Here is a 71,657-nt window from a genome sequence, read left to right as displayed (position 1 = left end):
TTTCAAGTATAAAACATTCTTTACAATGAGTTATAATAAGAAATTGAAATTATAAATGTTGTACCTGAAGATTAATATAGATGTAATATAATATATATATATAAATGAGGTTTTTTAATTAATGGGAGGTTTCATATGTGTCGTTTCTGCAAATCTGATTTCATTCTCATCATGCCTTTGATTATTTATTTTTTTAGACTGTTTTCGAAAATAGAATGTACAGTCTCAAAATAGAGTGTGGCGGAAACTATCCCGAACAACCACCTAGCATTCGATTTTGTAATCGAATCAATATCAATTCAGTCAACGCAAATGGATATGTAAGTGGTTTTGACTAATTTCACATCTAGTCTTTTTTTTTATATATAATCATTTCTTATTTTAATATTGAAACAGGTAGAGCCCAGAGGCATTCCAGTTTTGAACCATTGGCAGAGGAAATACACAATAGAATCTGTACTTCAAGAACTTAGAAGACAGATGTTGCTTAAAGAAAACATGAAATTGACTCAACCACCGGAGGGAAGCTGCTACTAATTAATTTATTTAATTGATGCAACTCAACCAAAATTAATATAAGTCATTATTTTTTCCTCTTAAAGCCTTGGATTACATCAAAAGAAAGGAGATTTGGGGGAAAAAAAGGATTTTTAAAAACAATTCATTTATGATATATTGTATGGAAACAATAAACGATACCCTCATTCGTAATTTTGTGGTGTTCATTATTTACTTCAGTTTTAGTGTTGAACCATTTCTTTTTCCTGTATTCCTCCTTTTACTTTTTGGATAATTAATTGTTGATTATTTTTATGGTGTATATAAAATAACTATAAGTTCATCTTTATTAATGTAAAAAAAATCGACTCCTTATTTTTTTCTTTATTTATTGTTTATTTTGAGGAATATCCCTTCTAAAATTAGTAAACCATAATTATTCCTTTCTATAATATGTTCTTGAGCTTTAAGTTAGAACTCAAATTATTGATAGGCAATTGTTTATTAGTAAAATTAATAACTGCGCATTTTTTAGGTGCAACTTGTATTTTTCAATAAAAATATTCCTGAGGTATTTGAGGCGTTACGTGGATTACGAAATCTTTAAAAAATATTTTTTATAGATATATGGGTATATATTATATGAACTCTCAATAAATCGTCCATTGAAACATCTCTTATCTAGAGAAATCTATTCAAATAGCTTGTTTTAGGTTCAGAAGTGGTGTGTTGTTCTTTAAAACAACTCTGGTTGCTCTCTAAGGAATGAATACATTCTCAAAAAATATCAATTTTATAAAAAAAATAATGTTTAGTTTATTTGATTCCTCATGTTTGCATGCTACTGTATGTAAAATGCCTTTTTAAACATTTTGAGTTGCTGATCTTTGAACTAGGCAAAAAAAATGATTGTTAAGTATACTATCTAAAAAGGGTTTATTCTTTTTATAGAATACATCTCAAAAATATTAACTATGGTAAGACGGAGTACAATAATACACACTGGTACGCTATCCTCTCGACTATTCTGTCTCGAAATACATATTAAAAAATCAGTACAATTATCGGAAGAATGAATGACGACGTAGATTTTTGTTGATCAATAAATTATTTATCCTCTTTTGGTTGAGAAAGTGCAGACGTGATTCCCAATTTTTTTAGTTCCTCAATGATATCACCCGTTTGATGCATATCCAATAGCACATCACAGCCTCCTATGAATTCTGATTTAAAATACACCTGAGGAATTGTGGGCCATTCGCTGAACTCCTTCACACCTTGTCGAATATCTTCATCATCTAAGACGTTAATCCCTTCAAAGGGAACTCCATGCATTCGGAAAATCTGGACAACGGCATTTGAAAAACCACAGCGAGGATCTTCTGGAACTCCTTTCATAAAAACAACTACAGATGAGCGGCCAATAATTTCTTCAATCCGAGATTTGACCTCAGAGCTTAAGAGCCGGCAGAAATTCTGAGATAGTCCACTCCGCAGACCCAAAGAGGTAGTTCGAGTTAGGATGTTAAACATTATTATAAATATAAAATACAATTAATAAATTCAGTGAAACTAATGATAATTCCAAGCTGCAGTTAGGTATAATTAAATGTCAGATGGTCAATGCACAGCTGAAATTTAAGAGCAACTAGCGACATCTAGAAAGTTCTATCATACACTTTTGCAATCCACCCTTACCGCTAGAGTATCTCCTTCTCGCCTCTTTTTGTACAATAGTCAATAATATTACAATAAACAGGAGCGTCCGCAGGCCGCGGGCTGGAGCAAGGTTGTTTTTAGTATTCCTTGGCTGGAGGGACTGTATCTCCCTCCAAATAAAAATAAAAGATCATTTAGAGCAAAGTTAATAGAAATATTAAGTATTTCTATTAATCTTGATTTAGACCAATTCAGGGAAGGCCCAAAAATTTCAACTTTAATATTTTTTCATTAAAATTAAGGCAACGGCCCCCCCCCACCCAAAAAAAAAAAAAATCCTGCGGACGCTCCTGATAAAATTACTAATATTTATAACTAATAATTAGTTCTATTTTAAGTTCTCCTTATTATATAACGTAATTTATTAAGCATTAATCAATAATTAGTCTGGGGAATTATAAAAGGTTACTTATTAATAAATAACTATAACTTCATTTAAAAAGTGATATAGTAAATACTGAATATTATATTTATTCGTAACTGACTTATTAAATTTTGATATTTAAAGTATGAATTAAACATAATAACATTTATTAACATTAATTTACACATATTAAAACCTGTTTTTTCTTCTTTAAATACTGGAATTTGTTTCATCATCAAAATTCAGATTATTATTCATTGATATATTCATATTTTCATAGCGGTCGAATTAATGTGCTAAAAAAATATTAAAAATATTTTTATTTTTAATTTCTCCTTAATTATGATAGGTTTAAAATGGTATATTTTTCGGGATGTGATTTTTAGAGAAACATGAAAGTGGATTATGTTCTCCTCGCGCACTGCAAAACCCCCATTCCTAGTCATTTTTTGATTGAGGGTATGTGAATGAGTTAACATAATTTACATGCATGTTTTTTTTTTGTTTCATAATTATTTCAACCACCTTGTCTACTCTTTCTTTGGGGCTTTGATTTTCATAAATCATATTCTCATATTCTAGAACGTAAAATCTACATACAGAAATACAATTTAGAAGTTATTAATATTTATTAAGCATTTTGTTAATTAAAGAAATAGCCGGGATGTAATTGTGTTCAGCTAATACAGTACAATCCGGATTAATATTATTAATAGTTCTTAAGATCCAAATTATACGGGTACTGTATAAGAGTTGTTGTATTATCCGAAAAGATTCATGACCCGAACCGAGTTTGGATACTCGAAATGTTACAGATCCTAACAAAAATCTGAGGGATTTTCCGGATCTTAAAAAGCTTAAAGTTTTGCTTAATAAAGATAGAAAAGGTCTTGGATCCGGAGCGGGTACGGTATATTTAAATTATTATTTTCCGGGATCCCAACAAGGTTCGGGGTTTCGAACTTTTACGAATCTTAAAAAAGGTGCGAGGGATCTTTTGGATCTTAAGAAGCTTATACGTAGTATTGCTTAAAACTTAATCCTAGTTTAAATAGATCATTCTTATAATAACTAATAATTATGTTGTGATAGCAATAGTATTGGATAATTCATTGTTTCAGCATCAGTAATCAGTAAAAATATAAACCAATAGTAAAGACACATTGATATAACTTTAATCCGGATCTTATTTTATTTTGGTCCAAATGCTCATAAAAATCGAGAAATATATGCGTCTTATTTTGATTACTCATCCGGATCTGAAAGTTTGGGTACCTAAAATTTACTCAACTATTTATGTCTAAAGATCCGAACCGAAACGGGTCTGAGAAAATTTGTATCCGTCCTATCTTTAATGATGGGGCACATTCCAGAAGTGTTTGTTACTCAAGTTACTTCTTTGCAGACACCCCTTTTTTGTGTTCTAAGAAGATTTATTTCATAATAATTCTTAATTAAATTTTAGAAAGAAAATGTCTGAACAGTTTTTTCTTTGTTTTGGGTAATGGTGTTTAAAGAAGATTTTTCTTTCGATTTTACCAACTGTTAAAATATGAAATCCATGTTCATAGATATCCATAATATGTTCATAAATGAAAAATATATAGCTACGCTTTTAATGAAATATTACTAAGTCTATTATACTGTATTCAATATTATTATTATGGACAATTCAGGAGAGAAGTTAAGGCTAGGAACGTATTCTAAAAGATATTTATGAATTTAATGAATTATCTAAGTATATCTTTGTTAATTTTCTGTGTGGTAATGTGATAAAAGTTTATCTTATCCGGATAATTTATATAAATAAAGTTGCTTTGATGCAAAATTGTTTATGGAGTAAAAAAAAAAGATCTTACCCGTACTGTTCTTAAGTAGATTTGACTCTTACTATGTATTCTATTATGAGAGCTTGCGTTTTATAGAAATAATTTTTAGCCTAAATTTTTTATCGTAAGTGCGTAACTAGATCTACATAACCGAAATGTAGCCTTGAATATCTAATAAACAAAAATATGCATAATTTATGGGGAAACGAAATATTTAATTCAAATCAAACATTTACAAGAAATTATGAAAAAATACAGATATTCTCGAATTATTACATTATGAAATACAATTGAAAGTGAATTTTTATTCTCTAGTAAGCTCCTTAAACGTCAAAATCATTTATCACTCAATGGTGGGGCGAATGCTAGAAGTGTTAGTTACATGATCATTATTTGAGCCATTAAATTCAAAGACCAAAACGATGATTATAAAGACAATCACAGTAATGAAAATTCCACCAATAATTAATTTCATTTTTAGATTTTCCCACCAGTATTTGCGACGCAGTCTCACTGAAGATGCAGCAAATGAATTTGAATTAGCTTCCAAATTCGCAGCTCTATCGTCAAGATCACCAAGTTTTTCATCTCTCTGAATGACTTTATTCACATTTTCCCTCATAATTGTGACTACTTCATCGACCTGAAACGAAGTAGAAGTAAATGTATAATATACATTATTAGGATAACAAGAGCATCTTAATTGCCCACATGTTGCGTTAGGTATTGATGTCATATCCTTTATGCTTTGTTTACTCTTTCCAAAACCTCCCCTAGGCATTGCTACTTTGATATTAACTTACACATATATATCAATCATTACTCTCCAATAATCCCTACTAGCACTATGTATTAGGTTCATAAAACTCCTTGGAAGAGAAACCCAATCCCACATTTCTCAAACACACAAAGAATTAGAGAAAGTAAGATATTGGCTATTACGACTCCATCCATTATTGACTCATAATTACATCATTTTATTTACAAAAGAAGAAGAGAACATGGACACTACCCGTATAATTACTGTACATAAATGATGATGAGAAATATTAATTACTTGATTTTGAACATTTTCAAAATGAGGACTGGATCTGTTCTTAGATTCGTATCTGTAATCCATTTTGAGTTTTAAACTGTTTGCTTTTTTGCAAGGGACTGACGTTTTGATATCAGGTTATAAAAAATAATTAATAACTATTCTTTCCTTCTCTGATTGAATTAACGTGTGCGTGCTCCTGAATTGAGGCACCACTTGTTTTTTGAGCAATAATCATCAAACTGATCATGTGTATTGCTATTAAAATTACATCAACAATTACCCCTCGTATATTGTGTTCTGTGTCATTACTTTTGAGACCAATAAGCTCAATAGTAAATACCCACGTCTTATTCCTATTTTTTAAGAATTCTTATCATTTCTTTAACAAGAAGCTATATATGTATATATATATAATATTAATTTAGAGATAAGATAACAGAATTTTAATGAAGTAATTAAATAGTTGTTGGTCCTTAGATTTTTTTCTATCTAGTAATGAAAATTCAATGAGATTATAATTTATAACCATGCCCAATAGTAGTGTTGTGTCAGTCCTAATTTAGAACTGAAGACTGCTTGAATCTAGGTCCATTCCAGTTCAGCCCTGCATATCTGTCACGTCGTTACCTATATAGTATGACGCAACCTTTCCTCCAAAAAGAAACAGAAAAAAGGCCCGAAGTCATCTGGTAGTTAGCCGAATAAGTCAATCACACCAACTGCCATTTATCTCTTATATACTCCCAGACATATCTGTCATATTATTCCTATTTTTAAAATGAATTAATTACATATTGTTAAAATCTACATAGTATTTTATTCGATACTGTATTATAATATTGCTTCGTAATATTTTATTAAAAGATTAGTTAGGAGTAGTTATTATATTAATTATATAAAGAAATAGCCAAAATTTATAAAAATAATAAAAATATATATTATGCTATATAAACGACGGGGGATCAACAAGAAATTTTATTCCTGTTCTTTTGGAAACGGAGCATAAGTATTACATACTTACCTATTGGCTATTGCTATTACTTTGTATATTTATCAAAAATAATAAATTATGAAATAGCCATGACGTATGAACGGAGAAGAAGGAGTCGACAGCCAACAACAAAATAAATAGGGTGGTTTTGTGTTAGCGAGGTAACGTCGTGAGCTGTCAGTCCTAAAACTTATTAATTTTGCTCCTTGAAGACGTCAATCAACTGTATTTCTTCTCTTTATCAGTTCTGGTAATTTTTCTTTTATAAATTATCAAATTTTAATATTTTCTCTGGTGATGTGGATTTTTTTTTTGAAAACAACTGATCTATTCAATTGTATCTACACTTTTATAAATGAGTAGGCAGTGGTGTTGTCAAATTTACTGACTTGGGGAGAGGGGAAATAATAATAATATTTGTTTATCCATATTGCTTATGATTTAATAAAAATAAATGCGGTAAATCGATTATTTTTGGTCATCGTCAAAGACAGTGGCAAAAGAAGGGGTAGATAATATGACCTAAAGGACTCAAGGGTAACTTTATATGACCTAGACTGGTAGACTGTACAAAAAGGAAAACGAATAGTCACAACAGAGGACCGTAGAGTGTTGAAAGCAAATAGGTTAAAGATCAATTTTCATTATCTCTTAACAGACAAAAAATTATATGGGCTTCCAATAGGATGTTTAGTTGCTTGTAAACAATGTAAGGATTAGAAGTAATACTCAAGTTACCTTTAAGGGAAGCCTTCGAATTCTCCGAGACGATTCACCACCAATTTGTAACAATAGTGACAGCCTCATAAGGGGCGTTGGGTGGTGGTAGATTGAGTTGTGGAAAAATTGCATCTTAGCTTCCGTGAACCCATATTTATTAATTTTAGTGCTTTCATAATCTTAGTTTGAGTACTTTAAATCCTCCCTTGCAAATCTTTTTAGATGTTATGAACTAGCGTAGTATTGTCTAGTATAGCCAAGACCAAAGTCAGAGAAAATATTGTTCAATTTTTTAAGCAAGCCAGTGCATGCAAATTGATTTCCAAGAAATTGAATGTTCTTAAATCAACCGTTGCAATGTAATCAAGAAATATGGAGAAGTTTGTAATCGTAAAAGAACTGGCCGGCCATCAAAACTATCTCCTAACTTAAAAAAAAAAGTTGTCATGGAAGTCAAAATTAACCCCAGAACAAATATCAAGGTGATCTTAGATTATTTAGAGAAGAATGGGATTGTTATTTCACGAAGAACTATATCTAGAATGCTTCATAAAGAAGGTTATCATAAGAGACGTCCAAGAAAGACACCATTGATCAAACCTCAACGCCTTAGATCAAGATTAAATAACCCTTCTGGTCAACAGTATTGTGGTCAGATGAAACAAAAAGCAAGTTTTTTGTTCACAGCTCTACCCAGTTCGTTTGGAGCAAATCTGGAGATGATTTCTCTCCTCGTAACACAATACCTACACTAAGGCATGATGGTGGATCAAACATGCCTTGGGGCTGCTTTTGTTCCATAGGTACTGGAAGGCTCGTCAGAGTGAATGGAAAAATAACAAAAGAGATACTAATACTAATATTTAGACGAAAATTTGAGATCCTCCGCAAAATTTTTAGGTCTTTTCGCAAGATATTATTCCAACAGGACAATGACCCAAAACATTCCATCAAATTTGCATCCTAGTGGCTTCAAAAGAGTAAGATAAAGGCTTTGGACGGGTCTTCGTTCAATCTAGACCTCAATTCTATGCTGCAGAGTTTTTAATTGTAAGTCCTTGTTGGACTCAGAGTAGAATCGGGGATCGACATTGGAGTAATTCTAGCAAATGCCCTTGTTTGTATCCTTTATACAGGATTAAAACTTTAGGGAAAAAGAAATTCCCAAATATTTATACGTCTTATTTGAAGGCATTTAATGTGAATGAGACGTATAAATATTTGAGAATTTCTTTTAGCCTAAAGAGCAATAATCTTTTATGGTTCTAATGAGTCGATGATAGGGTACATCAATTGGATTGATAAGGCTCCCGTTCCCAGTTAACTTAAATTCTACATAATCTAAACTTATTGCTGGGTCTGCTTTGTGTTTCATTGTACACGAAAACCAATTACCATCTCCTCTATGAAGTCCTGTGATGACATGGTACGCTGTGTGTGTGTTTGTGGATATGAGTATTTCACTACACACCCACAGCTTTTTTCTACCCAAAATATCCAACTGGGGGTTTCGAACTTCCTCAGCTGGAAAACAGGGTAATAATAGCGTTTTTTCCACAGCCCAACCCCGACTTTCAATGCTATCATCAACTCAGAGACCATTAAATGCATTGTAAGACCCGTGAAGATTAGCGGTATATTGATGGTTCACAACACTACTTTTAACGCAATATAGGTATAACTGGAGTAATATGGGACCCTGGGTAATACAAACAGAGATGCAAAACAAAATCTATTATAAAAGGGGTCCTGTTTTTTGCAGTTGTTACCTGAATCAGTGTTAATCAAATTCCAGTGTATAATGGGCATGTTAAAAAAAAACGAAAATTAATATGGTAACCCTGATAATACGGAAAATGTTTTGAAGGAGAGAAAGAATAGTGCTCATGACCAGTGATGTAAATCCGGTTAGTTTTTTAGGTGGCACGTTTATTTGGAATTGGTAATCTGAAGAAGATTTTTTTTTTTTCCTTAACAGTTGTTATTATTATTTAATTCCTGAGTAGCGAACATCCTTTCCTAAGCAGATTCATTTTAATTCAAAACCTGATTGAATATTCGTGTGTACTCATAAAAGACGGACCGTAACCCTGAGGATTTGTTGCGTAATTTAATTGCAAGTGCTTGTTAGACTCAGAGTAGAATTGGGGTCGACATAAGAATAATTCTAGCAAATGTCCTTTTTTATTTCCCCTTCTCCTTCCTCCCTTGTCACAGCTGTCTGTAACTGATCTAATGAAAAGTCATGTGCATTATTATTTCACTCCCAACAAAAAATTCTTCAAATTGTCAGGTTTACCATCTTGATTTTCAGTTTCTTTTTTAAAATGTCCCATGTGATTGTATACAGGATTTTCATCACTACTCATGACGTTTCATTAGATCAACTACAATCAGCCGTGACAAGGGACCAACAAATATATCCTTAGCCGATTATCATAATATTAAGACAAAAATTGTTCGAAAATATTGCCAAGTTCGTGTTAAAAGGCAAGCATAACTTTCTCGAAAGGGACGAACAGAGAAAGGAGGAACCATGTTCGGTCTAGTAAAAGTGCATAAAATTGTGCAACACATGTCTTGATTATTGGCGACATTTAATTATAATTAATTATTTAAATGTATTATACTACATATGCTTAAAATAATTTATGTGTGTGTGTGATGTACGTTTTGCTTTTTCTTATCGTTTTATTTTAAGTGACTGAAAACAACAAAAAATGATATAAACCAAAAGAAAAACAAACAAAAGAACAATAACTTTTACATCTCAATTAATATCCACAAATCTATCTAATTCTTGCCCGATGCCACACTAGAGAAAACAACATCCTTCATCCAAATGCCCATAAGGACCAACAAGGGAAAATTCTAGTTATTCAAATGTTTAAATATAAAATTATGACGTTTATAACATAGACAACTAGGTAAAAGCAAAATATGAGTTATAACTTATAACCTACAAAATTTATTTAAGGGGGGTTTAAACCAGACAAGGCGGTTTGGTCTTTGACATTCCGCTGACCAAACCTTAAATGAGTCACCTATAAATAACTATTATTGATTTGTATTACTAACTATTCCATGCTATATAGAAAAGGGGATGCTTTACAAAACTTGATTTCCCTTGTATTATTAAATATATACAGGGTTCGGATGCAAAATGTCAATTATTTTAGTTTTTTATGAATAATTTTGAAATTTTTTTAAACAAAACTTTGAGAGATGATCATTGTGATCATGTTCACTTAATATGGATGCCCTCAGCAGCAATCACAGCCTCCACACGGTGGTGGAAATCCTAGCAAGAGTTTATGATGAACTTATCAGAAAAGTTGTTCCACTCCTTCACAATGTCCTCTGGCTAGGTGGCCTTGAGTCATGGCAGTATGGTGAACCTCAGGACTTTGTAGTAAGCCTCCTCGCCGATTTTCTCCCCAGCCTAAAAAAAAGGGGAGTCATCTTCTTATCGTCGGACGCCACGATAAGAAGGACCCTTGTTTGGGCCGGATGTTTTCTATGGAACATCCCCTTGATCTCTTCTGGTGATCTACCAAGTCCACGGTGAAACTCTTCTTGCCAGAGAATTTATTTACCATGGAGCCATTTGCCTTGATCCACGCACGAACTTTCTTACAACTCTGCAGTCTCCTTTCCTTCAGAGTGTCCGTCAACAGGTGGCGAGGGATCCTTGTGTAAGAGGACACCCCCAAGTCCTCCTTCACAGCCCTCCTGATTGTCCCCTCGTCCACGTCAAGCTCGTCAGAGAGGCGATTCATGGATTTTGTAGAGTCCTCCTTTATCTTCTTCTTCAGGTCCCCCAGAAACTCAAAATCCCTTTTCAAGTTGTGTCCCCTACTTCCTTCTTTCCTTGAGAGGTTTTTTCTATCCTTTTTCATCTTCGCCACTTGAAAATGAGGCTCCTGGAGCACTTCAGAATTTCCATAATCTCTGCCACATCAATTTTGGTATCCAGAAGGTCTGAGATCCTCTGCTTTTTTGCTTCATGCTCACTCATGATGAAAGATTTGAGAAATGTTTATTATTGTTTACTTATGCAGAAAGGACAGGAGATTCGGAATATACAGGAAAAAATCACAAAATATAACCATTTTAATTACATAATTAGTATTTATTAATAGTCCACATTTTGTTTCCGAACCCTGTACATATATTTAATTTCAGTTTTTTTAATTATAATTTTACTAAAGAAGAATCTCAAGCCAATCTATTGTTTGATATATCCGGATACATAGCTTCTTCTACCATTAAGTTCTTCAAAATTAAAGATTTCGAATGCACGACCTTTTTGATTTCTGGGAAAGTAGTAACTCATGGTGTTGAATTTTCTGATGAAGATCGAGATCTCATCGAACGTTTTCAATAAAGTGTTAATAGGGGTAGTCTTAAAAGGGCTTCAGATTTAACTAAATTACATACTAGTCAGCTTTACAATATGATATTCATAGCAACCAAAATTTGACGAATTTTATTGACGTCGACAAATCCATGACAATGCTATTTTTCTATTTATTAGAAACAGGAGATTCCCATCTCCCTATAAGTTGAAGTGTAAAAAAAAAATCATTTTACTAATTAGTAATTATATTACTCAAGTTGGATTAAATATTTCAATGTATCTAGTAAAAATCTCATAAATGAGATTTATAGTAGCATACACTCGGGTGAAAAAAGGTCTTTCAAAGTTCTCTTTTAAATTTTGAATTTTCATTTTGTTTCGTTTAATAAAGGATTTACTCTAAAAAAAAGTGTTTTATTCAGATCTTAAAATAATAATACATTTTGATAATATATATATATATGTATGTATAAATCTATCTCATTAATAAGTATTTTTTAAAATAACTAATAATTAAATATAAGAACTGTTATGGGAAACATTTATTAATAATCTTTTATTAGTTTGGAGATCCTAAATCTTCATGGGGGTAATATTGTGATAACCAATTAAGTTTTTTAGAAGATGATTACGACTAAGTAAGTTTTGAAATTGCAATAATATTAAGGTTTTCCAATATAAGTTTACAGAAGTTAAGAGGTCACTTATAATTTGTTATCACAGAATCACTTAGCACTCAACAATTCACAAAATCAATTTATTCAGATAACAGCAAAATATAATATGCATTGCAGACTAAAGTATGGAGAGAAAAGGCTGCATATTCATTAAGAGTCTAACATTGACTTCTACTTTTTTCCAGGAGATGTCGGCATAAATCTTGATATACATTAAGCAAACTGAAGTATTCTTAACAATGACATATTTTTATCAGAATAAGAGACGAAAAAAGTCGAAATTGGAAGGAACAGGCTTCAAGAATTTCAACAAAGGAGCTGTAGATGAGAAATGAATCCCGCATTTAATCAAATACATTTTGTTAACCTAATTGAAAACGACTCTCAGCTCTTTTTTCCTCACTGCGTAAATCATTCGGGAATTATTTCTTTTTGTGGAACTCTCTAGTTCCAAATAACTATTTATATATAATTTCAAAATAGAATATGCTTTGTAGACCAAAATATCCGGAAAAATTATCTTTATGAGTCTAGAATCATCTTGCACTTGTTTTCCAATGATAAAAGAGACTCAGTAGTAATAAAGAAATGAGGTGTGAGATTGAAGTGTCCAGGTAATATAATTATCCGTATTGACTAAAAATACTAATAATTAAATATAAGAACTGTTATGGGAAACATTTATTAATAATCTTTTATTAGTTTGGAGATCCTAAATCTTCATGGGGGTAATATTGTGATAACCAATTAAGTTTTTAGAAGATGATTACGACTAAGTAAGTTTTGAAATTGCAATAATATTAAGGTATTAATATCACAAAGTCCAAATTATAAATGGAATTTATATAAATCTGATTGCGATGAGTGATTTCTGCATTTTAAACATACATATTATATATACAGGGCACTGAACGACTCTTATTAGGAGACGAAGCAGAGTTGACTTTCAAGAATTTCAAAGAAGCTGTGGATAGAGAATGAGAACTCTCTCTGTTCCTCAATGGGTCTTTCTGTCGTTTTATGGAACTCCTTAGTTCTTATATGTAAAAGTATACGATGATTCCGTAGAAGATCTGGAGGAATTTATGTATAGACAAAGATTAATGAGATCATTAGTCACAATCACAGACCTTGACATGAAGAGGCACTTGCACAATCGACAATTCTTCCATTAAAGGAGACAAGATCCACGGAGTAAAGCACTTGTTCAAGGAATCTCGCCTTAAGAGTCGAGATCTCTTGAACATATCATTGCAATGAAGAGAGCATTAGTAGTCGTATGAATTTGAACAGGAAGAATGCGGATCCATATATCCGATTGCTACGTCATAAAGATCCATCCAAATGACCATAAATGAATTTTTTTTCCAACTCCTCCCTTTTCTCATCTCCAGCAATATAAGCATATGTGAAACTATTAAACTAGCTACATCTTAGTGTGAATGTGAAGAGGTAATTATGTAAAAAAATTACCTTGGAAGCTCCATGTTGTCAAAATTTATCTAAAAGAAATTAGCCTAGCAATCAAATATACACATCAACTCTCTCACAAAGTCTTATTTCCTCAACCTATTGAAAAAAACAAAGTCAGTATATCAATATGACAATATATCATTGAAGTTCTCTTATGGTTCGACTATAGAAGCTTTGAAGCATTACGTAAATAGCAAGGGCTCCTACAAAATCTATTTTAGGACTAAATTAATGTTGTAGGGATATGTTTAGCTCATCTAATCATCTAAATATTTTTATCGATGAAAATAGTAGCCATCAAATTATTGATTCTTCTTTAATCAACCAAGTAGGGGTGGACTTGTAATTTACTGATGTTTATATTTGTTTGTGATATAATAAAAACAAATTCTTTTATCTTATAAAGATCCTAGCTAGAAATGTATTTATATCGTGTCTGAAAGAAATGCTGATGTGTCAAGATCATGTGATATGGATTGTCTACAGCAAGAGTGCCTATGGTCATGAATTTTTAACTTATTTGAATTTTGTTGTTTCTAAATAATTGTTTGATTTATTTTCAAAAAAATATATTAAAGATATGGATAGTCAGGTTCATTCGCAAAAATGATGACATCCAAGAAATAATGAATCAGAGGAAAAAATTAAGTAAATTGTTGTAATTTTTGAATTTTGTATGGGTTTTTATGTAATATATTGATAAATATAAAGTTATAAACACAAAGATGTATTGCGTTTTTGTTTATATTGATTCAGGTGTTGGGTTATCAGAACGAATTAAATCATTCTTAGAATTCGAAAACCATTTATATTGTAAATCTTAACTTTTAGTATGTTACTAAAACAGAAATTATTCAAATGGGAATAAGGTTTGAAAATAATTTTATTTAAGGACATTGTGGAACTTTAAACGATGAATATATTAAGTTCTATAAATATATAATTGCTTATTGTATTAAAAAACATATAGAAAAGAGTGCGCTCTCCGTCCCTAGCGCCTATAGCCTATAGCCCGTATAGGCTATAGTACTCCCTGACGTCCTTGTATATAGTCACCTTGTGTTCATCTGTCATTTCACACATGATTACGTCACCTCTCTTGTGAAGTAATCTAGGAGAAACAAGGACTATAAGTAGAACCGAAGAACTACCTATGCTAATTTGCAATTGGGTCCATTGCTCTGATATAATTTACAAATTTTAAATCATAATATATCGAGGATTTTAGAAAAAGGATGAAGAACGTCATTTTAGTACTATATTTTATGTGGATTCTTTTTCCACATTTATGCATTGGACAGTTGCTACAAAATGTGACTTCCAAGATCTTGGGCTCCTTGCCTCGTTCCATGATTCCTTTGGCGTTTGGGGATTTCAATGCTGATAAATTAACCGACGTATTTGTTACAGATTCTGAGGAACGCTCCAAAATTGCCATTTTGTTTGCCATTCCCCAAACTTTAGCCTCATCTCCTTCCTCTCCTTATTTTGATGTCAAGAAATTACGAGACAAAAAGAGGGTGTGCCACTTCAACAGAGGAGTCATTCAAGGAGCTTCTTTGGGAGATTTCGATGGGGATGGATGTCTTGATGTCAATGTTCGATTTCAGGACCGTTCTCTTGTACTATGGGGGGATCGTGACCCAGAGGATGGTTCTCATGCATTGATTTGTAGTGATGAGGCACGCTCCAACGGATGGAATTTCACGGTTTTTTCAGATATTCACCCCTTAGTTATGGGTAACGTTAATGCCTCGAATGTTTACTATTGAAACGACGTTTCTAAATCATTTAATTTGTTTTTACATATAGATGAGAATGAGGACTATGTTGCTGATATATTTACAGCAATTAATAAAAATCAACCTGGATTTTTCATTTATAGCTCAGATCGAAAGTATTCACCTACGTGGAAGCCTTTGTCTGAAGATCCCTCCCTTAAAATTCACTTTCGTTCTCCTCATTCCAATGCTTATGTAGATCTGAATAATGATGGAAATGCAGATCTTTTTCTTACCACAAAGTCCGGGTTTGAAATTTGGTTGAGAGATAAGAGCGGATCATTCAAAAAAGAAAGGGAGATACCTATGGATAATTATCAGTATATAGGACAAGCATCCTTTGCAGACTTTAATCTTGATGGTTCCTTAGATATCATTGTACCAGTATGCTATGATAAAGAGTGCCTAAATGGTACAATACTAATGGGGCCTCTGAGTAAACTAACCAGAATTGGTAAGACAACTCTTAGTCCGGCACTCCAACAAGAAGATTTCGGACAATGGAAGCTAGATATCATTTCTGAAGAGGAGGATGTTCCTTATTTTGAGCTTACTGCTCGTGTTGGGGATGTAAATTTAGATGGTTATCCTGACGTGCTCATTCGACTAAAACACAAAGTATTAGGCTATACTAGAACGAACTTGCTTCTAAACTCTGAAGCCAAACCTAATTTGTTAGGAGCTATTGATAAAAATATCGATGATAATAAAAAAACGAAGTTTCATTTTTCGACCTGAGTACACAAGAGGGGCAAATGATACAATTATGGCTGCTTTCTTTGATTTTTTTGAAGATGGATCCTTAGATTTATTTACTGTAAGCAGGAAAGCAAAAGATTTAGAATTTGGAGCTTTTACAAATATGACTCAAAATAGTGATGCATATTTTATAAAAGTAATCGTTTTAACAGGTAATGCATTTTTGACTATAAATTATAATAATAGTTTTTATACTTACTCTCATTTCCGTAGGTGTCAAACCTCCATGTTCATCTTATGACTGTAAAGGAGAACCGGTTCCTTACGGTACAAGTTTTTCTGGGCAAAGTGTATGTTATAAATCTCACCGTCCTGACATAGATCAATCAGTTATATTTGTCGAATCTTGTTCATCGCAATTGACTCAAACTGCTCATAATGCACTCCAATTACCGTACACCATTTTTGGGTTAGGACTCTCTCCTAATTTTATCGATTATATGTCAGTAAGTGTTACAAATTCAACTCTGGGAAGTCAGAACCATACTTGGCCTCAAGTGAGTCATCGTTGTTTCATTTATTTTTTTCCCGAGAATTATCTTTTAATTTATTTACAGATCATCCCAAATTCTCAACTCTACGTCATTCCTTACCCTCCAAATGAACCTTACGAATGGCTCTTGAAATTATATGTAACTCCAAGTAGGAGTATAACACTCACAGGCCTTGCACTAGTGGGTACATGTGGCTTGGTTGCTCTTATTATTGGTATTCTGCATTGGAGAGACCGTCGAGCTGACTATAAAGAACGACGCGAAGAGTCTCACAGATTTCATTTTGATGCAATGTAGATTCTTTATGCTCTTATTTGTTCACTTAACGAGTGATCTAGTCAAATTAATGAATGACACATCCCTTCCTTTGTCATTAATTATGACATCTAATTATCTCAAGACCAAATATTTTTAATTATATTGCACATATTCATATTCATTCCGTTTTATTATATTTATTTCATGATAAAATACAATATATTCAAAATAAAGAGTATTCTCAGTATTACTAAGTGGTACGATATATATTATTTGCAATATAATATATAATTTTTATATATAAATATTAAACAGATAAAAGGCACATAATTCATGAATAATAAGGCAGAAGATTACTTCTTAATAAAATGGCACTAAAAAAACACGACTAAATAGATAATCCTAGCATATTTCATCGAATATTAAATGTAATTTTGGGTCAGAGAGTATAATATTTTTCATGGACTTTTTAATCCTTAGAACTGGAAGACGAGCTGTTGCATTTTCATGCCAACATTCTTTCATAATTTTAACAATTTGTTTAATAACCTATAAAATAAAAGATTAAAAGTTATTAATAAATAACAGATCTCAACCACAAAAGGAAAGTGTAACTCACTGGATCTGCTTCCCAACGAGAAAGAATTTCAGGCCGTCTGTTATCAATACAAACCACTTTTCTCATTTCATCAAATCCAGGATCTGGATTAACATCCGTATAGTAAGGAAGAGCAAATTCATTGGCTTTATTGTTTTCAGATGACCTTGTACGGCGTAAAATTTCCCAAATAACAAGAGAAAATGCATAAATATCAACCATTCGATATGATTCAAAATGATTCACATTAATACTAGGAAAAAAATGTTTAAAAAAACCCAAAGATAAATGAATATTATCTTTTAAGTAACTGCATTTACTACATACCTCATATCCAATATCTCTGGACTCATATACCGTTTTGTGCCGACACGACAATTCTGAGGAATAATTAGCTCATTATTGGCTATGGTATGAGTGACAGCTAATCCAAAATCAGCAATTACGCAAGTTCCATCCATCCTGACTAAAACATTTTTTGTTTTCATGTCCCTATGAGCTATCCCAGGCTTTCCCTAGAAACAAAAATAGAATAACATTTAACTTTTTTAACGCATTCCAAGCCACAATTTTAATTCCTTGATTCATACTTTAGTTCCAAAAATCTCAGTGTGTAGATGAACCAATCCATTCAATGTGGAAATGAGAATCTTCATACTTTCTTCAACACTAAGACTTGTTCTATTAAGATGATCATATAAAGACCCTAAAGGATGATAATGCGTCACCAACCAGAGTTGAGTGCATGAATTAACTGAAGTACAATCTGATGCAATATAGCCTAAAATATTTTCATGACGAATAAGAGTGGTTAAGTAAATATCTGTCTCTCTCTTCCATGAATCTTCATCACGAGAAAAGAAAATTTTGACAGCAACATTATCACCATTGTAAACTCCTTTCCATACCTAGAATACATAATATTTGGATTCGTGTTTGTAGGTTATTTTTCTCTTTTTATGAAACAAGGAAAATAACGAACCTCTCCATATCTTCCTTTGCCAATGCAATCTCCCAGGACAATTTGTTTTGCCAGAGTTCGCTGCACAAGAAAAGGTTGACCTGCTCCAGAGCCCGAGGTCATAGAGCGGTCGTTGAAGACTTCCCTAAGAGTGGAATCCCCTGCGGCAGTGGCTCTAAGACCCAGTTCGTCGAGATCAGCGGATCCCTCATGAAAATCTACAGGGACCCGGTGATGTCCCTTCATCCTCTTCTTGTGAGCTCTGTGCATGATAAAGAGGATGAAGGCCAGGAGAAGGAAGAACACGAGGATTGGACAGGTGATGGCAAGAATGAGTTTGGAGGGAGAGTTGCTCGCGTTTTCCGGGGAGACGGGAACGGGAAGTGGGTCTGGAGCACTAACGATAGGCACTGGGGGCAGTTCCGGCCAAACTGTTTCATTATTGCAGAGGTGACCTCGGCAGCAAGAGAATGCATATTGTCCAGAAGTCTGATACATCTCATGATGGCGCCTCCCGTCGTAGCTGGGGGTACTGCAATAAAAAATGGCATGCTCCAAATGCTTGGCACATCCCTTGTTGCGACGAACGTGCCCTTCAGAGTCACGGACGTGTGAAGTGTAGCACTGCACTGCCCCATCACAAACTCTTTCTTTTTCACACTCCGGAGTATCACATGAATAACACGAGTAGCGAACCATAATCAATCAACACAATCACTCAATATTCAGCTCGTCCATTCCCAGTTCTTTGTTTACGTAGGTACAGCTCTAATTTGAGTAGTAATGAATACTATTACTTATTACTTTTTAGTTATTAGTACTTAGTAGTATCTCAATCTGTATAGGTCGTCCAGTCTTTCATTCGCTACGTATTTCTTACTAGGATTTCTGTAGCAGTTTCAGCTATGAGATTTATGTCAATGACGTCATTCCACTTCGACATACGCACAGAAACACAGAGATAGAAACATTCACTCTTCATTCAGTCTTCACAGATCCACGCGCGTACGTACATAGGTAGCATACGTCTCTTTCTCCTTCTTTTCTTTCTATTCCCATCTTCACTTTTATATTCTTTTGACTTTACTACTAATATCACTCAATAAGTAATAGTGAATAGATTAGTGCTATTACTTAAGAACTCAAACTTACTTCCTTGCTTGTTCATTTACTTGATCACTCACTCAGACGCTTGCTTGCTTACTAGCTTTTTTCACTCTCTCTTTCTTAGAAGTATTGAATCAAGCCTCCAGCCTTCCTCTTTTTCCCTTAGAAATTTCTCTGAATGCACAATCTAAGTAGCATTTACTAACAAATAAAGTAACAACTTTGCAATGCGGATGGATCGCACATAACTTGAAAGTTGCAGTTCACTTTATTTCTAAATCATTCCCCTTGCAAGTTACAATTTGCCGCCTTCATTGAGTGTAACAGCCAAAATGGAGGGATAAAAATATTATCCCAATTTTATCTTGTCATTGGTATTGGATTTGATAAGATTATATTTGTAGAGGTTACATAAAAACCTAAATAATTTTAAAGAGAAAAACGAGAAAACTTCATTTTTTCTTCTCTTGCTATTTTCACTTTGGTAATAAGAAATTACCATTAAAATTTTCATAGATAAAAAATTACACTTAGCCCGAAATGTACTTTCATTCCGATAAAATAATAACGTAAAAAGTGTGAAGTCACTCAATTTAAAGTTTAAACAAGTACAGTAAATCTGCATTGGATCCTCTTTCATCGTTTATTTTGTAATAAGTCATGACTCATGACTTATTGTTATAATTAGTAATTTCTGGTGAAAAGGTGGATGAATATTTCTTACTTCATGAGTTTGAATCTTCCTAAGTAGTTGGAAGAGATAACTCTTAATTCAAATTCGGAGCTCCCTTTTTTGCGCCTCCAAGATAGAGGGACTGTCGTTCCGGGCTAGACCAAAAAACTGTCCTGAGATTTAACTTTGCTTAAATCAACCACGTGGTGCTCCCAATTAGATAATCAAAAAGTATCACTAATAGAATTAAAAGAAACGTTTCTTGTGTAATAAGTTAATTTTACAGAATAAGTTCTCACAAAAAGTATTTCCAGGATCTTTTTATACTACTTCTACACATATATCCCATTCATTATTATTATCTATTGGATATATGACAATCTTAAAATAATTCAAAACATTGGTTTAGCCTTGTATTTTATGATATATGAATATTTATTTTATATAATATGTTTATTGATGTAATCGAGTTGAAAATAACTTAAGTTAAGATGAGCTTTGATATTCAACATATTATAAAATATATCCTCATAAATGGGAAATATGAATTCAAAGGGAACCACTATGGTTCAAGTCCTGGCTATATATACTATTATTTTGTATTACATTTTCCATATTGTCTCCCTTTATGCCCAACCATCTTCTCATCTCATTCATTGGGTATTAGAGAGAACCCCTCTGCAATTCGAACTGTTTTTTCGATTCCTACGGATGATGATTTATCAAGAGCCTCGTTCATGTAAGTTGAATCGAGTGATTTAATATCATCAAGAACATTATAACTTAATGGCGGTAGATTAGCATTGGTATTGGTAATTGAAGGTAATAAAAGAGTGGACGAGTTTGATATTAGAGATGATTCAGTCATTGAATTTTTAATGGGTGGAAGAGGAATTCGATTAAACGTATCTTCGACTAAAGTATCTGAAAGTGAATCAATATTAATTACTATTTTTAGTATTCAACGATTTAATACAAAAAAAGAAGCCAAAATTTAAACCGCTAAAGGGTTATTAAATTATTGACTAGTATTATTCATAACTCAAGAGTCGTATATGGTGCCGGGAGAAACCATATTGATTTTTTTCTGAGGTTATTGTTTTCAAACATTAGTATACGTACAATTAATTATGTATGTATAATGTATATATTCCTCACATGCAATACGAATTATTAATTCATGAGTTTGAAGCATGTTTTGATCGATAAGTACCTATGTTACTTTAAATGGTAAAAAACAACTATAAAATCGCATTTAATTATAATTCTTATATAACAAATATGCAAGTATTATTAGATAAAATTATCTTATTTTACAGGCATATATTCAATTTGCAACTCGAGGGTTGAGGGCCAAATCTTCGTAACTCAAAAATTAGAAATGTTTAAATTTAATATTAATACTACAAAAAAGATAAATTTAGTTGAAAACACCCAAGGTTAATAGATATAAATTTCTATTAATTTTGGAAAACACCATTATTCATAATGGAAGAATGGAGAGTTTCCAAAGTCAGTTCTGTAAAATGAATATTTGAATTACAATCATTCGGCTCTCACCCCACCAACTAATCTTTGAGCCCTTGACAATAATCAAAGAAATCAAAAAAATTAGTTCTTCGATCCTATTTCATTTATAATGTGAATACATTAGGCTAAATTCAAATGCTGAATGAGCAAAATAACTACATATGAATAAAATATAGTGAACTTAAATCTCTGAAACAGTTACATATATTGTTTATATCCCAGCTGATACAAGGAAACAACCGAATTCTAATTTTTTTGTACGATTTAATTGTAATTACACTTTAATTTGTTTGCCTTTTCTGAATTGAGAAAAAAAATATCATTGATTACCTGTTTGAATGATTGGATTTTCAGGATGAGAAACGTGGTCGACTTTATCATTATTTTCACTACTTTGGATACTACTATTATCTAATATAGATCTAGAATTGTCTCTTGTATCTGGTGGAGTTACTCTAGTACTTTGACCGCATCCCATCACAACATAAAAAGTAAGAAGAAGTGTTTTAGAACAATTTTGTCTGATGAAAAGTATTTGATGTAAGAAAAATAATTCATCCATTAATCAATCCAGTCTCTCCAATTCTTTCTTTCCTTCTCCGAAAACATCTTTAAGTCCTATATGGGCGTCTTGAATAATGTAATTAATAAATTATGAGAAGTAGTCTTCTTGTTAATACCTCTTGCTCTTTCAGTCATATTTTTTGCAAAAGGAATTGAAAATGTCAATATTTATACGTACAAATTATATGTTCGATATAGTATGCACCATTCTATTTAATACATTTACAAGCCCTTCGGGTAATTACAAAGTGGAGAACATTGCACAAATTGTGAGGCGGTAAAGATCGGATGCAGGTAGTAAAAAGAGATAAATGAAAAGGATGATGGCTTGCCTGATTTCCAATACAGTATGTATATAAATATCTGAAATTACTGTTTTTTTAAATAACAAACAAAAGATATGAAATAGAGTTTTTTGAAATACAATTACAGAATCTATTTAAAAAAAAAGGTTCTACAAATATTGAACAAAAATAACGAATACAATACTACTATAGTAAAGGAAACTTCAAACGTACCAAGACGAGAAATGATTCAATTTGGACATGACAAATGTTTGAGAATCAATCACCCACTAATCGGAAATATGTATCACTGTTTTCCCTCAACACTTCTGATAAAAAGACCGCGTATATCTAAAACCATGACAACCAAGCTACTACGTACATATATACTCTATGCGTTTTACAAAAAAAAAGAAGGTTAATGCTGTGTTTCAAATCATTATAAATTCAACAGCTAGAAAGGAATGGTAACATGAAATTATTTTATAGACATGAATATTAATAGATTAATCAATCTCTCATATTAATAACTATTTATGCATATTTCTCCCACATGATGTCTACATGGATTTGCATGTACTATGTACATAATATGTAAATCGGAATCATTACACATAATTAATAAAAATAAATGAATAAAAGTACACATAATCCATAAAATTCATTTGATGTATAATAAAATAAAATATGGATACATTAATTTAAAAATATTATATAGGACAGTAAAAAAATAGATAAATACATAGTAATAATTCCTAATTATGATGTACATACGTCATGATCATCAATATTCATTAATACTACTCTGCTCATATATAAATAAGAATGTAAAAATTAAGACATCTATTTTTCAACAATTTCAATTAAAAGATCATCTCCGTTTACTTTTTGTCCTTTCTTGACTTCAATAGAGCCTACCACTCCATCCAAAGTGGCCTAAAAGAAAATAAATAAAAAACATACAATAATACAATCATCAAAATAAAACCACCGCTATGGTTATGTACCTGAACAGCCATTTCCATCTTCATAGCAGAAATGATTGCAACAACATCTCCTTTTGATACCTTATCACCAGATTTCACTTTAACATCTATAATATCTCCTTTCATTGGAGCACCAACATGACCAACATTAGTTGGATCTGCCTTCAATGCTACAATTTGTCCTTCCTTCGATGATTTATCAGTTATAAACACAGATCTATAATGATAATAACATTGTGTCAAAAACTAAGCTCCTAGTTTCATAATGAAACTCCATCCATGTGCAAATAATATTTCATGCTCATTTCGAATAAATAAAAATTTTAAAATATCACCCGTCTCTACATTTGTAATAAATTTTTACGAAATACCAAATAATAACAATTGATACTAAAATTAAAATTATATTGCGTCTAAAATGTGAAACTAAATTGACTGAAAATATCTATAATCTACATTTATAATGTATATATGGTTTTAAGTGAATTTATAAAGTGTATTACCTTAATTGACCGTTGAGCTCGAAAAATACTTCTCTCTGACCTTCACTATTAAGATCAGCGGAACAAGCAAGGGTCTTAATTGCCAATGTTTTCCCTCGTTCAATGGTTACTTCAAATTCTTCAGCAATTTTGGGACCAATCAAAAAGTGTCGAGTATTGAATTTATCAACAGGTCCATATTGATTTCTGAAGGTAAAGAAATCTTCAGCTACTTTTGGGTACATAGCTGCACTCATTACATCTAATTCTGAAATGCCATCACCAAATTTAAGTTTTAGCTTCTCTTGAAGATCATCAAAATCAATTGGATCAAGTTCTACGCCCGGCCTTCCTTCTACCACAGGACCACCTTTAATTACATTGGACCTGAAGGGTTCAGGAAATCCTCCATAAGGTTGCCCAATATAGCCCTGGAGAAATTCAATCACAGATTGAGGAAATGAGAGCTCAGATGCTCTCTCTTCAACTTCCTTTCTACTTAAGTTATTTTGCACCATGAACTGGGCCAAGTCCCCAACGATCTTGGAAGATGGAGTTACTTTAACAATATCCCCTAATATTTGATTTGCTTGTGCGTATTTCTTTTTAACATCCATGAATTGGTCACCCAAACCAAGGGAAAATGCTTGAAATTGTAAATTAGTATATTGTCCTCCAGGTATTTCATGTTCAAATACGTCAGAACTTCCAGATCTCATAGTTTTTGTGCACTCAAATGGTCCGTAGAGTGTTCGAGTTTGCTCCCAAAATGAAGAATATCTACTTATATCGTCCATAACTGCACCTTTGACTTCTTGAGGTGACCCTGTTAAACTAGCAACAAATGCACCCATCGATGGTTGAGAAGTCATTCCAGACATTGAATCAACCGCAACGTCAACAATATCAGCGCCTGCTTTTGCGCAATTAATCATGGACGCAACTCCAGCACCAGAGGTGTCATGTGTATGTATATGAATAGGAATATCTGGATATTTTTGACGAAGAGCGTCAATTAAAATAGTTGCTGCTTGAGGTTTCAGAAGTCCTGCCATATCTTTAATACAGAGCACGTGAATTCCTGCTTTGACAAGTTCATCAGCAAGTTTCAAATAATATTTAAGGTCATATTTTGTTTTTGAAGGATCTGTTACATCTCCAGTATAAGATATGGCCCCTTCAATGACACCACCAGCTTTGCCAACAGCATCTACCCCCAAAATCAAATTTGGTAGATAGTTGAGAGAGTCGAATATTCGGAAAACATCCATACCCGTCTTAACTGCCAAATCACAAAACCTTTAAATATAATTAGATCGTATTAAGACATAGTAATTATACGTTTACAAATATACGATTCCAAATATATTTAAAACCATATGATAAAATATGAAATAAACTTGGAATGATACTTACTTATAAATGACATTATCTGGGTAAGAAGTATAACCAACTGCATTAGCGCCTCTGAGAAGCATTTGGAAGGGAATATTGGGTACTAATGCTCTCATTTGCTGTAATCTTTCCCATGGGCACTCATGGAGGAATCTCATGGATACGTCGAATGTAGCTCCTCCCCAATTTTCAAGAGAATACAACTGATTTGGAAATTTTTGAGCAACAAAAGGAGATATCTTTAAAAGATCAAAGGTACGGACACGAGTTGCAAGAAGCGATTGATGGGCATCTCTAAAGGTAGTATCCGTTAATAATGTTCCTTTGTGGTTTCTAACTGCTTTTGCAAATGCTTCAGGACCTTCCCTTTTGAGCAAATCTCTTAATCCCGGAGGAGGAGTTTCTAGATCAAGAAAGAAAAATAAAATCATTTTCAATTCAGTTTAAAAAGTGTACCAACCAATAGGAAAATGAGGAACTTGAACGTCGATTTCTGCAGGTGGAATATCTGTTACAATTGGAGTACTCGGTCCGTTTACAATGACATTTCCGAGGTAGTTTAGAAGCTTTTGAGCACGATTTTGAGAGGGTACAAATTGAAACAATTGAGGATTGTCATCAATAAACCAGGTATCCACAGCGGCATTTACAAAATCTGGATGTTGGAGAACATTTAGAACAAATGGAATGTTGGTCTATGAAAAAAAAAAGTATGTGAAAGCTTATTTAAGTCAAACAAGTTATTCAAGGGTGCCTATATTATACCTTAACTCCTCGAATTCTAAATTCTTTGAGAGACCGACTGAGCTTACTACACGTAGCTTCCAATGTTGAAGCTCTTGCAATAACCTTTACCAATAAAGAATCATAGTATGGTGATATAATTGCTCCAGCAAAGGCACTCGCACTATCCAATCTAATACCCATTCCTTCGCCAGATCTAAATACTTCAATTCTTCCTGTATCAGGTTGAAAATTTTTGGCAGGATCTTCTGTAGTTAATCTACATTGTATGGCATAACCATGATGCTGAATACTTTCTTGGTTTAAATTCAAATCTGGAAGGGAATGACCTTCTTCAACTTTTATTTGAGTTTGAACAAGATCTACACATGTTATTTCTTCAGTGACAGTATGTTCAACCTAAAAATATAGTAAAACATAGATTAATTATAATTAAAATATTTCTTAATTCGATGACTAATATAATTAAAATTGCGAATTACCTGCAATCTAGCATTCACTTCCATGAAAAAATGCTGACCCGTTGAAGGCTCGACCAAAAATTCAACAGTTCCTGCGTTAGAATACCCGACATGCTTACAAAGGTGAACTGCATCGTCTAGAATTTTTTGACGGATAACAGGATCCAAATTGGGTGCAGGTGCAATTTCAACAACTTTTTGATGCCTTCTTTGAACAGAACAATCTCTTTCAAACAAGTGCACAGTATTTCCGTATTTATCTCCCATGATTTGTACTTCAATGTGTCTAGGATGCTGAACATAGCGTTCAATAAAAATTGAACCATTACCAAATGCCTTTATTGCTTCAGAATGAGCACGCTCAAATTGTCCTGGAACATCTTCAAGCTTCGTAACAACTCTCATACCTATCAACAGATCAAGGTTTATAATAAAGTATACTTAGATAATCATTAAAAAATTACCTCTTCCTCCACCACCAAAAGCAGCCTTTAAGATGACTGGAACACCATGTTTCTTGCAAAATTCATAGGCTTCCTCAGCCTCTGTTAAAGCAGAATCTGTTCCTGGAATTATAGGTAAATTTGCATCGATTGCAGTTTGTCGAGCTGCCACTTTGTCTCCCATTCTTGCCATTACTTTTGCACTTGGTCCTATAAATTTGATTCCACCTTCTTCGCAAGCTGCAGCAAAATCTGACCTTTCCGATAAAAATCCGTACCCAGGATGAATTGCATCAACATTATTGGCTTTGGCAATTTCTATAATCTCAGGAATATTTAAGTAAGCAGCGACAGGATCCATTCCTTGTCCGATAAGATACCCTTCATCTGCCTTAAGACGATGAATTTGCATTTTATCTTGCTCAGAAAATATAGCTACAGATCGAATACCCATTTCTGTACATGCTCGAAAAACTCGAACAGCAATTTCACCTGCATAATAAATATTAAAAATTACCATTTATGATTATTGACAACTACTATCTCAATTTACCTCGATTTGCAACAAGGATACTCCTAATTGGTTTAATGACAGGTGTATTCCCCGTAGAATATCCTCTAGACGAACGGTTATTTAAAGAATGAATTCTTCGTCCGGATATATTAATACCGGAATAGCTCCTCGATAGTATCATTTTAAATTATTTCAAAAAGTAGTTCACTTAGGTTGAAAATAAAGGCAATTCTATAGTAAATACGGAACACAATCCAACGGAAGGATACAAAAGTCTGAAACATATTTAAAAAAATTAATGACGTTTAATGTTTTATAAGTTTGATTGATTTGCGAAAAATGAATAAAAATACACTAATAAATTTAAAGAGGAACTGTCTCCACTTTCCACATTATAAACATAAACTATGAAGAAAAAAAACAACTTACTTGTAATAAAAATGATTATCATATTGGGTTTGAAACTTGAGTCTCACAATAAGCAGCACAATGAACAAAACATACATACAGTACATATAATATGTGTATAGAATGCTTAGTTTTACTATATTCTGCCTTTTTTCTTAGATGAGTAAATTAATATCATACTCATAGATAATGCTTTCCTCTATTCATGACTAGTAAAATTAAATTTAAGGAAATACTATACAAAAGAGTTCGTCTATCTAGTGTATCTTTATATAGTATTTTGAACAAATTGCTAGTTATTTAAGAGTTAATCTTATGATTAATGTAAATATGAAGAATTAGAAATGGAAAGAGCAAATATATCGTTAATTATTTCGTACTTATTACCTTATTAATAATAAAGTATCTCAAAGCACAAAATTACTTATTAAACATTCCTTCTACGTAGTTGTAGCAATGTTAGAACTAACTCCATTCATCAACACTATACATGCTTTCCAATATTTTATTTATAGAACTTCTCAACAGACAATGCATGATAAATATACTTCAACTCTCTCATATAAAACTGTCTACACTCTTAACAATTATACATTCAGTAAAATAAAAATCTCTAAGTGTCTTGGGTTTGGATACCAGTAGTAATGGGCAAAGCATCGAAAAAGTAGAAGGGCGGCATTTGTCATCCACCCAAATTCAGTGACTAAAACTCCATAGCCTATGTATAACTATAGTTTTTCTTAGTAGTATGACTACTAGCAGAAATGAGTTTATTATTTAAATTCAATGAATTGATTTACTTGTCGATTTTCTAAAATTTCAAAACCCACAACTTTTGCTTAATATGTAGTTTTTTTAATATAAAATATATACTTTACTCTGTATGTATGTTACTACAGCTCGCGAACAAAGACTTTAATAAAATACAACTAATACATTATACATCTTTTTTGGTACTCCCATTATCTAGACTCTATTTATGAGACGATGTCCTTCTTTGATATTAGGTTAGTCAAAGCAAGAAATAAGTAAATGGGGTAGAAATGCTGCCACATTAAATAAAAAAAAAAGTATGGTGTACCTACCTATTTTCTTAGATAGTCTTATACGCTTCCTATTGGGTACCTATAAGCGTATAGAAGGGGATGGTGTTAGAAGTTTTTCGAAAAAAAAACAAAAAAACAAAAAAAAAACTCAATAAGCAGGAATTTACAAACACAAAAAAAATTAAAGCTAGAGCTTACATGGATCTGTAATTGTTACAGTCCGTTTTTTGAAATCTCAACAAATTATCTAATTATTTAACACTTTTTAGGAACCTAATATAGTATTTTTTTTGTATACAAAGTTTTAAAGTTGTGTTAGACTAATATTGACTATTTAGATTTATTAACGAGCAATTGAGGAGTAATCTACCTAGAAATACTTCTACAGATAGTACATACTTTCATCACATGATCCGTTTATTAAAAGAGAAAGAAATCTTGTCATATATATATATATAACCAAGGTTGTAACTTTTTCGGTAAAGTAGTTGCGGTTCTTAAACCGCTAGAACCGGAACCAACAAAGTAGAACCAAGATCGCAATATATTGCTTATCAGTCTTAGTTCTTGTGCTTTTGTTCCTAAATAGAATTTATAATAATAAAGAAAATACAAAATATATATTATAAAAAATAAATTAGTTTAAATCAATAAGTCAATTCCCTGAGTTTTTTTTTGTTGTTGTTTGTTTGATTGCAGCGTTTTCCAATGATTTTTTACGTCGCCAGGGTGATACAGTTGTATCTGAGTTTCAAATACCTAAGGACTTCTTATGGATTTGTAATAGTTGTTTTAGGCACCAGACGGTGTAAATAAAACAGGGAAGAGGTAGTTGGGTATATTATTGACTCAGGTCCACTACTAAGCTTAACGGACCCCTATAATAACTTTACTATGCCAAGACCCCCCTCCTACACTGATACATTTTTAGCTGAGCCCCCCTTTATACGAATGATGTGTTCTATGTCTATGTAGACTGAAAGCAATTCTCAATTATACATCCCCACTAGCCTCCCATCACGGCCCCCACTTTGAAAACTATTGTCGTAAACAACCTTAGTTTTTGGGGCCCTGCTGGAACTTGAGGAACCACGCACTCTACGTGTAAGGTAGCTGTTTGCATCTAATATCCTTTCCTGAAACCTCTTGTTTTAAGTGCCTTCTACCAAACTCAGCCTGTATAAAAAAGATCCGAGACTAGAATCTAGACCGACAGAACCGCTGAGCCTGAACCGGGCACAACTTTGAATATAACTAGTAACCAAATAATTCAAAATCCAGCATTTGAATATCTTTAAATCTCGTTCGTACTGACTTAAGAATTACGCACTAATTTTAAATATCCAACTACCATAATCAATATAATGATAAATATTAATAAGGATAACTTTTTTGGATAATCCTTAGTAGAGGTTATTGGTCAAATATTAATAACCTTAGCCATGCTCCATAGGTAACATGTTGGTTTATTCCTTTTGATAGAATCATGGACAACTCAAATGTCACATTTATTTGAGATATGATATGAATTGATTGGATGAGTAGTGTTACTTGTTAGTATAAAAAAGAGGGGAAGTGAAAACCATGCACAAGACATCTGATAAAATATTAGGAAAATTGTAGTACTTACCCTCAATTTCGGTGGTATTTATAATTATCCATATGCTTGAAATTACAAGGTTATGAATTATTTATTACTATTAAAAAGTCAAAGTGTATCGTAGACACTAAAAAAGATAATGTCGCAGTAAGTAAATGGCTTGCCTCTTCTACCAATTATTGTTCACCAACTGAAGAGTAATTACTCTTCAATCATAAATTTAAGCCAGATCCAAAGGAGGGTACGAAAAACAGGTTCTTCCAATTTCTGTGATGAAAACAGTATTATAGTCTATAGAAACTAATAGTAAAGAAACACTTTAAAGAAATAATCATGTGAATTTATTTTTTTACCCTCGCTATCCTAACTTTGTTTTGGTACAAGAAGTGCGCTCGAAGTTTTTAACCCTAAAAATCGTCAACATACAAATAATATAGATTTATTTTATAGTACAATATGTCGGAATAGTTTACAAATATAATCTATAGATCTAAGTAACATTAAATTGTATGTTCATACAGGACCATATAATAGGTAGAAAAAGAAGCAATACACATTATTAATGTAAATAGATCCTTTAGCCAATGAAAAGTTTATTTAACCAATAAAAACCTTTATCCTCTTTACCATTACTTGCTGACCTAGATATCACTTAGTATACTAATACTTATAATTATTTAATATTATATTAAATTATACTATATAATTTCTTTAATCTCGAATATCAACCCTGGGAACACTGAAATGATTAATGTATAATATGGAACGATACCAAGAAGGCTTCCGCAGGGGGTGGGCTGGATGGGCTGTTGCCTTCTCCCCCCTCCCAAATGAAGGAACATTTGCTTTTTACTAGAAATAATTTTCGTCATTGGTGCAAGTTATGCAGCAGAACAATTAATTTATTTTTGAAATTTTTTTTTATGAATACCTGTAGATTTTTGAAATTTTTTTCGAAAAAATTTAACATTTGAAATTTTTTTCAATAATTTAATTTTCTGTGAATAGTTATGGAATTTTTGTTTTTTTTCCCGAAAAATTTAATTTTAAAAATTTTTTATAAAAATTCCAACCCCCTCCAAAAAAAAAAATCATGATCATAATTATATATATAATCTTGCGGGCGTCCTTGATACCTTTCTTTCGCGGGCACATTTTATTTTGACTCAAGTGCAAAATAATTTTATCATATCAATATCAGTAAAATTTAACGGTTCATATCTTAGCCAATTTTTTTAATAATTTAATTTATTTTTGTAGAAGGTTTGACTATTAAACAATTATTATTTCAATGAACTGTATATATTATTTATTTAACACAATGGCGTGTATATGTTTGGAACGGACCAACAGGCTATTTATTATTAAAAAAATTTCCTACAATAATCTTCAAACCTCAACAATTCTTGATATTAAAATCAAGAGGTTTTGTAATTTAAAATGAGCCTTGCTTGGTTGAGAGAAAATGCCGCAAATGCTTCCAAGACAGTAATTAAAGTGCTTCTAAAAATATTTTTTTTGTGGGATTTTCTCTCCTCCAAACAAGGTTCATTTTAAATCACAAAACCTCTTGATTGTGGTATCAAGAATTGTAGAGGTTTGAAGATTATATTATGAAACGTCTTTTAAAAGTCTATTAGTTCGTTCCAAACTTATATGCGTATATTTACAAAATCACGATAGATGTGGTAACCCGCCTTCACATTCCAGATCAAATGAAGCTAATTCATAATTTAATAAAACTTTTTTTGGGGGAAAATAGCTCTTGAATAATTTTTTATTACATTTTTTATTTGTTACAATTTTTTTAGCATATATATTCAAGAATTTTTATGTTATTTGATTGAAATAGTGCTGAGTACGGGGGAGGAGGTTAATACTGCATGACAATTTGAAATGTTCATATCTAAAATATATTCTATGCCATTGGAATGTTAATTGTTTAATCATTAATGGTTAAACTTTTTATTTATACATATATATTTAAATAGATAAGATATGAACTCTTCAAATTATATAATTATAAAAAATTGGTAATAAAATATAAGCCATTAAAGTTTTAATTTACTGAGTTTACTTTAATTTTATGATAATTCTTTTGCACTCCCGTCAAGCTAAACAAAATAAACGTGTTGTACATATTCATTTCAGTGTTCCTTGGACCCTGATCTCTTATCGAGTCGTGAAGTTCTAATTTGGAATGATGAATAACAAATGTACATCTACTTTGGTATAATATTATAGTTTGTGTATGTATGTCACGCGGATTAGCAAGTTTCAAATTCTTAGTTTGGCATAATAAAATCTATAATACGGGTACATCCTAGTATAATATAATATAATACTACGTGTGTCTGTCCGTTCGCTAATAAAAACAAATAACCAGGGTATTTATTTCACAAACGGAGACAGATACAATCCTTAGACATAATCGATTTTAGAATTCTGATTTAAGTATTTAATGCTGTTTTATTATGGTCAGACCAGATTCTTGGGGTCTGGAGGGCAAGTTTGATTTGTGGCTAATAAGTTAATTTTTTTCGTAAAACAAGATCGATTCCCCGTGTCTCAAATTTTTTTGAAGGTATGGTTGTAGATTCGAAATGCTCCAAAAAATTTATAAATCGAAAAAGGAAGAACGTAAATATATTATATACGAATTAAAAAAGGTAATTAGGAAGATGATTAGCGAGTTGGTCTTGGTATGTATTAATAAATTAATTTGAAATAGAATCTATACATCCTAGTAAATATATAATCTACTATATATAATATAATATGGTGCATGTATGTATGTCCGTTGATTAGCAAGTATTCTTAGTTGTGTGTAATAAAATAATTCGTAATAAAGGGAAAGAAAAGGATTTGCGAGTTTGTTTTAGCATTTATTAATAAAATACTTTGAAATAAAATATAAAATACGGACACATCCAAGTATAATATAATATTTATTCAAGTGAATTTTGGGAATGCCCCAATATCGACGGTTTGTAGTATCTATCCATCGAAATCAAATCAAAGTTTAACGTTGTTAGCCAATAATGCGTAAAACAAAATGATTTAGCGTACACAAGTTTTTATGGTATATCAACATTTGCATGTGATACCTACATGAACCACAGCGCAGTAGATAACAATATCATGTCACATGTGCCTTCCTCAGACATATAATTCCTGAAGGTTGAATAATAACATTTTGCCAGAAGGAATATAATATGATACAAATGAATGTTCAATGTATCTCAAGTCATTCTTTTTTTCCACAAAAAATTATCTAAAATAATTAATAAGAGATCTTGAACGTTCATTCTTCAAATAATATATATATAAAGACGCAGTTTTGATATTATGCACTTCTATCAAAACCTGTATAACTTATGTGGTCAAAGTATGTTGCTACAATGAAACATCACATGATTAAAGAATTTAACCCGATACAAGAAAACATGCAAAATTAGACCTAAAAGTAGGAAAAATAATATAAATCCAGGAAAATGGGATATAAGGTCGATTTTTGATGGAACATTGGGTAAAGTAGAACTATGCCTCATGGCTCTCTAGACCCTTCTGTATTGTCTGTATCGTTTATTTTGGATTTTGTGGAGTATGATTTTATAGTTCAACTTTGCCTCTTGGCCCGATACTCCAGCAAACATCGACCTAAAGACTAAATACAAACTATAGGGGCAATTCGGAAGGGTCCATATGACAATGATGCATCATTCCGTTTTGACCGTTGCTCCACCAAAATGGTCCTAAAAAGCCATAAACGACTATAAATACAGACACTAACTTAACCAATGAAAAATATAAATGACCCAAAATGTACCTTAAGAAGCAAGAAAACGCATAAACATGTCTAAAAGTAGAAAACTTAATTAATCATGCTCATCCTTATAAATGATAGGGGGGATTTTTGTTCCGTTTTTTTTTTAAGTGTCCCATTTTGAAATATTAAAATTATCTTCTAATCGTGAATGGATCGCTTTATTGTTCGATCTTGATATCTCATTCCTAAAGAAGGAGTACAGTCTACTCCCTTATGAGATCTGGTAGTTTTCAAAGGATGAATTCTCCTCCCGTTGTCCCATGTGTAGTTTGGAATCCGAATATCTCTTGAGATATTAGTAGGATCAAGTTGTCTTACTTCTACTGCCTCGATCTTCCTTTCGCGAGGCATGTCATCATGAAATTAGTATTAAAATTAGAAAAAATATGAGGATAATGTTGACTATTTGCTAGTACACCCCCATAAAAAATGGGTTCTCCACAAAATGGAACAAAAATCCTTGGAAATGCATATTTTTTAAATAGATCTTATTTTAAATTATACATTGAATTTTTTTCTATGATATTCTTCATCACTATGTAATTTGAATAAGTTATAAGGGTCTAAGGAAGAGTGTCGTTTTTCATCATTTTTCAGTCTAAAAATGCTAATATTTTTGAGTTCAGAACAAGATTCAGAATCAATAAGAACATTTTTTTTAATACTAAAAAAACACTTTTACATAAGTTTTATTAATTCTACTTTTAATTTTGGGATTGCTTTAAAGGTAAAAAATGACTGTGGACGATAATGCTCCCGAATTACTGGTTCTAGAAAGATTCGCCTGGAACATTTTTGCCTTGAAAGTTTCGGTCTTGTAACGCTTTTGCCTTGAGACGTGTTCGCCTCAGTACTGGTTTGCCTTGCAGCATTTTCGCCTTGGGTTATAAAATAGAGGGAATATTACTTCTTCTTAGTTATATATTTTTAGTTGAATTTTTACAGTTGTATTCCCGCTTTGAGAAATTAGAAACAAAAAGGTAAACAAGCTAGACAATCTCACTTCTTCAAACATTAATACGTAGGATTCAAAGCATTGGGAAGGAATTACAGAATGCTACTTCTACGGTCCGTCGCGAAGAATCATTGGCATTCATATGCAGTCCATTTCTTATCAAAATGCCATGAAGAGATATTGAAATCGCTACTTACATCAATGATTTTACTAGAATTATAGTTCAAGATCAAGATGGGGACCTCGTCCATGGAAGTCTACATGCATTTTTGAATATGATATATAAATATTTATACAAGATATTAATATATTATAAAATTTTAAGGAACTTAAGCAAATTGTACAATTGCTCGACTAATCTTCCTAAAACATTAAGAGAATCTCCTCCGCAGGATGCTGGAACCGGATATATCTTTGATGAACAAGAATTTATGGACTTGTTTCGGACAATATCATCTTTCATCAAAGTTCCTTTCCTCAAGGGATGCAAAAGAATAAGATCATTAGTTTCAATCTCACTAAGTTCCTTCAAATAGAGAGAAGGGCGTCCGACTAAACTTAAGACAAAAACTGGTATCTATAGTTATATAATAGTAATTATATTTATTACTAAACCGCCATAAGATATCTCATTTGGTCTTTAGTTTTTGATATTTTTAGATGGATTGCAGATATAACACCGAAATCTTGTTAATTATTGATGTATTAATTTAGATTGATTGTTGAGTTAAGTTTGAGGAATCCAGTATTTATATTTATAATTGTTTCAAATCATTAATGTATATATATTATTAGTGAATTGATTATATTTCCCTACTGTATTTGTTATTTTAGTTCATCAATTTCAATTAGTCGACGGTATAAAGTTATTAAAACATTAACAAACTTCAGATTTTTTTAAACTAAGATGCTTTTCTGAGGTAAACAATATTTTTATTGCGCATAAAAATATCGTTACATTAGAAAAGCCAATATGGTCGTTCGATATATCTGCAGCCCTATAGTTCAAACACTGGTCAATGGCTATATACTAATAATATATTTAGAAATATTATTAAATAATTATTAATAGTATCCTATAATCTTTAAAATTGATATGTGCATCAGGAAAATAGTAGCAGAGAGGGGTATTAATATTAATTTTTTTTTTTTTCGACATATACCTATGTATTTGTACCGTTCATGATAAATTTCATATATTCTGTAAATCAAGAAGTAATTTGTAGTACAGTTTCCATGCCACGTGAAGGTATGCCCCTCACTTCTTTACAATTTATATAGTAACAACAATCTTTTTTGGAAATAGCTAATAGTAATACATAAATTTTATATGGGCTCATACATAGGCTCAAAAAAGAAAAGAAATGATAATATCATGTTCCTAAAGACTACCACGTTCCCGACTATATCATTACAAAATGTTCACGAATGTTCGATATAATATGTTAATATTTAAAATGAAGGAAACAAAAAATCCTAGACCGTGAGTGGACTTTTGACAGAAAACATTTTTGCTGAAGGACATTTCGCCAAAGGACAATTTCCCGAACGGATATTTTGCAGAAGGACTATAGCCGAAGAACAATTTGCCAAAAGGGAATTTCGCCGAAGGACCATTTGGCTGAAAAATTAAATTAAATTTATTGATATATACGATTGCACATTTTAATTCACTTTGAAATGATATTATGATAAACAGGTATTGTTGATATGCTATATGTGTCACATAGGTACATTATTGAGTGTTCTTTTGCAGAAAAATATTTGATATTCATTAATGAACATTATATCAGCACAGCACAATAGTGATTCACTTTAAAATGATTATGTTAAAAAAGTTGCATACAAAATCGTTGCGCTGTAAAATTCCCGTGTACATCATTGTAAGACAAAATTGTTGTGTGTAATATAATTGTCAAGTTATTTCATTGTAAGTAATATAATTGAGAGTAATTTCATCGCAAGATATTATTATCGTGTACAATTTCGTTGATATTTATATTATATTCGGACGATAAAATTATTTAATGATGAAGAAACTTGCAATAAAATAACCCATTTAATATCCCCAGCCCACAGGTTGTATAGGTGAAGTGCTGGGTCCAAAGCAGTTTAAACTCAATCGCCGCCAGATTTCTAAGTATTTATGCCCCTTTTATAATATGTTATAACACACCCCTAACCACAGGTTGTGTAGGTGAACGGCTGGGCACGGAGGTAGGTAAAATTCTATCGTCGAGGATTTCTCTAAGCATCAAACAAAACAAATTTATATACTCAGAAATATAATAGGTATGTATTATACTTGGATTCGGTAACATTTATTGGACAAATGAAATATTATACATTGGGGAGAGAGAGGATACATATTACAAAAAATCTATCATAAGTTTCACAACTTAAAAGATAATTCAAAACCCGGGTAGCTGAACATAGGTAGTTACCTAAGACAAAAAATTCCAAAGTACTTTTGATGTAGTGCAATAATTAATAGCCATTTATTGGTATTTTCGAAAGTAACCAAAAGTAGAATACTTGGTACACCAGGAGGAGAAATGATACAGGGTTGGAGGAGACATGGTACAGCGCTTAAATAGACATGTTACAACTGGAGGAAACATGTAAAAAATGTCATTTGTTATATTCAAGCATTTATTTTACTTTGTATTACACTGCATAAAGTAAATATATATATATAACTTATAAGATAAACAAATAAAACATTCATAGAAATAGAGCATAGTTAATAATAAAATTTAAAAAAATATATTTTTTTACTATTTATTGTGATTGATAATTGAAGTATAACATGAAATTACAGAAAAACAAAACATAATTAAATGTAATATACTTATATATAATAAAAATGGGGTGTAACAAGTCTCCTCCATAGTGTTGGAATCAGAATAAATGATGTGAACAGGATATTGAAACTAATGATATATTACAAAAAAAGGTTAGTTTATTGAACAACATGATAGACTTATCACAGTTTTTAAAATAAAATAAAAATCTCATGTTTTATAATAGAAATATATCTCAACAAACACATACCTAAAATGTTTACTTTTTGTGTCAAAAATTTCAATGTCGAAATTCTCTATAACTGTAAGTATTAGGCAACTCGGGTTTTATGTTGATTTTATAAACAAAAGCAAGACATTCTATTGTATAAGAACAGGGTGGCTAAATAACTTGACATTTTAAAGTTATTGCCAGTGTAACATGTCTCCTCCGTAACAAGTATCCTTACTCTCCCCTATCCAATTTTAAGGGATGAATTATGCACAACCCGTGGACTGGAGTGTATCATAGCATACTAGAAGAGGTCCTTGGTGCTTAGAAACGCGGCGGCAGTAGAGTTTCATGTGCCTTTTGGCCCAGGACTTCTCCTGTACATCCTGATGGCGATGTTATATTTTTGGATATTAGAAGTGTTCCTTGATGCTCAGGGAAGCGCCGAAGCAAGAATTTACCTTACTTTGGAGCGCAGCGGCTTTTATACACAACCCATGGGCCGGGTGTATTCTAGCGTATTAGAAGGGATATTTGCGATATTATGAAGGTTTATTAATGCTCGGGGAAGCGGAGACGGAAAATTTAACTTGCTTCGGGCCTCAGTAGATCACCTGCATAACCTGTGGGCCGGGGTGTATTATATCATATTAAAAGTAGTCATTGGTGCTTAAAAACGCGTCGGCGGTAGATTCGAACCATATACTACTGTGTTGTGTTTCTAAAATGATAAATTTATTTTTCCTTAAAAGAACACTAATTAATTAACCTATATGATATATAGACAGTACATCAACAATAACTATTTATCATAATATCATTTTAAATGAAATTAAAATATGCAACCGCAAATATCAATGATTTAATATCCTTTTTCGCACAATTGTCCCAAATAGTTCTTTGGGGAAATGTCCGTTCGGTAAGAATGTTTTGGCCAATTGTCCTAGAACCATACTCTCTGTTTTTATGAGCTTGAAATTGACTGTAAAATAATAATTATAGTTAATATTATATTAATAAATGCTATTCCAACTTTAAGCATGAAACTGTGAAGACATCTTTATCTTATTAAGTCCTCAAAGCTCGACAACCCTACAGATCAATCGTGCTCTTGTATTTACTATTTATCAACCACTAAAAAAACCATATTTTGGGAAGGGTCTGGAAACTATTATTTTCTTCCATTTAGGATCCAAAATCCTCACAATAATAGGAAGATGGTTAATTACCACATAAAATAACAAAATATGTATATGGTATAAGATATAAATACACAAGATTGCAAGATAATTTACTTCCGAGGAACAGGGAGGGAAGCAAAAGTGAAGGTTCGACGTTAGCACAGCAAAATCTATGATTGTGATAACTGATAAGTTAATGAAGTATGCTGACATATTATATGTATATAAATATATCATATTCACAAAGCATGCAGATTTCCATGGACGATGTTCCCATCCTGATCTATAACTCAAGTACAATCATTGATGTAAGTAGCGATTTCAATATCTCTTCTTGGCATTTTGATGAAGAAATAACTAAGAAGTAGTATTTCCTCTATTTTATTATCCAAGGCAAAACAGCACAAGGCGAACATGCCAGAAGAACCTAGCGTTACTTACACGCCAATGACTATAATCTCAGATATTAACTGAGATGAATTTTGGATTCTGCGCTCATAGATAATTCGATTATTGTCTTAAATTCATTTGTACAAATCCCCCCCCACCTAATTGCTCCCCTGTATAATCAAAGGAGAAATTCTATAAAATTACAAATTTATTGACATAATAATTAAAGCATAGTAATTAAATTACATCCTGAGATAAGCTTAACATGAAGTATTTCAACCTGATTTAAGACGATGTGAGTGATTGGAACATTTAAATTATACGAATTAAAAAAAAATTCCTAAAAAAATTATTGAATGACTTGGTATATACGGCTTTACTGGTCTTTAACAATGGATTTCTTATTTCATGAATGTTCCAAATATATTGACTATTAACCATTGATTAATTATTAAATTTAGAAAACCAACAAATGAAAAAACAAAGAAAGTAGCAACATACATATAGCCTAATGTACTGAGTTAAAGAATATATTCCTTGCTCCTTAAGACAGCAATGAAATAATTTCTAAGATTAAAATTCAAGTTAAGTACTTAAGGTGCAATAAGAAAAAAATAATCGTAGATATACGTATAATAAATTCAATTTCTTAAGAATCAGGTCCTTACTTAACAAATATATATATGTATTTTTAAAAGCATATTATCAAATAGCAAATTAATAGCGCCTCATCTCCAAGATATTATCGAGTTTCGATGACAATTCCAACTGATTTTTTTTAATAATAAGTAAGGTATCCTCTATGGAATCAATTCTAGATTCCATGTTATTTTTTTCTTTGATGTTGTCTGAAATAATACATTTTGCAGAAGAAGAGATTGAAGGATGAAAATGAACTTCGGACTGATTGGATGAAGAGGAACAGCAACAACAGTAATAACATCTGAAGTCATCTCTATTCGGATAAAATGAAACTCGTTTATCAGGGAGACGATCGTAGAATAGGAGTATTTTTGGACCACCAGTTATTTTTTGGAATAAAGTTCTTAATGCCGGTACTTTATATATACGGCTTCCAAGGTTGCAATCTGGGAAATTTCGAAGCCAAACAAAAGTGGGCCAATTGGATAGAAAGTTAAATGGATCTCCAAGAAGCATAGCTTCTAAATAGGAAATTACATCAACTTGACTCACTATTGAGTGAATTTCAGCCTCTTCTCGTATTACACCAGTATCAGAAACTGCTAAACCATTGAGTAAATTCATCATAACAACGACAATAAGGAATACAAACGATATTAGGAATAAGTAACCAACAGGTGTACTGATGGGTAAATCTGAGAACTCTAATTCTCCAACAAACATGGTAAAAGTTTTGACTAAAGTAAGTCCAAGATAGTCAAAAAAGGGGTATTCCTTATTTTCCAGTGAGCTAGATCCATCATCGTCATGAAGAAGAATGTAAAATCCCAATCCAAATGCTATGATGAACATGGAGTACCTAAATAAAAAATGTAAAATATAATTTTTGCTTATTTGTTATTTTTTTCTTCTTCTCGTTATACCATATTAAAAATACGATAAATGTCCATAAAACTCGATAAAACATGATTACATATATGTTATATGTACTTAGTTTAGGATGTCGGCCAATCATGGTAACCATTTCTGACCAAGACAGAACAATTACTATAGCTGCTGCATGTCTTTTTAATGAAATATTACAACCATAGGCTCCAGCACTTAATAGAGTCACAGCGAGTCCAACTACCGCAATCTCAATCCAATTTTCCGGACTAAAAAATGACAGCAAGGTGATACATCAAATTTTTAATATAAAAAGTTTAATTACCTAAAGACATATCTTCTCGGTGCTACTCCAAACTGTAATAGCTCTCGAAATGCTAACATTCCAGACATAACAGCAACAATATACCATAGAACTTTGACGTCAAAAGGCATAGAAGGTCTATTGTCAAATAAGATAAAGCCATCAGTATTATTGATTTCATGGCAATTTTCTTTGATAAAGCCATCAGTATTATTGATTTCAGAGCAATTTTCTTTGATGAAGCTATCAGTATTATTGATTTCAGGGCAATTTTCTTTGATAAGGCTATTTGATCTGATACTTTTACCAGCAAATTGCGCAAATATGAACCATGTTAAAAATAGCACATACAGAAAATAAAAAAGGAGATTTTTATTGTAAGATCCAGAAATTCTTTTCCATTTCATCCAAAGAAACGAAGTTATAACTGGATGCTTCAACAGACGTCGATGATTAGAATTTTGGCTCATGTGCCAAAGAACATCTGTTTCTGGTAGTAATTCTTCACCTTCAGCTTTATCGTGTACTGGCGGAGCCAGAAAGTCGTACTTCACTGTAATCCGTAAATCCTCATTAGCTATATTACCTTCATGCTCCAAACAATAAGAGCTAAAAAAATCTTCCAGAGTTTCACTCAGAATGCGGTCAACAGGGATTTCTCCATAACTGTTCTTCATTCCAATATTACTTCCCAGTTCCAACAATGAGCGAACAACTTTTTGAGGCCAACATTGGGTAGCATAATGAAGTGGCGTATTGAGGAGTTCGTCTGTGCTGTTTATAACTGAACTTAATTCATGATTAATGGTTGGATACTCAGAACGAATTTCTACTAATGTTTCCCATGCAGTTTCATAGTCCATAACTTCACTAAGTGAGCCAGAATAGGGCTTTCTTAAAATGGCATGGAGAACGGTTTCTCCATCCTTATTTGCTCCAAAATCCGTTTTACCATGTTCTGCGAGGAGTTTTAGGACATTAGAGCGTGCACTTTTAGAGGCCAAGATTACAGCTGGCGTAGTACCAGAACTATGGACATTAGGATTGTGTCCTTTATCCAGTAGTACTTGAACAAAGTCAACGAGTCCTAATTCACAAGCTCTCTGAAGGGGAGAGAGTACACCAGAAGGAGGTGATGCAGTAATTTGCTCATCTTTTAAATATCCAAGAGTGGTTTTGAATTTCTTTAAAAGTCGGGATTTCTCTGCTTCATTAGAGAAATCTGCTTTATTCAAAATATCATAAACGTCTTTCAAAATTCCTTCTTGAACACGATTGGAACTTAAAGGATGGAACTCGGCTTTATTTTTTCTGACTAAAGCATTTAGTTCAGAATCGTGGAAATTTTCAATGATTTCCGCCAAAGTTCGTGAGTCATTTACCACTTTAGCCTTAGAATCAGCTCCTGATTTTAAAAATAAAGTAATGATTTCAATGTCTCTATTTGTAGGATTAGCATTTAAAGAAGAAACAAATGCAGAGAGCGGAGATTGTCCCAAACTGTCCTCGGCATCGATAGATAATTTTTTAGAACCTTCTCGTAGGAGTGTTTTAATGCATGCATACCCCTCATTATCCACTTTTTCCATGGATTTTATAGCCAAATGAAGAGGAGTTTTGCCATCTGCAGTTTTTATATTTGGATCCGCATTATTCAGTAAGAGAATGCGTAAAATTTCAGGCTGAGATTTTCGAATAGCAATATGTATTGGAACTGTTTTTAATAAAGGATTTATGGCATTCACGTTTGCTCCAGAAGCCAAAATAAGGCGAAGAGATTCAATATCTCTATTATCAACAGCAATACTAAGTAGATTTTTTTGTTGTTCTTGAGGATAATTTTTCTCTAGGTTAACCCCACCATTATTAAGGAGATCCGACAGGAATTGATGGTCCCGTCGTAGTAAAGCATCAAGGGCAGACTCCTGGAATGAACATAAGAAATACAAAACAATAGTCAATAACACGGATTATTTATCATTTTACCTGCTCATCTCCAAAGCAACTTGTCGTACGACCCAACTCAAATTTGTTATGCATATGATTCATAATAAGAAAACCATTTAACAAGCTTCGACCCTTTAACAAAAGATGAGCTCCTCCTCAACAAAAAAACATGGGAACACAAAACACGAAATAATAAATAATGAAAGTAGAACAGAAACCTTAAACAGAAAATGTATTTGGGGAATAATAATAAATAATTGTGAACTTTATAACATAACAAGAAAAAGAAAATTTGCCTGCCTTTAAGTTGAATGAGCGCGCCATACTATATTCTGGAGGGCGGTCTTAGTCTTTCTTCCCTTTAAAAAACCACTCAGTGAATTACCGTATGTTCTTTAAAACTAGAAAATTGTTTTTATTCAATGTTGTACTTTTTGTGTGTCTTTCAATCATCAATAATAAACTAATATTTTTAAGCGTTGTGAATGATTTGATTAGATAAAATATCACTGTTAATATTTTTATGTAACTTAGGGTACATTAATTTTTATATTCTTTCTTCTTGTATGTAAAACATCGTGTACAGACACGGCTTTTAAATAAATGGAGAAGTACGTAAAGGAACTAAAAATATCACATTCATTTTCATACGTCACTAAGGGGCATGCGTAAAATATATATACTGGGAGGGGGGAGTAGACACATAACACGTCGTTATTTTTATGGTATCACGCAACCTTTCCTGCAAAAAAAAAAAAGGCCCGAAATCATACCAACCACTATTTATATCTTATATACTCGCATTCTATCACTGTCTTGTATTATTTCTTCACCATTTTTAAAATAAATTACATATTATTAAGATCTGCATAGTATTTTATTCGATATTGTATCATGATATTGCTTAGTAATATTTGATTAAAAGAGTAGATATGATTAGTTTTTACTTTATTTCTATGAAGAAATAGCAAAAATTTCTTCATAGGAATAATAAAATGGCCAATATATATATTACATAAACGACGAGGGATCAACAAGAAATTGTATTCCCGTGCTTTTCGAAACGGAGTATTGTAAGTTTAGAATAACTTATTACTTTGTGTATTTATGAAAAAGAATAAATCATTAAATAGCCATTTAGGGAGAAGAGGGAATCGACAGTTGACAACAAAATACACAGGATATCTTTGTGTTAGCGAGGTAACGCCGTTATTATACATAAAAAAGAAAAGAGAAAGTACGTCAAAGCATGTAAATTTGCAATGCAATGTCTAGAGCCTTATATTTTTGTTGTTTAAAAGTTGTCTTATTTGAATTTATCAATGAGAGTATCTCTTACTTATCATATTAAGATTTATACTATAAGCCTTTAAATGAAATGAAATCACTACAAAATTGAATTATATAGATTTTGTAAGAATATATACAACATATGTGTTTAAAAGGCGAGGACTGAAGTTATATTTTTAGGTGTTCCCCTCATGTTGATTACAGGTAGTATCTAAGCTAACTAAGTAACCACATCTGGGGCGTGCTATAATAGGCTGGGGGAACAACAAACGCTATAATAACAAGGTTTTGAATCCCTTAAAGCATCGCATCACAATGAGTTATAAATTTTCTCATTTTCCCATGCTTAAAACACTAGCTTGCTTTACCTAACAAGGGGGTATACCTATGTTGTACTATTTTCTCATGGATAAAACATTGGTTTACTTTAACTAACAGCAAATAAAAAGCTTGGTGTTGATTTTCCTTTAACCTATTGACGCCCTACGTTCCACATGAAACAAGTTTTCGAATCCTCAATTTGAGCTGTTTCACAATCTTTTGGCTCAAAAACTTCATGGATGCAATTGCAAATATTGGATAATTAAACAGAAAAAATCCAAATGGGTTACTTATAAGATATGTGCATAGAGATAAAATACATAGAGTGATGATGTTGAAGCTAGCTTTTTCTTTTATTTAATATTTTTTAGGGAAAAAGGCAATCAAGAATGTTTTTTCTCATCTCTAATTCTGAATCGTCTAAAATTTTGCATATTCGTTATGACCTTCTCTTGTTGTTTTCACATCTTTTGACTAAGATTAATCTAATTTAAGTTATTAAAAGTCGAAGTTTGGACAAGGTTATATATTTTTCTTCAGATTTAACTATTCTCTAAAAATTATAAAATTTATTTTAAAACAAAAATACATAATCTTAATCATCTACGAAGGGTATTATTATATTCTATATTATATATCGAGGTTACGTGAATCATGAAAATAATTCATATTCATAGTTTTTGTTTACTTTTTATTTCAACCATTTTGTTCCCTCTTTCCTTTTTGGTCTCTTGAGTTGAGACCATTTAAAAAGAAGAAATAATTGACCAAAACATTTGAATTGTAATAGTTAGCTATGTAAAAACATAGAGAGCGCTTACAATATTTTTATTTTTTTAAATGTTTACTGAAATAGAATAATTTATTACTATAATTATATCAATTTAGAGATGTCAATAGCTTGATAAAGTATTTTTTAAACGGATCATTTCAGACCATGAAGTATATATTAATATTTTATTCCAATTTTTAAATTTAAATATAATTTTATTTAGTTTTTTTAGGATTTTAATGATGGATTTGGGAGATAAATTCTGACTATAATTGAATTTACGAATAAATAATTATTGATTCTTAAATTAAATAAGACTCATAAGTATGCTCCGAACTTTGATCCCTTGAATTCTTTCACTTTCAAATACTGCCAAATGAATTAATTTTATGCCTGTATAACATTTTGAAATATATTTAATTAGGGTGAATATAGGGTTTGATTCAAGTGATGAATCAAAGACTTGCTCATTAATAGATTGATATACCTAATTTTTTTCTTAAAATCAATATTTTTTACAACAGATATACTTATGCTATAAAATTGTCGGAGCTTATAGCGGGAAATACTATGTTTTCGATTGTTTTGGTCAACTATCTTTTTTCTTTCTGTAATGTATTCGTGTCTCCTTTCCTTCCCTCTTATTCTCTTATTATTTCTTGTATTGTCGTATATATATATATGTATGTACAGTATAGTCTTTACCTTTTATAAGTATAAATAGCCGTGTATTATATATATCAGAGTAGTGTATTATGTATTAATAAGAATATACTTGGTCCTAATAAACAATCCTTGCCTTATTCCTCCACGTCTCTTTCTCTCCTCATTACTTTCGGTTGTCCTGGATTTCTTTATATAAATACTTTGTGTCTCTTCAACTTCGTCAAGACACAACACTTTCATCTGCTGTCGCAATATCAAAGAATTTGCCCTGCTTTTCGTCAGTATCACTCTATGTATTCTATCTCTATGGATATAAGTTACTTATAAGTAAGCCATTCACATTTACTTGTGACCTTCTAGTGGTATTGCAAACGCATTGCCTCAGCAAAAAAGTGCTAAACCACGTGTTTAAATTTATCTATATATATATATGAATCAAATTTGGAACTGAATAATTAATTTTTTTTATAAACCTCAGCAAAAAAGTGAGTCAGTTACTTTGAATATTAAAAAAAAGCTCATAAATCTTTCTTGAAAAATACCTGCAGGTCATATCATTTGGAACTATAATTTATATAAACTTTTTTCTGTTTCACTTTCCTTGCTTTAGTTATCTTCTTCTTTCCTTCTAATTATGCCTCTTATTTTATATAACAGGCATAATACATGTGAAGACTATAACCAGCCTTGTGAACGGAATGCAAAATTGAAAGGCGTTTTATAGAACATGCGTTCAATGAATGGAATAGAAAGACAAAAGAGATTTTAGCTTTTCGTTCCAATAGTTCATAGTAATTTCGAAGGAGAGTAGTTGTCCACCGGATAAGTATCCTAGAAACACGACTATGCCTCAACTACTGCATACTCCCCTGATATTCCGGACAATATGTAAAAAGTGGACTTAACCACTCTACTTTAAAGTATTGAGGTATCCCGGATCACAATGACCAGGACTTTCATCGGAGGAGAGTGTAGATTATTTGAGTAAGAAAACTTTGATTATTTATGTCATGATTGGAAAAATAAAAATGTATTTTCTAGAAGAAGTCATTTCTTATTAGAGTCTGAAAAAATGTGTAAAAAAAATTAACATCACTCTTACCAAAGAAAAGTCATAGCGACGGCCCTGCCCTTGATCTATTCTGGAACTTCATTATCTCCTTTTATTTTTCTTAAATACCCTTTATAGTTCCTTTCAATAATTTTGCATATACATTTAAAAATGTAAACTATCAAGATATGGATGGTATAACTATTAATTAATAGTTAACTAAGATAGTAATAGCTTTTTAGATTAATCTATAATTATCAAGGGGAAAAGTCAAATAATACTTCTGTGGACAACTGTAATTATATAACAGTTTTATAAATTATAACAAGGAGTGGTATTAGTATTTATTTTCTCTCTGTCACAGTTACTTACAACTGATCTAATAAACGTCATAACAGCTAAGCTGCTCTTCTCCCAAACATTCTTCCAATTGTCAGGATTACCACGTTCATTTTGGGTTCCTTTTTTTTTAATATGACGGCAAGACCTGTTTTGTGTATCACTGGATCACGCCGTTACCTCGCTAACACAAAAATATCCCTTGTATTTTGTTGTCAGATGTCAATTCCCTCCTCTCCCTTGATACGTCATGGATATTTTATAAGGTATTCTTTTTGATAAATAAACAAAGTAATAAGCTCTCCTTAGCTTATTATGCTACGTTTCCCAGAGCCCTACAAGAAGAGTTACGACATCAAGCAAACTGCCTGACGTCAGATAACAATCAGTTGTAATAAATTTGTTGCCTTATTGAGATCTTATTGACTGTGAAGACAAAGTAATTTCCCCAATAAATCGACCTAAAATCCCAAAATTAGGATAGAAATACCTTCGTGTAGATCTCTTAAATGCTCGAGCAAATCTGGAGACAAAGATGCTCATAGTCTATGACGTCACTATTGCTAGAATTTTCAATTTAATGTAGCGTACCTACTACTGAGCAAGAAAAACAAATTTTGACAATACAAACAACTGCTCATCTAGTATGACGTCAATATTAAAAGCGTAGTGGAAGTCAAACATAAGTCGTATACGCGTTATGGTACAAACAAGGGTAGCTATAGACTGGGATAGCCACCAATTTTTTACCTGTTCAAGTTTAATACCAAAAACAAAAAAGATTAATAAAGTCAATAGTGCTGAAATATCATCAAATCTTGATGAATAACCAAATATGATGTATTTGAGTAGTATTTTTTTATATATATTCCCTTAAATTGAGATCTTTTAATACAACGTAAGGTATAATTCTGTATTATCAATGATATAAAAAATGAATAACAAATATTAATCTTCATCAAAATGTTAAATGTATTTTTAGGATTAAAAAGGGGCTATCATGAATATTCTAATTAAATTTTTTTTCGGAAGACACAGAGGATAATTTAGCTGCTTTTCTTCGTTGATATGATGTTGATTATTTTTTCCGCTCCAGACTTGAACGAATTTCATCATTTCTTGACCATACAAAGTTCCTGATATTGACATTGAATACTTTCTATGAAATCTTGCTCAATAAATCCTGGTAGTAGTAACCAGATTCACATTTTTATCTACAAGTGAGAATGCACTTTCATCGCTAATAACTCTTTGGATCAATGCAGAGTTTAAAATATTAGTAGCAGATGAAGCGTTGAACAAATTTTTGATTAAATCTTGGCTATTCATAATGCTACTTAGGGACTTGTTTGTGTAGCAAATTGACAAAAAGGGCATATTCGAAGGGGTAATAAGTCCTCCTCTATTAATCAACTCAATTTAACTGTTTTATAAGTTTCTTTTTCGGTGGTAGCTTGAATATTATTGACATCGAAGGAACTCTCTTTAATTGAAATATTCTTGGAGCTGCAAAAATATTTTTTTTTAGAGACCGACCTTGCAATGAACCCACCGATGTAGTAAAGAGTAGCATTGAGATCGGTAGCTTCAATGGTAAACCCAATTTCGGTGTTACAGATATTAAACACCAAATCTAAGTCTCCTTCACATTCCAATCCATTGGTGTCTTCAAATACTCCGGACAACTCGGTAATTAGAACTTTGGTATATTTTGAAAAAGCTCTATAGCGAAGTGCTTTAGTCTGCTTGAAGAAGTTGTCTAATTGAGATGTAATAGTTGGCCCCTGCCATCCAAAAGAACGGCCACATTGACTTTTTCTTCTAAGTTATTCTATGCATCTTAAATAACTCATTCTCCTTTTTCTAGTTCATATATAAATACAAATTTATATTTTCCCTTTTAATAGCATACTAAAGTAGGTTTGCCCGGCATTATCCGGGACATTAAAGAAATAAAATTAATGAAGAATTGTTCGTCTTAATAAAAAATAAACACCGTAAAATTTTAAAGAATAAAGGTTTTATGTGTATGAGTATACAGGCGCAATTCTTACGCACAATGAGGAAGTAGTTTCTATATTCTGGTTCGGACGCCGAACTTACAGTCTCGCAGCTGCTTCTCTGAGACTTCACAATCTTCCAAAATACACCCAAGCTCTCAGGTTGCACAGGTGAAGTGCTGGGCCAAAACACAGTTTAAAATCTACCTCCACCGTGTTTCTAGGCACCAAGGCACCCTTCTAATTTTCACTAATATTCTTATCTATGTTAGGGCACCGTACCTTGCATTATGCAATAGATTTCATCCTCACTATTCCTCAATGCGATAAATGTGGTTCGTCGAGAAACTTGAGTCGGAGTGAAGAGGTTATGGCTAGGCGGATTCCCCAAATAGTAATCCATTGATCAATGAGAAGGTATAACGTTTCTTTTTGTATGAATCTTCTGTTACCTTGGACCAGTCGACAATTCTTATTGATCAATGGCAAGACGAAGAGATGACCCCTCTTTCACAGCTGCGAGGAGTTCATTATCACTTGAACTAACAGAAGAAATGGCCCGGGACATTAACTCATCAGTAGTGTATGGAGTTATAATTGTTTCTGAGTTGAAAAGTTCTTGAAAGAGTGTCTGCGTGTATGTTGTGAATCCCTCTGTCGTGAATGATCTTATAATTGAACTTAACAAGGCAAAGGGTGTAACGTGAGAAACGGGCCGTGACTAAGTAGTGGGGTCTTTCTCAGAGTGAAGAATAAACCGGAGAGCCCCGTTGTCCATATTTATGTAGAAAGTTTGGCCGAGACGTAGTGCTCAAAGCGCTCTATGACAAATATGATTCTAGTGGTTTCTCTATCGATCTATGAGTAGTACTTCTCGGCACTACCCAGCTTCCGGGATGTATAGGCAATAGGACGGTCCTTTACCAAAACTCACCATGGCCTCATCCACGTAAAGTCCACCCTTTGCCTTGTAAGCTCATGTAGACGAGCGGCGATCGATGATAGATCTTTAATGAATAGAACTGGATGATTCTGACGAAGGATTTTACCTTGGAGGAGGTCGTCGGAGTTGGAAAGTCGAGGACGGCTTGTACCAGGTCTGTATCTATCGACTTGCTTCTCTCAGATACTTTAAATTCCAGGTAGGTAAGCCCATAGCTTGCTAGAACACACTAACTTTTCTTGAGGTGTGCTCCAGCAGCACTGATTCTTTCGTAAACCAACGGAAGAATGGAGAGGTGTTCAGGAATTGATTTTGAATATATTCGGAGGTTATCGATTTAAAGTTTGACATTGGATATAACCTCAAAAAGTTTCTCCTGGGCGGCTTGAACGATTGCTGGGGTGGAGGACAGACCAAAGGGGACGATGCTATATCTCACGAGGCCTAAGGGGGATTTACGGTCAGGAGGTCTTTGGAACGATAATCCAGTTTGTATTGTTTAAGGCAGTGTAGAAAATCTAGTTTAGTAAATAACTTCAACCCGGCAAGATCTCCAAACAGTTCTTTTGGGTGAGGCAAGGGGTGGAGGTATTGCTTGATGATCTCGATGGTCATCTTCACATCTTGGGTATACTTCACAGAGATGAGAACGTATCCGTCAGGTTTGAACACAGAGACTATAGGAGATGCCCATTCAGATGATTCTATTTTCTCCAGCGTACCACATTTGGCTATGTCTAAAAGTTCATTCATGATCTTATCCTGGAGAGCAAGAGCCAGGCATGTAGATAGCGATGTTTAGCCTTGTCTTCGATGTGGATTGTTGCTTTTGCATGATTGACAGTGTGGGCTTCAGAGTCCACGAAAATAGGATTGAATTCACCCTTGAGGTCAGGCTTTGCAGGTTGGAATTGGTTGTAGACGAATGAAGGTTTATGGATGGAGATAAGACCAAGGTCCAGACAAGCTTGAGCTCCGAGGATAGGCTGCTCGAAGGCTGTATTGAGGAAGGCTAGAGATTTGGGACAAGACCACGGTTAGGAATTTTGCTGCCACCAATAGTGGCAATATAACCACCATATGTAGTGTCGGCTTTGTCATAAACGACTCTTGTAGGGATGATGTTGACGTTAGCTCCCATATCGAGTAAGAAGGTGACCCATTTATTATCGAGCTTGGCTCAGACAAAGGCTCTCTTAGAGTTGTAAAAGTAATGGAGTTTTGATAACTCCGCCAGTACCATATGAGTCTACCCACTTCTGCAGCAAGGAGAGATGTGGAAAAGGTCCCCCACACTTGGAGCAGGTCTTTGGGGTAGCAGGACATTGGGATCTAAAAGTAAGGTGCATTGACGGTAAAACTTACATTTTATAGTCTTCCTAGGTGGGTGGCTGGTGGAGGCTTCCCTGACCGTCGAGTATCCTTGGGACACTAATACTTGGAGACCTGGACAGAACTTTCTTTTCCCATTTCTTGAAAGTGATCCTCTGCGACTTGAGAAAGCTTACTAGTTGAATAACTTCGTCAAGCTTGGAGAACCTCTTCTGGAACACGAGCTTCCTCAGTTTAGGTGAAGTCATGTTCTTAAGAATTGACCAAACTATTAAATCTTCTAAGCAAGGGATGTTGGAGAATGAGCAAGCCAATTTGCAAGAGCGTGCTTGAACACGGTGTCGAGTGATAAAATCTTCTCTAAGCTTTCATTGCTGTACCTCCCGACCGGCACAGTGAAGGAAGAGCGCAGTCTTACGTACCAGGGGAAGGTCACCAAAGAGAGAGACGTCCGTATGAAATTCGTCAGACCACACGGAACAACGATGTCCTCTCAGCAGACAAGAGAGAGAGAATGGAGGAGGCTGGAAAACCCCTAGGTGGCTGGAATGATGATTCACGGAAGGAGGGGCTTCATGGTGCTGAACATTTGCGCTGAGGGAGTTGCCCACGAATTCGAAGAAAGACGGGTCACAGCCACAAAAAAAAATTTCTCTTGATAAAAATAGAATAAAAAAATTGACTTAGATTTAAAAAAATTTGAGCTAATGAACAAGAAAAATCCTAGTCTCAGCTCTCAAACGCTCTTTGCCTCAACATTAAAAGTTAATTATGGTGAAATCGGCCCTGCATCATCTTTACAGTTAGTACACAGTACATAGATTTATTGCATTTTTATGTCATCCCTATGATATACAGTATACACATAGGGTCGACTAGATCAATCTGGACAACTTTAAATCTTTTCAAAAACTTAATAGAGCAAGAATCAATATATTTTTTTGAAGGTTGAGATTTGACATTTGAGAACATATTTGTTCGCTCATAAAAAATAAACAATCATTAAAAAGGTTTTAAATAAATGAGCAAAAAGATGCAATGGGTGAATTAGATAAAGTGGGCTACTGTTCTAGTGTAATAAAGAGGTAGTAGCTAAGTTACTCACCAAGCACGCCAACAATCGATGGAAAGGATGTTAGAAAAGTCCACAAGCCAAAGCAAAATTTGTCTTTTAGCCGACCCCTAATTACTCCACGAATGCCGAGTACGACTGCTAGTATTCAATATTATATCATTGAATAAAGAATATGCAGATTTTTTAGTCAAATCCAAATAAGAGCAATTCTCATAAGAACATATTTTTCTTGTATAAACACAGAAAAACCATCAATTTGTATACAAAAATATTTGTACTGTAGTTTTATGCTTTAAATTTCCCTCTTTTATTGTTCATAATAACCATCTAACTCACCCAAAAATAACTCTCTATTTTTTTCAATGTATAACTTTTGGGTAAATTGACAAAAAGCTCTTTGACTAAACTTAATTAGCAAAAACAAAGCAAAAATCAATTATTTTTATAGACTTTAGGTCTTAAATTTCATACAAAACTAAGTAATTGTATTATCTATGTATACAATAAACAATAATTACTTATTTTTACTCGAGTGTTTTCCTGGAGTGTTTGTCTACCCAAACATTAAAATTGGATATTTTGGCAATACAATACCTATGAATTCCTATTCTAAAATAGTAATTTGAGAAAATAATATTAAATTTTCTACACTGTTGAAGGTAGATTATTTTCAAATTAATAAATTATTATCAAACACGACACATTCCACTCAGAATTCCACATCTCCCATTCACCGTAGTTATAATTAGTACTTAGTCAATTGGGGTATTTAATTATTTTTTTACTAGCCCCATAAAATAATTTAATAGTCCTGAGTACCACAAATATTGGATCATTTTTATACTGGTGGAGGACTAGTGTAGAAGTACTTTTGTTTTAAAATAAGGTGAACCTTGGGAGAACCAAAAGAAAGTATTTTTTTTTCCTGTGAAACACAATTTATACTTAATAAAAAGTACAAATAAGAATTCAAATTTGTCTTTTAAAAATATATATTTTACTTAAAAATCACCCATAATGTTTATTTTCATTGTTTATTCAACCTATGAGTAAAGATGGGATGCGTGTAAGGAAAAAACTAGGTATATGGATTAAAAAAATGAAAAAAAAACCCCGCTTGATACGTGTGCCTTTTCTTCTTTTTTGTTCATTATTTAATAAGGCATGGATGTGTTAAGATCTCCCTCTAATAGAAGAATTATTCCATAATTTTTGAATCAGTTGGGCAAGTGCAGAGTGGCATGTATCTAGCCCGTTTGGCTACGTAATGCAGTACCTGATATAACTTGTATCAACGTCTCAAAAGTAGAAATGGGATTTGTGTAAGAGTGCGAGGAGAAGGCGGGAGCGAAACATATGGTACACCTGAATTAAGACCATTGTTAATATCAGCTTTTTATATGATTTCGGGGGGATAAAATGAATTTCTATTATTCAGTGGAGAGAGGACTTCATTTAAAACAGTATCAGTGTAGGGAAGTATTATAATTATATTTCAATGCATATATATATATATATTATGCATTTTTAAATCAATTTACTAGCGGACTCGCGCGTCAGTCGAGCCAAGCCCTTATATCTTTCTATTCCATATTCATAGTTAGAACGTACAGATAAATAATATAAACGCATAAAACATTATTTGTAACCAGGATAACTTACTTCAGAGTTCGTGAATAACACAAAACTTCTCAAAAACATACAAAAAGAAAAAAAAAATTGACCTCAGGCAATGATAAATTAAGAACTTACATAGAAGGTGAAACAAAAATTTAAAACACACAAGATAATACAAGGATATTTCTGTTTCTGGGCTGGATAAATGCCCTAGAGTAGTAATGGAGGCTTAAAAATCGAAATTTAGACGTACATATTTCCAATAGGAGTACCGTTTTCTTCGGAACGGATATGTTGTTGCTTTTATATGGAATGGACTTTATTTAACTAGAAAGTTTTAACCCCTCAGAGATCTAAAAATTATACGTTAGTTTAAGTCGTTGATATCAATACCACCTTTGATACACAAAAATTATGTTGTTTTATGGCTTTTGTGGTGTATTCATATTATAAAATGTGATTAAATTAAGACATTATAAAATTAAAAGAGTTCTTAAATGTAAGTAATTTTATTAAATTGTTTTTACAGAACAATTTTCATATTTTTATGTTCGCAAATAATTCAATTTACAAATGAATCATTAAAAAAACGCTATTCATGAGCTATGAAATGTATTCTTTTTTTTGGCAAAAAATGTAAATTTATTTTAAATTATACATTTTCTGATTTGATATTGTTTGTTGATTTATTTAACAATAAATATTTTTGTTGTTGATGGGACATCATCACGGCATGCTTACTAAGAACATATAATTTAATAAAAATTTTCACCCTTTCACTCTCAAAAACGTTATTCACAAAAGCTTAGATCTTTTGTTATACTTACATAAAAGAAACAAAAGTTCGAGTTATAAGTCATAAAGGGCGTCCACAGGGGGTGGACTGGAGGGGCGGTAGAAGAAATGACCATAGGCGGAGATTTTGTGCTCTACAGAACTATCCTTGGTAGTAGCACGTTTTAAACCTTATCGAACAACAATTAATTAGTTTGCTAACGATTGCTTCAATATGTATTTGTTCTTGAAACAAGTGTAATCTTTAAATATTAGTTATCACCACTCTTTTGATTGTATGTTATTCAAAATGCGTTGAAAAATATCATTCAATATGTTCAAGTATGTAATGAGATCATAAATATTTTTGTAAAAAGCATGTATCTAAAAAGGGCAACGTTTATCATTAATAATAATTTGTTATATAGGTTTATATATAAAAATGTATTTTTTCCTATGCGATTAAAATTAATTATTCTACAATCAAATAGAATTGTTATTTTAAAAATTTATATTATATAGTCCTTTGAACACATCTTTATTAATATAATAAAATCACCAGGTAAATAAACTCTTCCACTAGACTCTTTTTTTTTTTTTTAAAAAAAGGTCTAGGTTATAAGAACTTTGAAACGTCGACTTTGGTTTCGAATAAGGTTGTATTCTCATTTAAACTTTTGAATATAATAGTTCCCTTGCCGTAAGGATTGTGCACTTTTCTTCTCTTAATTACAAACCCTTGCCTATTATCGCTAAAGGGTTGGAATGTCCGTCTCCAATCGTCTGGCTCCCCCTCAATTATGATTAGATTACCACCAAATTCGACACCAATATCCGTTTTTTCTAGAACTTGCACAAAATCGCTTCGTGCAATTTCTTTAAAATCTTCTTGTAGTTCAAGAGGCCTTACTCCACGATCTGCCTCAGTGAGAACAAGAACTCTTATTTGTACATTTGCTGGATGATCGTCGGATCTTTTTCGAGCGTAAGCGTGGAACCGTACCCAATAAGGAACACGATTTGTATTCTTATGCAATGAGTCTGTGGTTAAAATTACATCTGAGCTCATCCATTTTGGTACATTAATTAGCCAAAAACTTGCCGAAATAACAGATGTGAATTGAATGCACCCATCTATAATATCAATAGGAGTCGTATCCGTTACATCTTCCCAATAGGCTTTGTTAAAATTGCCAGACATTGAGCAAACTAGTTTAAGACATGTTTCTATTGTCTCAGAGCCCTTTTTATTAAATTTTTCTGGAAGTGGTATGCAAACAGTGACAGGCTTGTGGAATTTTCGTCTGCGGGGTTCAATGGTGACCATGGGAGAAGTAGATCCTCCTTGTAGTCGAAAGTCCTGAATGAGTTCTTCGTGAATTGACTTGACGGAGAGTCCAATCCTAATATCCTTGACCACAGCTTTCAGAGGAAAATGAACTTGAACTTTTGGGGTAATGGAAGACCTAAGAGTACCTCCTTTTGGTCCAATGATTTGAGAATCCTGTCGGACTCGACTTATAATAGCAAAATACTGAGGAAAATTGTGAGATAGAATATGGAAGAAAGCATCTGAATTCCTCAAAGGTTGAGGTGGAAATTCTAAATAAGCAGATGAGCCGTATTTGCTCACATTCGTTACAGATGTGAGGTCTTCAGGAGGTGGCTCTGGAGAAGACATGCTCATGGATTCAATGGCATGTGCAACATTTAAAACATGTTCTCTTTCCGTTTCAAAGTTTTCAAATTCATGCGGAATCCATTTCCGCCCGTTATTACACCTCATAACAAAAAGTTCTCTTTCTCCTTCGTTTAGTGAGGATACGTGAGGGACTTCTATTAATACAGGCCCCAAAAACTTGGAACCCCTTGGTCCTACTTTTAATATACGACACGCAAGTCCTTCTCCTTCATTCATTGGAGGTGGAAATAATAAAGAATCTTCTGTAAAGTAACGGCAAGTGATTCGCATTGGCTGTGGTGCTGTTTTTGGTGGTATAATCACCCGAAGTCCAGAATGACGACATCCGGTCATCGTGCCTCCCCTCGCATCGACAAGAAAGGAAACAAGGAAGTCTATTTTCGCTAATTTGGTAGTTTCAGTTCTGAAAATTAAATAATAAGAATAATAAATTAGCAGAAAAAGGGAGGTACATTTTAAGTTTGACATCATATTAGTAGCGATAATATAAAATAATACCAACATTTTAAGAGTATTGAGACGGGGATATGGACTATGGCTGCTATCTTTAGAGGAAAATGAGGGGAGGGGGATGGAATTTATCAGAGTTTAAATACCCTTACTTTAAACATGGAGATCTACTCAATAATGCGCCAATAAAGTATACAATCATAACACATAAAGAAACATACGCATACATGTGAAATGATATTTGCAAAAACCCAATAGGGAATGAGCAAACTAAAAAAAAGAAGTATATTTTCCAGAAAAAGGTGTGGCAAACTATAGCTTAGGGGACATAATATACAATTTTTCAAAGCGTTCTCTATGTGAGTAATGCACACCTATATTTTATATTATAAAATATTATCATTCAGAGAGTTGTATGATGTTTCTGCAAGACGGCGCCACTATCCATACCCCATTAATAATACGTATATTTTTGTCGAAGTGGAAGCATTTTTTTTACATTGTTAGGTTTTCCTACTTTTTTTTCATGCTTTTGAGTATCAAGAATAGGGACATGTTATTTTTTTGGTTTAAAGTTTGCTGGAATCCGGTTTCAATGGCCTTGAAAATACCTATTTTGAAGTCATTTTATAGTTTTTAAATAAAACTAATTCTTAAATGACCTACTTATTTTAAGGTGTGGAGCTAACATTAAAATTTGAACTAATTTGAACAATATTTTGTAATGAAAAATAAATCTTAAAATTAAATATGTAAGAAAATGGCTGAGCACCATACACGATCCAAAAATGGTCTTTTCCACCAGTAGTTCCATATAATTGCTAATAAATTATCATTGTTTTTTTGACAACTCTTTTCTCCTTAATTTACTTAGGACTTCAAAAAATTAATATTTCACAAATATCGATTCATACCTTAAAATTCAGTTCGTAATTTTTTGCCTATGGACTTATCAAAATTCTCAAAACTGATTTTTACGTCAATATATAGCTATACACACATAATTATGAAATATATAAATGTCACGCGACTATTAGTAACATTTTTTTACATATTAGTTTTGAACAATAGTTCGTGATGAAAATCGTGTGTATTTTGGGCATGTTAAAAAAAGGAACCAAAAATAAGCATGGTAACCCTGCCAGTTTGCTGTCATGACGTTACATTAGGTCAGCTGTAAAGAGGGAGGAGGGGGAGAAGGAAATATACAATGATTTTGACAAGAATTAGTCTGATGTAGATCCTCAATTCTACTCTAAAGTCAACAAAGACTCTTAATTCTAACTCTTCTACAGACCACAAGGTTACTCTCCGTCTTTTATGATCACACACGACTGTTCAATCAGGTTTTTAATATAATTGAATGTAGTAGAAAAGGAAGTTGACTACTCAGGAGTTAAATAATAATGATAACTGCCAAGGAAAAGAAAACTTATCCTTGAGAACACCAATTCCAAAAAAATGGGCCAGTTAAAAAATATATACGGTTTACATCACTAACTACAGTGATACCAAGGTACAGAGGCTTTCAAAAATGTAGACCGTACTATTCGGAAATGATATTCAAACCTGTTCTTGCATCGCCAATACATCATTAAAAAAGATGTTCCGTCAATGATTTAACCCCCCCCCCCTTCTGAGCTATAATATTATAATTTATCCCATCTCTACTTTTATGCTATGTCAAAATGTTTTCTCCAAAAAGAAACAGAAAAAAGGGTCAAAATCAGTTGAAAGCTAGCAAATTCTACTCCAATTCTTCTCATAATTCTTCTTGATAATAGTTCACAACTTCAAACAAGATGAGATTCAAATGTTACGTTGTAAGTGCATCTTTAATAGTTTATATATAACTTTGGTACATAATCAATTCCTTTGCAACATTTTCTTCAGTAAGGATTGCAAAAAGAATACCCGAGGCGTCTGCAAGAATATATATAAATATATATATTTTTTTTTTTTTTTTGGGGGGGGCTTGGCTTTTAAAAAAAAATAATGATGAAAAAATACCATTAGTGTTGTGTCAACTCTGTTGTCAAATAATACAACATACCATTCTTGAAATATAGCTCTATTAATATAAACATCAATTAATTATTTATGTCACCCACACGTTAATACAACAAACATCGTATCGTAACATTCATATTTATTTTAGTCCGGATTTTAGATCCTAAGCATTTTAGGTATGCAAAAAAAAGAAACCTAAAATTAACATCTGAAGGTTTCATTAAATTCAATATGAACATTTGTGAGATAAAGGAAACAAACACAAGTCCCACTTTATATCAAGCACGGACATAGGCAGGAATACCTCTGTTGTCAATCCTCAATTCTATTCTTTGTCCGACACAGACTTATAACTTGTCAATAAATCCTCAGCGATACTTTTCGTTGTTTAAGGGTACACAAAAGTGTCTTTTATTAAAAAAGTTCATCAAATTAAAGTGAAGAGGCGTAACCTAAAATCTTCCACATTCCCTTTCTGGACTATCCAGGCATTTCAACTTGTCTAACTGGATCTTTGTTCATAATAGTTGATTAACCCTCATATACAGGGGGAGGGCCATTGTTTAACAAGGAACTATGAGCACCTGAGACTGATGTGCATGCACGGGTAAGAGATTGTTTGTTGTTTTGGTGGCTTGTTAAAAGTGTTTGGTGTCAGTTAAAAAATGGCATCGATCAACAAAGTATCTAATAGGCAGATTGCCCTTGTAGTAATCCATGCCGGACGAGACAATGTTGAGATTGCAAGTTTCTTAAACCTGTATAGGTCCTTTGTCTGGAGAGTCATGAAGGAACTGGAAGAGTCTGGAGGTGATTATTAATCAATTACAAAGCGTGCTGATCATAAGATGAGGTCAGACTGCCACAGGGATAATGATTACATTGCAAATTTATAAAAAAAATCCTTGATCCAGATCGATATGAGCCATTGACTGCGATCTCAACCGTTATGAAAGGCTTATCAGGTGGTTTGTGGTAGATGATTTGCGATAAAAATCATAGAAGATACAAAAATCTCAACTTCTGACAGAAAATACAAAGGAACAGAGGTTGTGCAATCCCAAGCGTTTGCTGAATGAGTTGAAGCACCCTCTTGAACCATCATTGAGCTGGATTTTCTCTGAAAAAAAGAATTTTTGCCAAGATCAAAAAATCAATCATGGCAAACGACAGATGATCGGTCATGAGTCGGTTTAATATTCCGAAAAAAAAGCAGACAAAATTTACGGCGATCATTATGCTATTTGCATCCATAACCTCAGAAGGTCACGGGATTACTCCATATTTACCCTGGATCCTCAAAGTCGATGCCAATGAGAACATCAAGGCCCAGTAAAATCATATCAAACCCTGGATTGAGGAAGTTGTAGCTGGTAGGCCATTTGTCTGGCAACAAGACTCTGCTCCATGTCACACTGCAAAGAATACGTTGACCTGGTTGTCATTTTTTTTTTGACCTTTTGTGTGTGGAGAGCAGTTGAGTGACACACCAAGAGATCCTCCTACAACACAAAATCAGAGATTATGTCTAGAATCCAGGAGAAATATGGGAATCTACCAAAGAAAACTGTTATCAAGATCTGTTTCCGTTTCCAAGATCGAGTCAAAGCCGATATTGACGCCAGAGGCGATTATATTAAGTAAGAATATTTTTTTAACTTTCATTTATCATTTGTTATTATTAAAATTGGGTGATTAGTTTAGGAGAAAATAATGTTAAAAAAGAGGCAGCCCCCTATACATTGTACATATTTAGGGTCATCGGAAGTGGGGGAGGGGTAAGGTGGGCATTTGCTCTCAATAATTAAAATTTAATAATTTATTGTATCTTTTTCAAAATGTTTGATCTTCCGAGGGTCTTGATATGATATGTTTTTTTTAATTCAAATAATCCTACCAGCCTCGTAAATACTGATGTATAGACTATTTTTTAACATGAATATTGTACATAAATACATTCTGTCAAAAAAGTACCGGGAATTGTAAATTTAAATTCCCTATGCTGAAGAGATTTATCAACATTTTTTTTCTAGGTTGGCAGCACTGTCTTTCATTATGATGCAAAGTTTGATCGCGATCTGTAGGCCAGTTTGCTTGAAACATCTGGATAAGTCAGCTTATCCAGCCTTTGCAAGCAAACTAGTAAACAAATTACACTCAAACTCGATATTATAATGAAAGACAGTGCTGCCAACCTAGAAAAAAACGCTGATAAATCCCTTCAGTACGGGGAATTGAAGTGAACAATTCCCTGTACTTTTTTGACAGAATGTACATAAAAATTTAGAATTGACTAACTTGAACACTTTACCACAAAATCTCTCATTCAAATAAGGACAATTTACCAATTCCAAAATAAGATTAGTCTGTATAAATGTATGAGTAACAATTTTGCAAATGACATACATATTATTTTGTTAGGATATTTACAAAAATAGAAGGTGAGATGATGCGATGTCCTTAATCTAGAATATATGAATTCAGCCTCAATTAAGTAACTTATTATTCTATTTATGTGTATGTATCTAAATTAAAAACTGTCAAAACATACTTATTCTGTTGATTTCTTTAAATCTATCGTTTGAGTGATGTAGGTATTATATGATATAAATTGCATATTTATTATTATGTGAAAAGGACAAATTATATGCGGATTTTGCTCTCTTTATGGAAGCTGTTGTTTATATCAAAAGGGCGACGATATACAACAAAAATGGAATTTTGCTAGCCACCTCATTGTCATGTACAATGATGGAGATGGAAGATGTCATTATGCTGTAATAAAACATAAAATAATTTATAAACTTTTACTTAAGTGTAATAGATCACTATGCATACATTTTATAATTGTTGTATCAATACAAAATGAATCTTGAACAAAAACTAAGAAAATGATTAATTCCACATTTATTTCTTACTTCATAAATATAAACGTTCCATTTTTGATTAAATAATTTCAGTCAATTATGAACACCGTGCTCTAATATCTGGGATCAATTAATATAAGATACTTTTTTTACTTACAATATGGTCTTTGAAAAATAATCTATATTATCTTTTTCCTATAATTCTTCGATAATTTGTTGGATCCCATTTGAGATTCCTCCGAATGATTGATCGAAATCATTTATTTATAAAAATGTAAGATAATTAGACTTGGAATACAAATGCAATTTAGAATCACTTTTGAGAAAGATTATCCAAGCTTGCTTGTATATGTATTGTAAAAGCTGTGATTTCTACAAAAAGATTCTACATATTTCAACCAAAGGATGAGATGACTAATTTTAAATGAAGCATTTTGAGTATTTAGAGAGAGGATTATGTCATATTTGAATATTCTATACATGGTAGTAATTTTTAACTTTTTTAATGAAAAATTAATAATTGATAAGCATTCTGTGGCAAGGTAAATTCAAATTAAGTTCAAATACCTACAGTTATATTAGTCGTAAATCTATATTAATAATACAAAGTTTATCCATATGAATGTCTGAATGTATGAAAAACAGTCACAGGCGCACTGTATATATATCGATGATGTATATCACATAAATATTTTTGAACTAAGAAGTAACAGTGTAGTCGTAGTAATGAAATATTGCAGGCCTGTCGATATAGCATCAAACGTACCGAGTGTTCCACTAAAGTATGAAGACTTTGAGTTTTAACAAGATATAATTTATTAATTAAAAATAGAATTTCAACAAAACTAATACTATAAAGAGATGCGTATCTGAGTTCTCTTAATCATTAATGTAGTCACTCTTAGCGGGAATGATGGCTTCCAAGTGGCGGCAGTGGCAGAAGGCCTGGCACCTGCTGCCAATGGAGTCCTCTCTCATGGTGTGCTGGCTGACAGTAGCATTGATAGACTCGGTGTTTGGATGACGGACACTGGAACCTTCCCCTCGACATGCATCCAAAAGGCGTAGTCGAGGGGGGGGGCAAAAGTGTCAAGAAACAGTTAAAAAAAGTCTTGCAACGAAAGAGAGGGATTTCTTTCATTGTTGGTGTCAAAAGTCGCCTCTCCAACTTCACAAGGTTCTTTCCACCCATTTTTGTATAGCTCTCTTGACAGTCTGGTGTGAAACTCCCAAGATCTATTTCATGGTCATGGACTTGAGGGGAAAAAGCTGGGGTGTTTTCTATAACTCTTCTGGATGCAGTTTGGCCTTTTTGACAGAGGCCTTCTTCCTTTTCAACGTTTCGAACTTGCTGACGGTGAAGATAGTGGCCTAAAAGATGCTCAACTGCTTGGAGGGTGCGAATGGAACATCGTTGATCACAATTCAGTGTCATTTTCTCGACTTGTACGTAAGTCGAAGAGCTTCCGCTTTGTTTTTTTTTTGTACCTAATTGTTTATGCTTTGAAATATGAATTAGTTTATATCACCCAGCCTTAATCAATTATCGAATTAACAAGCATTTAGATTTCAATAGGCCACCCGGTATATACAGGCTGCACTGTATATAGTACTTCCTGGTGTATATATATTTTTTTATCTTAGAAATAACAATGTGGCCGTATTAATGAAGTATTGCAGGCGTGTGCATCTAAGATCGAATATGTAGCTCTACTTTTGTTTGTTTTTTCTATTACTCTTTTATGTATATCATAGTTCATATTTATTTGCAGTATACGAGGTGTGTTGAAAAAGTAAGATGACTATTCAAATTTAGCAGATATGTTACATTTGGTGTGCTCATTTTTTTTTTCTTACGTTAGTACACTCGCCACGAATATTTATTCAGTATTTCAGCTATATAATATGTTTAGTTTGTTTGTGAGAAGTAAAAGGTTTAGAAGTATTTTTAGTGTTCGGTGATTTTTTACTATTGAAAAAGATGGATAAAAGAATTTAAATCAAATTTTGTCTAAAAAATGAAATTAAACGCTCCATAACACTTGAAATGTTGACAATGGTATACGTTGAAACTGTTCTGACTAAAAAAAAATGTTTACAAGTGGTACAATCTCTTCCAAGATAGCTGGGAAGATGCCAATGACGAACCTCGCTCTAGACGGCCAATTATATCAATAACAGATGAACACGCTGAATCAGTGAAGAAAATGGTTTTTGAAAACCGTCAAATCACTATCAGAGAAGTTGTTGAGGATATTGGGATATCGGTTTGCTCGTGCCATAATTTTTTTTCAACGTTTTAGACATGATACGAGTGTCAACGAAGTTTGCTCCGAAACTGCTTAAATTTTACCAACAGAATGGTCGCATTTTTTCGCCAAAAATAATACCACAATCATGCCTCAGCCACCATATTCATCGGATTTGGCTCCATGTTACTTTTTCTTCTTCCCAAAACTGAAGATACCTATCAAAAGACGAGAATTGCAAAGATTGAGTAGATAAAGACTACATCGCAGGAAGAGCTCACAGATATACCGAAAAGTGTTTATGAGCAGTTTTTCGAGGATTTGAAAAAAAAAACCCGTTGGCACAAGTATATTTTATCAGAGGGGGACTACTTTGAAGGGGACAACATAAATATTAATGAATAAATAAATATTTTTTCATAAAAAAATAATAAGTCCCCTTACTTTTTGAAGAAAACTCGTATGTTAAGATTCGAATAAAATATGAGCATATGCATGTAAAAATGTATTAACTCTCGTAGGCGTTTTGTATTTAGCATACGGGGATCACTTGTTTGTTTGTTTTTGTTAGTGAGCAATCTAGATCTAAAAGTACTCCTCCGTAATCCAATCATATTCATTTTTTTTTCTCAAAATCTTATCATTTTCTTTCATTTTTGAGGACATAATACGTCATATGGTTAATAGAAATGGAAAGTAAGACCATAACGTAATCGGGCTTGCTAGAACTTTCGATTTATTGTACCGACTGCTGGGCAAGACATACAGATTTTGCCAAAACACGCAACCACTCTTACACTATGACGTCAATATTAAAAAGCGTTGTGGAAGTTAAACATCAGTTGTACATGACTTATGGTATAACATTGTATTTCTATAAACCTTGAGTTTTGAGTAGTTACCTGTGAATGTGCTAAGGAAAAATGGAGAGTAACACCTAGGATTTGTTAGGGAATTACTTCCTATATTATTAAGAAAATGTTCGTCGACGCACAATAACTCTGGGCAATGTCGGGAACTACCGCTAGTACTTAATAAATGCGTAAATTTAATTGAACTTAATGAAATAATAACGTCATTGTATACTTGTTAATTAGAATGACCAATGTGCGTAGTAAATGAATAAGGCAGTATTTCTTAAACTATCATACACAAACTCCCTTTTGTAGTAAACGATTGTTTTTGTAATAGGTGGGAAGTAGATCTTCAAAATAATGGCTTTATCTGGAGATCTGGTTTCCAATTTCACGCCATTGGCGTGAGAATCTGAAGCCAATGAATATTTTTGTTTTATTTTTCAGAATTTATTTTAAGAACTTGAGAGGGCGGTTGAATGACTTCATAAGACTAATGACGTGACATAAAAGGATGAATAATCTAACACCAAACTTATTTCAAAACTAAGAACCCTGGATAAGCAATGTAAAAAGTTTGAGAATAACTGAAAAAAAGACGCTATGTGAATTGCAAATTTCACCTGTACAAGTTACGAATTGTATGAGGAATTGCATCTACTATGTAACATATGTATATATCCTCTTTGAAGTACTTTATAAATAGTATGCACAATCTGGGCCTTGCCCTATTATCAATGACATCATGTATAATAAATAATTGCGTTTATTTAATTGATAAATTGTCAAGGAACGTTGGAAAAACAATTTTCTTACTTTATTCAGCAATATAAATGTATATTTATTTAGGCATTTATAAGTATGTATGTATATAGCATTATTATTATGATTTTTTTCTTTTATACGGCGTGATTTATTACCCGATAGCAAAATTAAGTAGGTTGTCCCGTCTAAATCTATATTTGCTAATATTTGTGAATAAAAGCCAAAACGACACACGCACTCTTGTACTTTCACTAGCAAAGAGGGTATTTGTTTATGTTGAATGTATGTACATAAATAAGTCTTTAGCAATGAATCAAAATGCTATTATGTCCTACAGTTATACATAAATTCAATATCATTCGACTGATCTATTAAGAAATTAAAATACATTTTTGTTCAAAAAAAATTCTAATTCTGTCCATTAATTTCGTGAATAATTATTTTTAACAAATAAATCACTAAATTCCGTTAGTAAAATTGAATGGAATTAGGGGTGTATCAGGCCTTAATTTTGACATCATCACCAATCAATGTTCACTCATTTTTACAAGAATAAATAATATTTTAAGTAAGCTGAAATTAAGAGTAACATAAGCTATTCTCAGGTATGAAAGATATTAAAAGTTGAACTAGACTAATTTTGTTTATTTTTACTTCTCTTATTATACTATTGTTATTACCTATTTTGTTCCTGCTTCGAATGTATTACATAGTGATATTTCAATAGTATGTATCTCTTGGAGTTTTGTTGTATAATTTTTTTCATAATTTTTAGAAAAATATGATATTTAATGTCGTTTATAGTAATCAACAAAACTAATTTTGCTTAATAGATTTAATTATGTATATATTAACATGAAATATCATTGAGGAAAAATGACTTTATGGTGAAATGTGTTGATGCAAATTATGTAGTTTAAGGCAAAAAGTACCTAGAACACAAGGGAGGTTCTTCACTAATGTACAATATTTGTAGAAATTTTAAGTTCCAAGGAACGTTTGTAAAATAATCGTCAACAGGGATACGACTTATTTTAAGTACCATATTGTGGTCCGATACAATCCGAATTTAAATGACCGTAACATTGTTTTGATGTTAAAATTCGACTACACACAAAAAATAAAAAGAAAAAAAAATTATATCTCATGAGCTTTCATTTAGAAAAAAAATGGTGGATGTTAAAGAATGATTCAAATTCCTTGCACTAAAAATCAAACATTATTGCATATTATTTTCAAAAAAATATTTAGGAAATACGCACAAAATATAATTATTGAAAAAAAAAAAAAAAATGAAGGTGATAGGAAATTGTTAATTTATGTATACTTCATGTAAACGTAAATATATTTCTATATTTTATTTTACAGATATTTGTCAAAATAAAATAAAGGAAAAGCCTAGAGATTATTTGCACAAACAGTTTTGTAATATAATTTCATAAAACATATATGTGACTATTACATTTCAAAACTGAGGTATACCATAACTTTTAAAATATATGTACAGGACAGTGTGATATACCTATTTGACCCCATCCATGGGGCTTATATGTGTATAATGTAAAATTAAGTATTTTAACCAAAAAATAAAGTACACATTATCTTTAATGTCAACATAATTTTTTCTGCTCATTTATTCTAACCCTTAATCATCATGGCTAGAGATGTGAAAAGAGGGATTGTTGATGAGTGTTTTGGGTTCTCGATTCCAATTCTGGAAGGAATTATGCTCGAGGCATTTATGACACTCAACCCTCACTTTTTAAGAATTTACAATTACTATATACCAGGGAAAAAAATTATTTCTTGTCAATCAAGTTATTACTACCCACTTTCAAAAACGGTGCACGAAGCGTACTCAAATATTTTATGACAGTATGAGATACCATTTTGTCCCAAATGATAGTTATCAGATTGAATTGTCAGACCCGAAACAACATACAAATGAAAGTAACGTATGTGGTTTAAAACAAGTAATTAAAATGTCAAGTCTAGAAAAAAAGAAAATGCAGAATTGTCCCGTGAATTCAAGGTGGTCAAATTATATACATATATACCCATGTTCCAAAAAAAAAGTAACACTTAAATAGATGGCATTGAATAAAAAAACCTGGTTAATTGACGACAGTGTTTACAAGGTTGAGTGATTTATAACGCAGAACTGGTCATATTTGTTTACTTTTCTCTTTGAAAAAAATATTTTCGACGACATGGACGTGAAGCGCCAAATTGTGGTAGACACGTCAGCGCACAGAATGACAGTAACTGAGATCTCTAAGGCTGTTGGGATGAGCCAAAATACAATCTATGCAATCAAAAAACGATTTCAGGAGCTGTGGACAATGAAGAGGAAGAAATGATGTGGGAGGAAGAGGTCAGTTCTGACAAAGGCTAAAGTTTGAGCTGTTAAAGCTTAGATGAAGAGAAATCCGATCGGTACAATTCGTGGCATGGCAAAGGCCTTGTTCTATATTCATGAGGACCTTTGGATGAGTCAAGGGCCAGAAGAAAGAAGCACCTCATCAATAACTCAAAAACAAAATAACAAAAGCAAAAAAGGTTACAAGATCAAGACTACTCCTCAACAAGCTCAAGGCTGAAAAGCTTGAGCTTTTTACTTTTCGCATGAAAAACTTTTTAGTAGAGATTGCGTTTCAAACTCCCGTACAGATCGATACATCAGTGAAAAAATGCCTGTTGATATCCCAGACCATGTCAAGTTTACATTTAAGACCAAATATTCTGCTTCTGTAATGGTCCTGGGTGTTGTAGCTTCCAACACCCAAAAAATGTCCTGCAATTTTTATCCGTAATAATGAAAAAATTGATGAAGCCCATTTCATCAGTCTCTTAGAGACACATGTCAAGTATTGACGGGCTATATGTCTTCCAACAGGATGGTGCTCCATACCATTTAGACAAAAAAAAGTGAGGATTGGCTCTCCAAAAAATATGACCTTCTTTTGGTCCAAGGATATGTGGCATCCCAGATTCCATGACCTGAACTCATTGGAATACAACACATAGGCTCAGGTTGAGGGAGTTGCCAACTACAAATCACACAGCTCAACAGTATCCCTGGAGGCATCCATCATGACATCATAGAATGTATTGCTATCATCAAAGTGTGCCAAGTCCTCAGAAGGAGGTTGGAGGGCGTCATTAATGCTAAGGGTGGCCATATCGAATAATCTAATTATTTTACAGTCATTTAACAATTATGAAAAAAAAAGAAAAAACATTCTTACTTCATGAAATAGTCTCCGTGAAAAGTAAATCATTATTAATAAGTGTTACATTTTTTTGGAACATGTGGGTATGTGTGCATTCAACAATACCCCAAACTAAGCAGTTAATCAATTTTGGAATAATCAAGACTATCCATTTTATGAGCTAACATTTCTCCTAACAATAGTCAATGGTAAGTTGTATGATCAAAGGGGAAAAAAAATCCATTACATGCTTAATAAGTAAAAGTTATATTAATGTATTTATGAATTATTATATGGTAACATTTACCCTCTAAAATAGAAAAAATAACTCCTGGGGGTAAATTCATCCTTGAAATTGAGTGTCTCTTACATGTTGTTGTTATAGAGCTGTAGTTTTCAATTTTTTTTAACCTCCATTAACCCATGTCAGGATTTCAATGCATCCATTTCCTCATATATTTTTGGCTCAGAAATGTAATAACTTTTTCTTAAAAATAAATGTCCTATTTTAGAAAATAAATTAGTTTCATTTTCTGTTTTAAAGGATACTTTATCCCCCTTTCAGAATATCTCAAATCCCCCCTGTCCAAGTAAGGCCCATTGTTATAGAGAAAGATGTTCAAAGAAGTTGAACAGATATGAAACAAAACAATAAGAAGATTCTTACCCTGTAACCCCAGATGAACTCGTTCCATCCATACTAATACTCAGATCCTCATCCTCCAAAGTACCTCCTTCATCATCCTCATCTTCTCCAGCATGATTTATCATCGGAATGGAAATCAGGGGGCTACTGTTGGTGTGATTATAGCTACTGTTCTTATGATGAATATTGTTACTATTGCTATTCATTGTCTCCACTTTTAGATTCGAATGAGTTAATGATGAATGTGGAAGTATGTATTCAGATGAAGGGGATCTCTGGGGATTATCCTTGTTGTGTGTGTGAGGGGCGGGGGTATCCACAGAAAGAGAGACAGAGTAGTGGGAGAGGTAAGGGAAGCAAGCAGGAGTTATTGTTGTGTGTTTGTATGTACGAAGAAGGAAGAAAAAACCTTTTAATTTTTAGTCATGCAAAGGAAAAGCACAAAATTTATTGTTCCTTTTATGATTTTCGTGCAAACTTCTTTTTCTTTTCTTCTTCTTCTTGTTCGTTCCTCTTTCTTCTTCCACAACCTTTATTTATATGTATGCTTAAATGGTCTCTTTCACTTATTGTTTTGTATCACTTTTCTATTATTTAGAAGTTATACATAGGTTAGAAAAAAATAAGCCTTGATATGTCAGGGTTTTTTTTAAAAGTAAATTGGACAGAATTATTTATCAAACTACATTTTATTTTTTACATTTTATTTCTCTCTCTCTCTCATTTCACCCTTTATTAGTTATACGAAGAATGATCATCAAGTAACAGCAGCAAGAACGATAAATAGAACAACAACACACTCCTCCTTTTTCATTC

At 32.5% G+C, this 71,657-nt stretch overlaps 9 protein-coding genes across 20 annotated transcripts in view; 2 read left to right on the top strand and 7 right to left on the bottom strand.

Moving 5' to 3' along the window:
• Positions 1-711, top strand: part of Uev1A (Ubiquitin-conjugating enzyme variant 1A) — a 3,153-nt gene extending 2,442 nt beyond the window's left edge. The window contains exons 2-3 of the mRNA XM_040716250.2: positions 198-320; positions 397-711. Of these exons, the coding sequence (XP_040572184.1) occupies positions 198-320; positions 397-537 (264 nt within the window). The 3' untranslated portion in view covers positions 538-711. The remainder of the gene's footprint in view (positions 1-197; positions 321-396) is intronic.
• Positions 712-1,605: 894 nt separating this feature from the next.
• LOC121121359 (glutaredoxin-related protein 5, mitochondrial) lies at positions 1,606-2,031 on the bottom strand. Its single transcript, XM_040716251.2, has one exon. The coding sequence runs from the start codon at positions 2,029-2,031 to the stop codon at positions 1,606-1,608; it is 426 nt and encodes a 141-aa protein (XP_040572185.1).
• A 2,573-nt stretch (positions 2,032-4,604) lies between these two features.
• LOC121121889 (vesicle-associated membrane protein 3) lies at positions 4,605-5,750 on the bottom strand. Its single transcript, XM_040716881.2, has 2 exons — positions 5,468-5,750; positions 4,605-5,053 (listed from the first exon to the last, which is right to left on the bottom strand). Exons 1-2 carry the CDS (start codon positions 5,528-5,530, stop codon positions 4,754-4,756), a joined length of 363 nt encoding a protein of 120 aa, XP_040572815.1. The 5' UTR covers positions 5,531-5,750; the 3' UTR covers positions 4,605-4,753.
• An 8,970-nt stretch (positions 5,751-14,720) lies between these two features.
• On the top strand, positions 14,721-17,209 carry LOC121121177 (T-cell immunomodulatory protein). Its single transcript, XM_071890236.1, is given in 5 exon segments — positions 14,721-15,410; positions 15,483-16,185; positions 16,187-16,362; positions 16,424-16,707; positions 16,768-17,209. Coding segments are annotated over 5 exon segments (1,902 nt in total). The 5' UTR covers positions 14,721-14,905; the 3' UTR covers positions 17,002-17,209.
• sax (type I BMP receptor saxophone) lies at positions 17,134-19,484 on the bottom strand. Its single transcript, XM_040716045.2, has 6 exons — positions 19,343-19,484; positions 18,543-19,289; positions 18,151-18,468; positions 17,888-18,075; positions 17,582-17,813; positions 17,134-17,511 (listed from the first exon to the last, which is right to left on the bottom strand). The coding sequence occupies exons 2-6, from the start codon at positions 19,218-19,220 to the stop codon at positions 17,365-17,367; spliced, it is 1,563 nt and encodes a 520-aa protein (XP_040571979.1). The 5' UTR covers positions 19,221-19,289; positions 19,343-19,484; the 3' UTR covers positions 17,134-17,364.
• Positions 19,485-20,701: 1,217 nt separating this feature from the next.
• On the bottom strand, positions 20,702-23,070 carry LOC121122203 (uncharacterized). Its single transcript, XM_040717203.2, has 4 exons — positions 22,914-23,070; positions 22,574-22,758; positions 22,162-22,461; positions 20,702-21,225 (listed from the first exon to the last, which is right to left on the bottom strand). The coding sequence occupies exons 3-4, from the start codon at positions 22,391-22,393 to the stop codon at positions 20,951-20,953; spliced, it is 507 nt and encodes a 168-aa protein (XP_040573137.1). The 5' UTR covers positions 22,394-22,461; positions 22,574-22,758; positions 22,914-23,070; the 3' UTR covers positions 20,702-20,950.
• Positions 23,071-23,177: 107 nt separating this feature from the next.
• On the bottom strand, positions 23,178-31,269 carry PCB (Pyruvate carboxylase). 11 transcript variants are annotated; one of them, XM_071890231.1, is made up of 13 exons: positions 31,112-31,269; positions 30,923-31,025; positions 30,789-30,823; positions 29,558-29,739; positions 27,744-27,979; positions 27,212-27,682; positions 26,769-27,154; positions 26,308-26,685; positions 26,003-26,237; positions 25,564-25,945; positions 24,169-25,446; positions 23,687-23,882; positions 23,178-23,615 (listed from the first exon to the last, which is right to left on the bottom strand). In XM_071890231.1, the coding sequence occupies exons 5-13, from the start codon at positions 27,883-27,885 to the stop codon at positions 23,523-23,525; spliced, it is 3,561 nt and encodes a 1,186-aa protein (XP_071746332.1). In that variant the 5' UTR covers positions 27,886-27,979; positions 29,558-29,739; positions 30,789-30,823; positions 30,923-31,025; positions 31,112-31,269; the 3' UTR covers positions 23,178-23,522. The 11 variants fall into 11 exon arrangements, with proteins under 11 accessions (XP_071746332.1, XP_071746328.1, XP_071746327.1 ...); XM_071890227.1 differs by lacking the exon at positions 31,112-31,269 and adding an exon at positions 29,198-29,237 and having other exon boundaries at positions 30,923-31,091; XM_071890226.1 differs by lacking the exon at positions 29,558-29,739 and having other exon boundaries at positions 31,112-31,177.
• A 9,049-nt stretch (positions 31,270-40,318) lies between these two features.
• Positions 40,319-45,360, bottom strand: LOC121121298 (transient receptor potential cation channel subfamily A member 1 homolog). The gene is made up of 4 exons (XM_040716186.2): positions 43,946-45,360; positions 41,981-43,884; positions 41,694-41,924; positions 40,319-41,629 (listed from the first exon to the last, which is right to left on the bottom strand). The coding sequence occupies exons 1-4, from the start codon at positions 44,006-44,008 to the stop codon at positions 40,846-40,848; spliced, it is 2,982 nt and encodes a 993-aa protein (XP_040572120.1). The 5' UTR covers positions 44,009-45,360; the 3' UTR covers positions 40,319-40,845.
• Positions 45,361-56,511: 11,151 nt separating this feature from the next.
• The window catches only part of LOC121121565 (ankyrin-3), a 15,211-nt gene continuing 65 nt past the window's right edge, over positions 56,512-71,657 (bottom strand). Inside the window, exons 1-2 of one of the 2 annotated variants that reach the window (XM_040716521.2) lie at positions 70,863-71,657; positions 56,512-58,191 (exon numbers count right to left, since the gene is read on the bottom strand). The exon at positions 70,863-71,657 is cut by the window's right edge and continues 65 nt beyond it. In XM_040716521.2, coding sequence (XP_040572455.1) covers positions 56,703-58,191; positions 70,863-71,047 — 1,674 coding nt within the window. In that variant the 5' untranslated portion in view covers positions 71,048-71,657 and the 3' untranslated portion in view covers positions 56,512-56,702. Of the gene's footprint in view, positions 58,192-70,565; positions 70,695-70,862 lie in introns of those variants that run through there. The other variant, XM_040716522.2, reaches the window with a different exon arrangement.

The sequence above is a fragment of the Lepeophtheirus salmonis genome, chromosome 7 (assembly GCF_016086655.4).
Source record: "Lepeophtheirus salmonis chromosome 7, UVic_Lsal_1.4, whole genome shotgun sequence".
Lineage (NCBI taxonomy): Eukaryota > Metazoa > Arthropoda > Copepoda > Siphonostomatoida > Caligidae > Lepeophtheirus > Lepeophtheirus salmonis.
This window is presented reverse-complemented; position numbering and strand designations above follow the sequence as displayed.

Excerpts from the sequence above, each read along its gene's own strand:
- LOC121121359 (XM_040716251.2), bottom strand. The coding sequence starts at position 2,031 with ATGTTTAACATCCTAACTCGAACTACCTCTTTGGGTCTGCGGAGTGGA.
- LOC121121889 (XM_040716881.2), bottom strand. The coding sequence starts at position 5,530 with ATGGATTACAGATACGAATCTAAGAACAGATCCAGTCCTCATTTTGAA. Across the intron at positions 5,054-5,467 it reads TTGAAAATGTTCAAAATCAA|GTCGATGAAGTAGTCACAAT; the intron begins GTAATTAATATT and ends ACTTCGTTTCAG.
- sax (XM_040716045.2), bottom strand. The coding sequence starts at position 19,220 with ATGGTTCGCTACTCGTGTTATTCATGTGATACTCCGGAGTGTGAAAAA. Across the intron at positions 18,469-18,542 it reads GCAAAGGAAGATATGGAGAG|GTATGGAAAGGAGTTTACAA; the intron begins GTTCGTTATTTT and ends TATGTATTCTAG. Across the intron at positions 17,814-17,887 it reads CCAGAGATATTGGATATGAG|TATTAATGTGAATCATTTTG; the intron begins GTATGTAGTAAA and ends TTTTTTTCCTAG.
- LOC121122203 (XM_040717203.2), bottom strand. The coding sequence starts at position 22,393 with ATGGATGAATTATTTTTCTTACATCAAATACTTTTCATCAGACAAAAT. Across the intron at positions 21,226-22,161 it reads AAATCCAATCATTCAAACAG|ATACTTTAGTCGAAGATACG; the intron begins GTAATCAATGAT and ends ATTCACTTTCAG.
- PCB (XM_071890231.1), bottom strand. The coding sequence starts at position 27,885 with ATGATACTATCGAGGAGCTATTCCGGTATTAATATATCCGGACGAAGA. Across the intron at positions 25,946-26,002 it reads AGTTCCTCATTTTCCTATTG|AAACTCCTCCTCCGGGATTA; the intron begins GTTGGTACACTT and ends TTCTTGATCTAG. Across the intron at positions 23,883-24,168 it reads GAGCTCAACGGTCAATTAAG|ATCTGTGTTTATAACTGATA; the intron begins GTAATACACTTT and ends TTATCATTATAG.
- LOC121121298 (XM_040716186.2), bottom strand. The coding sequence starts at position 44,008 with ATGAATCATATGCATAACAAATTTGAGTTGGGTCGTACGACAAGTTGC. Across the intron at positions 43,885-43,945 it reads GTTGCTTTGGAGATGAGCAG|GAGTCTGCCCTTGATGCTTT; the intron begins GTAAAATGATAA and ends TGTTCATTCCAG. Across the intron at positions 41,925-41,980 it reads CCGAGAAGATATGTCTTTAG|TCCGGAAAATTGGATTGAGA; the intron begins GTAATTAAACTT and ends GTCATTTTTTAG.